The 72089-nt window shown below is 30.4% G+C and overlaps 1 protein-coding gene across 1 annotated transcript; it reads left to right on the top strand.

The window, feature by feature from the left end:
• The first annotated feature begins 2888 nt into the window (after nucleotides 1–2888).
• LOC147065727 (uncharacterized) lies at nucleotides 2889–37588 on the top strand. The gene is made up of 6 exons (XM_085957281.1): nucleotides 2889–2901; nucleotides 9138–9304; nucleotides 13051–13237; nucleotides 14646–14779; nucleotides 36364–36637; nucleotides 37569–37588. The coding sequence occupies exons 1-6, from the start codon at nucleotides 2889–2891 to the stop codon at nucleotides 37586–37588; spliced, it is 795 nt and encodes a 264-aa protein (XP_085813407.1).
• Nucleotides 37589–72089: the final 34501 nt, after the last annotated feature.

A 72089-nucleotide genomic window follows, 5' to 3' on the forward strand; every position in this document is an offset into this window, starting at 1 on the left:
GTAAAATGGGGTGAATAGGAACGTTTTCAGATTTCATATTCAATTTAAATCTTATGCTGTATGACTGAAAAGCTAAATTCGCTTGCCAAAAATTGTATTTGAAATTCAGCATTATGATTATTGGTTACATGGTGATTAGGAATACCAATAAATAGAAAGAAAAAGCTGCAAACTTGAAAAAAAACATAATTAAATGGAGAAAAAATATGTATATAATATCAAACATATTGGAATGCAAACTTGTCACACTCTGCATATTCTTTTTCGGGAACCGTTCCTTTCATATTCACCCCGTTTTAAGAAATAAGTATATGTCATTATGACTACCTCTCCTTTCTTATCCTAAAAAATATATTTCATTGTATGTATATTATCTAAAATATTATAATATTAATACTATCGACTGAAGGTACTTGATGGAATTTGAATTTAAATTTTAATGGATTCAAGCTCTGTACTATTCCATTTAAGTCGTTTTTTGCGACCCGGGTTTCGCCTTTCCGTATCTTCAGGCGTCGTATACACTCACCAAAGGTAAACACACACTGATAACGAACACTCTTAACTCTAGCTTATATAATAAATCAATACAATAAAGTAGGTAAAAAATCCATTACCTACCTATCAAGTCAAAGGTCACAAAAAATACAATAAATAAATTATGAATAGTTGAAGTGTCAGTAAAAAACTTAATTAGTAAAAACCCTATCTTATTACTAACAATACACTGGATAGCATATTATAATAAATCGTCAAAACCTAATAATAGACCATTATTCTTTATAAACAATAAAATTACTACACTCAAGAGGTGTAAATCGTCATTTCTAAGAAAAATAATTAATTGAGTTAACTAATGAAATATTAGTCTTTAATTAAAGACTAATATCTCGGTTTCAATTCGGTAAACTTTCGATTGGAGTTGAAATTGAAACATATTTTTTTGAGAAATTGGAACATTTTAGCATTTGTATTTGCCATGCTTATATTTTAAATGTATTTTTTTACTATGAGATAAATATTGCAAAATTATAATACAAATGACAATTTATATTTTAAATTGTGTTTTTTAAATATAACGTGATTTTATATGTCTACATTGGGGTTAGTGTTTCCAGTCACTAACAAATTGCGGAATTAAAGAAATCGAAGGAATAATGTGAGCATATTATGATATTACCATGGATATCTCATGAAAAGAAATGTAAAAAATGATAAAAAAAACGTTCATTGAGTCATGCGAGTGTCGATGCAGTGCGGTGCACGTGAGGTGACCTCATTGTTGTTTTGGTGATTTCGGTAGATTTTGCTAACATAGAATGTTCGTTTAAATGTTCAACATATACTACGGGATAGGAGGATCAGTCTGATAACATTTTAAACACCAAGAAAAACGACATTACACACTTTTTTCCCGTAGCAGCAACTAACTGTGACATCACGTGATAGTACGCGACGTGCATCATAATATATTTGAACCTTAACAGTTTTTCCATATTTTGGTCAAGCGCACAGAACAGATAATAAATATAATTCCGATAGGCTATACTCAATACACTACGAGTGTCCTACGAAAATGAAACACGCATTTTATGCACGTGCAATAGTGTGTGTAATACACCAATATTAAATGAGTCAATATTCAATGCATAAACTGAGAGCAGTTGTCAGTATTCGACGTATGCATATTATTGACACGTGTTTAAGTTTATCCCGGCTACTTCCTTACTTGAAATCAATTACCGGCTACTCCTTACTCGTTAGGTATTTCAGTTCCCATTATTTCTGAGTTCCCTGGTCAAGTGACATGCTTCTGATACATACATGATAATTGCTATCGTTTGTGTATTGTATAGGTAGTATGCTTTAAAATTGTCAGTTCAATGCTTTGAAACGACACGCGAGCCCTTAACTCTGTCGACTGTATAAAATATCGGGACGATAGAATGCGACGGAAAAGTTTTTGAAAAACATTTTCCCTTCTCGAGATTAAGTTTTGCGATGACTCGAGACGATCATTATTTGATGGCAAAAACAGATATCTTGATTAAAAAAAATACGGTAGAGTAGAGAGCCGAACGAAAATCAAGGTATTATAGATAGACCTCATTAGTGAAATAATGTCTGAACCCCTCAAAATTATTAGGTCCCGCGAATTCAATATTATAATGCCATTTTACAGTAATTTGCATAACAATGAATACATTTAGGGCTATTTTATAAAAATCGGCAAGAAAAGGTCAAATCTTTAAGACACAGGCGTCAAACATTTTCGGTCAATCATAAATCATCTTTTAAACAAAAAATTTACATAAGTGAATACGAATTACTAAAAAACGAGTACTGTGTTATGGCACGCACGTTAAAGTAATGGTTAATACTTTTTGTCTAAACTTCATCAAATATTTTTGTTTAATAAACTATTTTCTTTTATTCAACGAATAAGCCACAAGATTTGAGAATATAACATTTAATAGTATATTGAATATACATAATTTGAAAATATTTCATGCATATACAGACTAGAAAAAATCATTTTGTAGAAAAAATATGACACTGGACGGGACGTGACCTGTATCTGCTGGATTTGCGTCAGTGTGCTTTTTCAATATTAAACTATGGGCATCTTATTAAGCTACGACGATTTAAACTAGTAGTTATTACATGAAATGCTTATCGAATTGCGTTATAATGTTGGCTATCGGTTTTAGTAGGTGTATTAAATTAAGGTAGGTATTAATTGATTCCTTAATTATTAACCGACGTCGCAGATCTCTCCATTATTTAGTTTTTATAACGTACTAAGACTTGCTAATAATTTAATAAACTATTTAGTTTGTGTATATACTTGTATAAGAATATAATATACAAGGGATAGCGCAACAGCAATGTTTGCGCTCGGTAATCAATAGACCTATAATTCAATTTTGCAACTTCACTTTACGTTTTTGTACTGTTAGTAAACTTGCAATATTTTATAAAACTTGTCAATAATTCAATTACTCGGGTAGTGTAATGGAATGCGCGGTTAAATTTTTGTAGGTGTCTTATTTGTGAGGTTTATTTTTCGTTTTCTGAATTAAACATGATGTTTTTTTGTCACGGACAAGGATACACTATATATTGAAAAATTTGATTTAATAGTAGGTATTAGGAGCATTGCAGCTAACGTTTTTTTTTATTTTCTATATCTGGATGACTGATATATTAATTAATAACGATACATTTAGCTGACTTTTGATTTATAAGCCGATGAAAATACTTGTTTTGGGAATAGTTTGATAACATTGTAAGATGGTTTGTATCTATATATACATAATATATTATGTTTCATGGGCCACACAGGGTGGGGAGCTGACAGGACTCTAGCCTGGGGGCCCAGGTTTAGGGGTGGCCCAGCGTGGCGAATCAACCAGTTAAGTGAGAAAAATACACACCACAAAGCATATTTAATATGCTCCAATAGTAAAAAAAAGTCGCCTACGGGTCTATTTTCCTTTGATTATTAACATTTTAAAATATGTGATATGGTGATTAATATGATTAAATATTAATTCGCGTGTAGAATTTTATTTTAAAGATTCTTTTTAATATGTTTTCTGAGGTACTTATAAAATGGCTATTTATCCTATAATGACTCTTTGGCGGCATCCGGAACACGTGTCCCAGTTGCGTAAAGCGTCTCTTTGTGATAACCTCAATAACCGAAGGCTGCTCTGTCTGCTCACGAACTCGGGTGTTTGTAACGCGGTCGTAACAATGTGCCCATAAGATTCAAAGCTCAAAAGCCGAGACTCTTGAAGCTTAGTAAAATGCCATGTCTCACAGCCATACAGGAGTACAGCTAGCACGCACGCGTTAATGTACACCATGTACAGTTCACACAAATATGTTAGGTATATCTCTAGTTTGGTTATAGTCTGCACAAAAACCACAGTGAAAAAATGTTCTGTATTCGAATAAGGTTGGACATCCGTGATACAAGGCGAAATATTCGATTTATAAAAATATTCAATCATGGAGACATAAAAATACGGCGACGATTAGCATAAAATCGGTTGATTTAGCATAACTGACAGGCACCGGAAAACGTCTACCGTAAAATGTCGGCGCGCTGGCAAAAATTTGTTTAATACGAACATAAAATGTAGAAATGTTTAGTAAATTTGATCGATCCCTTTTCATACTGTCATGTATTACTTGTCGTTACGGTAAAACATATATTATATAGATATATCCAATAGATTTTCTCACTGAAAAGTCAATTTTCAACACTTCAACGGAAGGATCATAATAATAATATGATACGAAGGAATATTAAAGGCATTGAAGTGTATATTATTCTCTTTTATTTTTAAGGCTATACTTCAGCTGAGGCATGGTCTAAAAATATCGTGACTACGCGACGCGTGGATTGTGAAAACGACGCGTGCAGAATAGAACATAATATGTCATAAAAATTCAACTTGCGTTCGTTTAATAATGTTTATTGTTATATTAGTAATAATAATAATAAATTCATTAAAATGTTTTCTTTTTGAAGTTATACTTCTTTTGGCGCGTTTAGGAAATCAGATCAGAGATTATTACAGATAATTTATTTTTTGGCACGAAAAAAAACGCACTCGATAGGATTTAAACCACCGATCGTTCGGTTATCAGCCGAACGCACTACCTTTACACCACAATATGATACTGCAATCGTGACGATTATACAGTACAATATTATAGTTTATAATTGTTGCGTTGCCTAGGCAGCGAATTTATTATTGTCGGCCATTTGCAATTCCTTACGTAAACAAACTACTAAACGTCAGAGTGACAATTGGTATAAAATAATTAACCAACGGCGTTCCAATAAGCGGTCCTTTTTCTTCAGTGTGTAATTTAATAAGATAATTAAGAGCTAGTCAAAGAATCTAGTTTATCACAAGTTTTTTTTTTGTTTTGTTACGCCAAATACGTATAATTTGTAACGCGCATACATAAGTACACACACCGATTTTTACTTTATTTGAGTAAGTGCGTAACGTTTTCAGTCATCTTTACACGATTTAAGAATATATTCCTCCGACGCCATCACAAAACAAATTGATGTGCTTACAGCTCGACTATTGTTCTCCGATTGGCAACGAGTCCGACATTTCGTCCCACTTATTGTTGAAAATTATTTGCCGTTTCATTGAAGTACGCTCTTAATATAATTTGAAGTTTGCGTCTGATCAAAATACTCGATCTACTTGTTCTATTTTTTTGACATCTCAGACAAATTTGTAGCATGCTAATATAAGTAGCGAAGGGTGGAGGTAGTTTGTTAAGATCCGACATAAATAGTGCACAATAAACTTTGCCAGTCATACTAATTATTTGTTTTCATTAAACTAAGAATACAAATTGAGATTGTGATAGTTAGTTTTTAAAATTCAATTAAACCCTGCCTAAACCAAACCATAATAATGGATGTAGACTATGGAGATCCGACAAAAATAGTGTACACTTTGTCAGTCATACTTATTTGTTTTCATTGAATTAAGAGTAGGTACAAATTGCAGATGGTGTCAGTTAGTTTTAACTTATTATGTTGTTTTATATACTTGTCTTATAGACGAATATTTTCTGTCTATTATCTTATAATAAATGGCTTACGGAGGGTTTAATTGAATTTTAAAAACCTTCACATGAAATTTGTAATGAAAATAAATACTATAAAAATATGCGATAAAATGGAAAATAAAATAGAGGAGAGAATGTGTGTATAAAAAAAATAGAGATTGGACTAATTGTAAGTTAAGAATAGAGCATGATTAAGATGTAAGCATAAAGAGTAAAATATGATAATTAAATTATTCAGGGCATGAGATCGCGCTGACAAATGTATGTGACTATCAGTGAACTAGTATCTATAGAATATAATGAAAAAAGGAATTTAAATAGAACTATGTATAAACAAGACTTGTAAGTGTATGATAAAATTGATAGATAATAAGGGCGCCAAGTGCTTTCTAAGTGTGTACATAACTAAATACCATGTGCATAAAGAAAACACTAGATTTAGAGATAACAATAGTTGTTTATTATAGGCTAAAAAACATTAAATTTATTTTGACAAGTATAATAATTACAGAGACATGAAATAACGGAGACTTGTGATCTTTTTTATGCGAAAACATACTATTTTACAAAAACATTATAATTATAATTAATTATAATTAATAGGCTACTCATCTGCTGCATCCCTTGAAATGGTAGACACCGATTTTGCGAATTAATGTTAATAAAAGTTCAATAAAGGTGAAAGAAAAACTGATTTTTATGAGGCCGGCGTCCGACCGGCATTGAACAAAAAGTAGGTTAAGTTGAAAAATCCATCCAGTTGAGACGTCAGGGTAAATAAAAGTGATCGAGATCAATGGAGATCCATCCTTCCTTGCCGCCAAAGTAAAAAAGTGGGATTAGCTCCGGCCGCAGAGTGGGGGTTTGTGTGAAAGACAAGCAATCTTGCATCCTCTTCTATCGGTCAGAATTTACCTACTTTGAATATAGGTATGAGTGGATATCCACAACGTGACAATACACATGACTGATAAAGCTTAATGTGCACTATTTATATCGGATCTCAACAACGTACATCCACCTTTCACCACTGGTTGATATAAAGTATTATAATTTTATAATAGAACATAACAAAATATATGTGTAAGTAGAGTAGAATAGTGATTATCTGATACTAATGATTTTCGTAACATTTCACCGTAACTGAGGATTATGATAATTTCAGAATGAGTTCTGCAAAACTCTTGATTAGGCTAATTCAACTCTCCATATTATTATCTGTGATCTTTATGGTGAGAGCTATCGTTTTTTCAGTGAATTATTTCAATTGGTGTTTGCCCTCTACTTCTTTTACCATGCAGACTACCGTGAATTAACTCTTTGAAGCTTTCTGGACAATTGCGAATAATATATCTAAAGGATTATATATACGATGCAAGCACAATATATATGACTCTTTCTCGCTGAAGCGCTCCTTGTGCAGTATCTAAGCATTGCTTCTTTGTTCCACTCAGGACACTACCAGTCTAAAAGAATGTACAACGACTTTAAATGAAACTTATAAGATATTTTTACCAGACATATTTTAATTTTTACTACATTAGTGTACCTACTTATTGAGGAAACCGTCTTGTTGTTTTGTATAAATATACTGTTTTTTACGCTAACAAAATATTAAATATATGTTATCAATACCTTAGCTATGGTAGATTCCTTTAACATAAAAAAATCGGTGTGTGTACTCATGTATGCGCGTTAGAAGTTATACTTCTTTGGCGTAACAAAATAAAATAATCGCACACCGCGTTCGTCAAAATTCACATCAACCAAAAATATTCAAACAGTTAGAAAATAGTTTTCACATAAACTAAATATGTAATACTAAACAAAAGTAACGTACCTATCACACTTAAAAATATTAAGCTTAGTTTTGACAGATATAAGAAAGAATTGACGTTTTAATAGACCCATATCAATGAAAACTAGAATAAAGGAGGGCCGCTTATCGGAGTGCCGCTGGCTTATTTAGACACTATAACTTATATCACTAAATAAATTATTTATTATATATTATATAATAATAAATTCGCTGCCTAGGTAACGGAACAATTCAAAACTATAATATTATACTGTATAATCGTTACGATTGCATTATAATATTGTGGTGTAAAGGCTGTGCGTTCGGCTGATAACCGAACAATCGTGGTTCGAATCCAATCGAATGCGACTTTTTTGAGTGAAATGTGTTACATGTCACACGCCAAAAATACACTCTGATCTGATTTTCCAAACGCACCTATAGAAGTATAACTTCAAAAATCGGCAACATCCACGGTTTATAATAAAGAGTATAATTAATATTTAAAACTTCAATAAAATTACTTGTTATTTTATTAATATTGTAAACTATATTGGAAAATCATTATATTATATTAAATAGTGTTAAATCTATATAATTTAAACACCATATTGACAGGTTTTGTCTACTTAAAGAAAACCCCAAGTAAAGCAGATCAGTGAAAAATATTCCTATAAGCCAGAAAATGACCAACCAGGGATTTATATTACTTTATCGAATTTTAAAGTAGGTACAATTTTCCACCAATTTTATTATAAGGTTATCCGTGTGCACATATGAAATAAGAAAATATTTTTGTAGCTTAGAATGGTAAGCTATTTACATGTTTTTATTATACCTTATTATAAGAGAAATATTGCTTATTGACATACAATGCTTGCTTATAACCAATAAGCCAGACGTACACGTACAGTAAAAATATTTATCAATTTGTATATCCATGCCGAATCTAGTATGTGTCAGTCAGACAAGGGTTCTCTGAGATTAAAAAAAAAAATATTCCAAGGTTTCCCTAAACAAAAAAAATATTGGGAATCACTGTTATAAGAGGACGAAGCAGGTTTTTGGACTTAGTATGTTTTGTAGAATAATTACTTCAGTATTAGGTACCTATTATATTATTATTTATATTGTTTAAAACTGGCAATTTATATCCAGTGTTGTCTCATTAAAATAAATAAATTAAATTGAATTAAGTAGTATGTCAACTTATAACATTTTTTTATTAATTGATATGAATATTTATTATTTTTTACTCGCACATAGTATAATATAAATAGTTCTGTATGGACATTTTTTCTTAAGATAATTTTATATAATAATTCTTTAATTTCTTAGTGTAATTTTAATACTTGTCTAAGGAGAGTAGGATTAGTAATATAAGTAGTTAGGTATATCTAGATAATTTGGAAACAAATCAGAATCACACATATTAGAAAAAAAAATAGATTGTGCTACTGGGATTTCACCTGTATCCATTAGATTCTGGCCAATGTGCTTTACCAATTTAATCACTCGTACCGTTATGATGAAATTAAATAATAGTTATGCGACTGAATAAATTGAATTGATTATAAATTTCGTATAATATTAGAATTATGTATGCTCAATAAAGAATGTTATATGTTAAATAAAACTTAAAAAATATATTTTTTTTTATTATGTAAGTATACCTACTAAAAAGGAAGTATTTTTGTCACCGCTGACGTCACGTTTTATTTTCCAGGATGCAGCATATCACACGAAATTGTGGAGTTAGTTGTGCCGGCCATAGCTGACCCTCGCGATAACGCCATATTGAGCTGTCGATTTGATATGGGCAACGATCATCTCTATTCGGCGAAATGGTTCAAAAATGATCGCGAGATTTTTAGACACATGCCGGGACAGAAGGTAAAATGATTTTCATATATTAAAATTGTTCATATCGTATATCAGAAACTGGATTTATATAATATATAATATTATGTGTCCACGGTTGCGGCCGATCCATGATGGCCCATGGGCCCGTGGGTCCCATGATCGAAACCAGGGTCTGACAAATACCTAATTATTGCTTTTTTTTAATTTGTCTTTGACCAAATAGGTTGGGAAAGTCGTCAATATCCATTTCTCGTAAAAACTAATAACTGTTAATACAAACCTCTACTCTGTGGAGGCCCATACGGTATTATTAGGTTCGGACATGTCAGAATGGAGAGGTCAAGCTATGATACCTATTGCTACTGTTGTATACAAAGATGTTGAAGAAAATCTTAGAAATAGAGACTAAATGTATAAAAGCGATGTAAATAATTTGGGATCACAGAGATTATCAATATAATTTTTTATCGTAAATATTTCACTATAATAATGTCGACATAAATTATACGGATGGTCTTATAAATACGTTTAAAAATTAATAAACGTAAAAAATCTTAACACCACTGCACATTTATGTACTGAAATATGACTATATTTTAAAACATTAGAGCGAGAGTTTTAAAAGAATACTATTTTATCTAATAAAAATACTTTATGCAGTTATCAAATGTTTAAAATAAATATAATGGATAATAAGGCTTCAAAATTATATAAATAGATTATCTACAACGTTTAAGGAATGTCCAGGATCATGCTTTGAAAATAGAATAAAAGCTCCATTTTGACCTACGCTGAGCATGTCTCCCCTTAAGAAAACCTTGTTTTGTCCAATACATGAAGTTATTTTTTTTTTAAACTTGAAATGACATATCATGGTGATATACAGCGTTGATTATTGAAAATGTAAGTCAGGCTATTCTGAGATGGTTAAGTATAAAATGAATTATTAATAATTGGATTTACAATACGTAATTGAATTTTAATCGTATGCCATTTGTATATCAAATGCTATGTAATAGTACTATGCCATTCATACTGAAAACTAGAAACAATAATGGCCAATTTAAGCATGCTGTCATGCTTAAATTTCAATCCACCAACTTACAAGATAGTTACTGAAAACATTTCAAAAATAACATCTAGTATATTTTTAATCCTTGAAGAGTTATTTACATATCGTAAACAAAAAATAGGCGGTAAATATTCAAATTATAGTTGAATAGGGGTGGGAATTTTTAATGGAAAAATCGTAATGAATGGGAAGCAATTGAAATTTAATACAGAGTCTTGTATTTACTTTTGTAGGTACTTTGTTGTAGTCGTCGTTACCATTTTCACTATAAAGCCCGTTCGTTTTCATTTATTTCCTTTTTCCAATCAATGTCTAAGTACTCAAGGCAAGGTCATTTCTAATAAAGGCCATTTATAAAGTTTCCTGCCAAAACCTCGTAGTTTTATTCCGTAGCTGTCAAAATCGAAATATTGTAAATATTTTTTATTGAAAATAAATAATTTTACCAGAATTTTTGTTTTAGTATTAAATCATATTATGATAAAATATATTGTGACTATCGTGAAAGATAATCGATGGTAATTATTGATTAAATATATTATAACATAAAAAAAACTTCTTAATTTCTCCTGTCATTATGATAGGCTTTATTATGAATTATGTACTGTAAAAATAAAGCACGATAAACATTTTTTTACCGGTAGTATAATTCATACTGTTTCGTCCTGTAATAAAGTGGTTCAACTGGAATACTCGACATGTTCATCTTCATTCTACTTTTTAGACTTGGAGTATTTTTTTAGTTTATGTTAGAAATCTATTTTACAACGTTTTTATTAGGTCGTATTCTTCTTTGTCCAGTGATTGTTTATCCAGTACAAATCTTGCAATCGATTTAAAACTAACATCCCGACTAGCTAGACATTTGAAACTTTTAGAATATATCAGAACACGATGCCAATGCATTTTTTTATACTTTTAGCCATCTTTAAGTTGAATTAAATTCATTTTCAGTTAATTCTGTTTTGTATGAAAAATTATTTCGGAAGAAACCCGTAATCCAATCCACTATTATTGGTTGCTAGGGGTCTGGGGTCTTAGCAACTAAATTATTAATATATACGTGCGTTACTATGGAAATCAATATGAAATGTCAAAATGACATTTCACTATTATTTCTATCAAGTACAATTTTTTTGATCGTTTGTCAAGTTTATATGATTCAACAGAAAATTTTAAAACGTTGTATATAAAAAGGTCTTTTTATCTTGCAATTATTTATCCTTTATTTAACCTTTTATAAGATCAAAATCATATGTGAACAATGATTCAATGACAAGTATTTAAGTATATTAGACTCATTAATTTTTTATATATTTAATCTTTTATTATTGCTTATAATAAACATAGTATTATACATTTAATGTGAGTATCTGATAGACAGTCTTAATTGGAATACAGTGTTGTCCCAGAAAAACTAAGATAATATGGAAATCGTATTTCTTCCATAGCACATGTTATAAGCAAGAATTTTTTATTACTGTCTAATTGTCTATTGATAAACTATTTTCATTAATCAACGAATTAATGAATTATTATTATACCGATATGCCGATTGCCAGTAACTAACACAATAATTTAAAAAGATTATTGGAAAACTATTAGTTAACTTCGTCGCAATTAGTAAGGACACGTGTAGCTTAAGAGTCAGTGCGCATGAGCGCGAGTCCAGGGGGCGCAAGTTCGAGTCCTATTAGGCGTCATAATAAAAAAACAAAGTTTTTTTAGTCGTTATTTATTTTTCTAAAGTGTTTTCAAATCTTTAATGCTTTATTGTGTATTCATAATAATTGATGTATTACTATATGCTTATTACCGATAATATTTTCATCGCTCCTGTCATGAACGTTTATTTATTTCTTATTAATCTACTGAAGTATATATTTCGATGAATAGATAATTCTATTATCTACTTTTAATTATTGTGTTTCATTATTGATAAATATTTAAAAAATAATAGGTAGCTTCCCTGAAAATTTGTTTAATAATGAACGGGTATTAAACGTTCCATCAATTCATTGGGCTTATGTTTCAAGACCAAACATAATTTAAATATAAAAAACAACAACATATGAACTACGAGTATTATAATTTAAATCGTTGGGTAAATTTTTATGTTATTTATTTTTCTATAACCGGCGCATACTTACTGGCTGCGCTTTTTAGTGGACTGTTAAATGACTGGATAATTTAGATACTGGGTGGGGGGGTTATACCAAGGATTCTAGGCACTAACAGTACCACTCTCCCGGTTAAACTTTACTTTTTGAGTAACTCTGTAGTTTGTTAAATGGATGGTTGGGTAATGAGTTTGATTGTTTATGAGTTACGGTGCGTTACAGCATTGGTTGATCCGATAATTCGTAATTTAATTATTTCTGTGATGCACGTTTTGACGCGTTTATAGTCTGGAGGTAACAGGTTGTCATTTATTTATTCATGTGTTTGGTACTGCAGTATCTGGATGGCGGTAATAATTATGGATATACTTAGGTATGAAATTTATATAGGATTTTTGCTACAATAATTGGCCCAAATACTTACGTTTATAATTATCATGTAATTTACAAACGGTTTTTATTTTCCAAGAAAATACTTTGCATAATTCTTGTATTCAAAATAAACCAAAGAAAATATTGACATTCTCTTTCAGATACTTTAATAAGGATAATCAGTAAAGTTAATCTGTATTATTTTTCTTAAGCCGGCAGGTTTGGAATTTCCGGTTCCGGGAATCCGATTAGCGCGAGATCCACGGTGTTCGAGCACTTCATGTGACCTCGAGTTGACTGAACTGGTCTCCCAATCGGCAGGCCTCTACCGGTGTGAAGTATCTTCGGAGGGTCCGACGTTTCGGATGGTGCAGAAGAGCGCTAACATGACCGTGGCTGGTAAGGATTATATATTATGATGTACGCTTGAGGAATATTAATTGTTGCTTGCGGAAAATTGGCCGCATTTAAAAATTACTGTTAAAATTAACTGAACAATTATCGAAGAGGAAGCACTATCGAAATACGATAAATCAAAGAGTTTTAAGATACTTTTTTGCTCAGTAAATCTAATAAGTAAAACAAAATATGATGGTTTTAAAAGATTTGCAGGTAATATTGGATAAACTATATTTTCGTGCATAATCACGAAATATTTATTCAAAAATTATTTTAGTAAAAGTTACATTAAGTCATGTCCAACAAAATATCAATTACTTGGTTTGAAATACAGAATAAATAAAAGCGATAATCGTATTTATTTTACCCTTACTGTATCGTAATATTTTGTAATTTATATTTATAATTTAAATATGTATGACACTATTTCGTTTTTTGATTCAAGTAGAAATTAATACCTACCGATATTTATGTAGTATTGTAATTTTAAATGTAAAATATAACTCGTGCGAATTTTATCAGATGCGTCAGCCGTGCTACGTTGAGTTTAAAACCAAAACAAGTGGTTGATTCTAATTATAATAGTAAAACTACCAAACAAATGACTAATATTCTACGCTTGCACTAAAAAAAGAAAGCATTTTAATTAATAATTATCCAAACACAAAAATAACGATATGAAACTGCGATTTTTTTGGATTTAATAGACGAAAATTCATAATTTAAAAAATATTTAGTGACTGGTTAAACAATTTTAACATTCGGTCAATTATCCGCGTGACCAATAATATGTCAACAAGAAAACGACATTAAATTCATTGGTGCCAGAGTTTTAATTCATTATATATTCGAAACCAAGAATTGTTTTTATATAATAACGATGTCGTATTTATAATATATCTTAATCTTAATTTAATTTATTTTGTGGTCATAATAAATAGTAAGCACTCATCAAATCAGTGAGCATAGTTATGTATATTTTATGAACTTATCTAGGTCCCTATAATATGAGCTTTTAGAACATGTTTTATTTAAAAAAACACAGGTACGCCCATCCACACCTACTATAAAATTGAAAGTAAAACTTATAATTGCTTACAAAATTGTAGAGAATTTATATTATATTATCCTATATTTCGAAATATGACAATTCTAGTGGCATGAATTTAAGTTTCATAGCGTAATTAAAAATTCTTTGGTGTTACTACATTGTAGGATACTTGACAAAGAGTGTTATCAAATATGCATGCATTTGATTTAAAATACGGAGGTAATTACCGTGGAAAATAGTCCATTTAACTTAAGAATGGTCTGCTCAAGGAGACAGTGTCGTCTGCAATTCATTTCCAACTTTAAAGTGCAAAGTGACATTAAAACTTACTAAGTAAACCTACATTTCTCGTAATAGCGCTTCCTCTACGGGACCCGCTGGTCGGGGGCGCCACGACAATTTACACGCTGGGGGATGAAATAAGGGTGAACTGCACATCGGACCCCTCCCTCCCACCGGCCGAGGTCACGTGGTACATCAACGATAAAGAGGTATGTGAAAGCTCTCGCACAAACACTCTCTTCGCACTCTTGTTTCCAGTTGTTTTGTTTCGGCAAAAGCATTTCCGGCGGTTTTTGGTTTTAGCGAAAGGGAAATATCACGGCTACGCTGTGTATTTAGAAATTTCCGGGCAGAGGCTTGAAAGCAAAAAAATAAAATAATTAATACACCCAAGAATATACTTTAAAAACAAGAAGATCTTTTATGTAATTAAACAAAAAAAATCAAAGCTTTTTCTTAATAATTTTAACACCGTTACACAATTGCTTTTCTTTTAAAATATTTTTCAAATGAAAGAAATCAATTTACAATACTAATATGTACCTACATATCCCAATATTGCAAGTGAAATATTTAATTAAATTAATTATATCAAGGCCGACTATACTCAAGCCGTGGCACTGAATAGCGAATCATGATGGTAGTGCTAGTTATTGATTATCTTCAAATGTAATGTGGAAACCTGTTCGCAATGAATGAAGATTCTTGCGTGTATATTTCGTTAAAATTATTACCATTTATTTCAATATTCAGGTTAGAATCCTGGGTCTGACAAGTACACATATTGTTTTTCAATGTGTGTATGGGTCAGAGTAAGGAACTAATAGGTTAAGCAAGTGGCTGACATCCATTTCTCGTAAAAACAAAATCTGTTTATACAAACCTCCACTCTGTGGAGGCCCATATATTAGGATCGGACATGGTCGAAAGAAGAAGAAGAATTTCAATATGGAAAAATCATCATTTCCTTTTAAAAAAATACCATATTTCATTCGAAGTATGAGCAATTACTAGTAATATCATCGAATTGTACAGTTTCGTGTCACGACATGCCTATGTAGTGGGCCTTAAATTATGCTATAAATGGACATGTGGAATATCTCTTTGTAAAAGATTTGACATATCGGATAAAAGGTTCATTAATATTAAATATAATTATTATATACTGTACAATAACTATAATACTATATTAATCAATTTTATATATTTTTCAAAAAACATTAAGTACAATATTATGTTTTTTTTTTTAATAATTTTATTGATTAATAATTTTAATAATTTTATTGGTAATGGAAAGCTATTCTACTAAATGTAAAAACAACACATTATTATGTAACTATTTATAATAAATAGAATTGTTAAATTAATAATTATTCCCTTATACTGATTCTATTTTTTAAATGTTACCTTAAAGCTAGTTTTAAATGTATTCATTATAGAGGATGATGACTTAGCGACAACTACGTTCTAAGATTAAAAATAACGTGTATAATGTTGACATGCTGTAGTTTAAATTACTTTACTCTTATAATTGAATATGCATACACATCAGTTGTATTTGATTACGTTTATATTTGTAGGGATAATGTTGAAAAAATAATAAATGTTACAGGTATACCCAACAATTTTTACTTAATATTATTCATTTTTGTTTTGTTTTTTCCTACTATGAAAGTAATCCTAGCGCGTGGGCGATTAAGTTGAACGTACATAGTGTGTGGTATAAATTATTGTGAAGTGGAAGCTCTTTGATATTTTGAAAATATTTACGCTATATCAATAGCATAGAAACATATAAGGAGTATTCACGATCGATTGGACAATAAATATTATATTGTATTATTATTATAGTAAGTACACACCTAATTGATAGATAAATTCTGGGTTAAAAATGAGTTGTTACGATGTTAAAATTCAATTTTTCATCCTCTAACGTCTATACCAGTGCTTCTCAAACTTTTTCATACCACGGCCCCCAAAATCATAAAAAAATATCCAAGGCTCCCCTCCACAAAAATTGTAGTCTTTAGTGACCAACAGTACTTTATTTACCATTAATTATTATTATAGGTACACGTTTCTTTAAAATAATTGTAAAGCAAAAAAAAAATAACTTATCACAGCTACAGCCTACAAAAACGATTTATTGAGAGGGGTGTGATTGTATATTTTTACATACATAATTTATAAATATTAGTAAATTAATTATCCATATCGGATGAAATAAATTGTGTGAAAATTTGACCTCGAGATTTTGACTGATTTGTATAAGGTATCGTCCAGTGATCACATTTTTATATTGTGTTTTTTTTGAAATACCGAAAGATTTCGCGGCTCCTTAGCATGAGCTCCATACCCCCCCCTCCATACCCTTGAGAAGCACTGGTGTAAACTCTATAACATGGTAAATAAAAGTTTCTCATAATGTGTTTAATAAAGAAAAAAATCTATTGAGGTATAACTTAAAACCACTCGTTTTGGGCATTAAAAAAAATAAGAACTACAAAAATATTTTAAATCTAGAAAGAACACAAAATAAAAAATGTATATTACAAAAAAATGTAGACAGGTGTCTTAAATCTTATCATTAAAATATACTGAATGTTTAATGTGCAAAAATTACTAAGTTGTCTCTCCTCTTGTAAAGTTGTCATTGTGGACTTACCGTAGTTTACCTCTCGCATATAGATTGTATTATATAGCTGTATGTTTGTATTTTGTCCTCGCCAATCAGATTCAATTCAATTTATTTATTTTACATATTGTGGACATTACAAATTATAAGTTTATGACGTTCACAACATGACATTTAGAAACAACGTAATATTATTAAAACGATATTAGGTACATAATAAATGAGATAGATCAGATAGTATGCTAGTAAAATGATACGATGACTGATATCTGTGATGTGATGGTTACATGTATTGAAAGAGTGGTTGGTAATCAACGACTGCCCAATATCAGTTAAAGAGCGATATTGACTCGGAGGATTGTGTAGACAACATTTTCAACATCAATTTTTTTTTTGTTTTATCATTTTACCGAGGCTTTGACTGCAACTTGCTATCATCTTCTTCTCATCTATAAGAGGATCCGTTGATCAGGCTGTCACTCCAATTCTGTTAAAGAACTTTATAATTCTGCCAAGCTCTTCCGTCTTACCCACCGCCAGGGCATTTTTCAATTTGTTGACATTCTCAAAGATATCCGCAATTCGCAGCTGTACTCTGTGTCGTTCATATTTAGGGCATTGTACTGCTATATGTACAAAACATCACATTCATCGTAGAGCTGCGAATCGCTTCTTCCTATGAGGACATCAAATCTTTTATCCATTGGTGTCCTGTTCTTAGCCTCAGTATCAGCTTAAGCTCAATCACAGCATTGATTTCCGAACACCTCACTAAATACTAAACAACAAAATAACACAAGAAAACTACAAAAATATAATATAATTCTTGCCATTATTAAGAAAATGAAATATACGAAGGTACCACGGATTTCATATACTATTAATATTTAAACCACAAATAATGAAATAAATAATTTTCTTTTTGAACCATTTTGTATAAAAAAATCAAGGGCATGGTTCGTAATAAATTAATTAAAAAAAAAACGATACATTAAAATCATCAAATGCAGATAGGAGTCCATTTTACACCGTCTCGCGCAGCCCTGTGATCGCGATAAAAGATCCCATTATTCATTAAATGCAAAATGGTGCTTCTATTTAAATACGTAATGCAAATATATTTCTAGTCTGTTCGCCCCCTGCTACGAAAACCTTTTAGCACTTCTTTAATTTACATTTAACACCGTACCTCAGCAATAAAAGGTTAAAAAACAATGTTAACATTCGCGATACTTTTACTGTGTTATGTATTGTGTAAGTTATAATACCATTATGCACCAATGTCTGGTTAGTTTTCCATGAACCATTGAAATTTAAATACAATATACAATGTAGGTATATAGGTATTCAATAAATTTTATATTATGTAAATTAATTTATATAGTAAATAACTAAATAGTGAATGCTTTCATATTTACAATTAATACTTATATACATCTATAAAAGTCGAGTAAGGTCAGGTATTTGATGGGTTTTGAATTAAAACTCCTTAAAACTAAATTTTTTATGTAAATTTTGTACTATATTTATTAAATCAATCGATTTTAGCGACTCTAAGCATTGTTAAAAAAATACGACGAAACAGTACCTGAGTAATATGTCCAATTCTTTTAATCCTATGTTATTATCGTATAATAACTACTGCAAGAAATTCTAAGCTGCGTCAATTTGTTTATTTGTCATATCGATTGATTGATCTGCAAACCGGCTAACTTCATTTGGGAAAATTGTTCAGGAAAGACAAAAATCTCAATAATTTAACTATCGATCGGAATTTAACAATTCCAAAAATAAACTTGGATTTTTTTTTTGTTTTTTACAAATAAGCTGCACTATAAATTAATACACTATGTTATATAAAGACAATTTATATAAAGAGCGGAGTTATTCCATTTACGATATTGAAATTTTATCACCTGCAGTTGGCTATTTTGTATGGATAACAATAACGCATTTATTTATAGGTATTATTAGGATATTACTGCTAACAGTAATGAAATTTTGTGTGAGCATAGAAAACATGCTTTATAAGAAAATGCCATCAAAATCTCATTTTTGTTCAAAAATGCAGTTAGATGGATCGCAGATTAAGCTGTTGATATATAGATATTATGTTTGTTTATAAAGACCAAATATGTCGAAATGTGAAACTGGGGTTTACCTTTCAGTTGATCGGTGGAATAGTACAAAACCTATGTTAATTATTATCGAATAATTTTGCAATAAAAACTTTGGCTTTGTGGCTTAGAAGCGAATGACAGCTTGGAGATTTTTGTCATAATTGGTAACGTAGATTGAAATTGAGGTAAAGAAAAACCTTCTGAAAAGTTTATCAGTCAAATTAAGAATACTGAGTTCAGGGAAAACTATGAAACACTCATGTGGTGAATTGGTTCTGCAAGATGTAACGTGTTTGACCTGATATTTTTTCTTATTGATTCGGATAAAATGTGTAATAGAAGTTAATGTACCTAATATTAATTACAGTATTACTATGCAAGGAAAACCTACGGTCTTTTACATAATACCAATTACATTAGAAAGTGCACCCAATATAAATTTTTAATTACCAAATCTATGTAATAAATATTGATTAAGAAGGCACAGGAAATCAATTTTCACCAAGCACAGGGTAAAATGACATATTTATTAAATTATGTAATTTAACACTACGTAAACAAAAATAGTTTAGAAATTGGATGTAATTTATCGGGAAAACCTGCGAATTATTATGAAACCGCCTAAAAAGCATAGAAATTCTAAAAGGAAATGCTTTTGCTGCCTTGGGTATACTGAATATATAAGAGAGTTAGAGCAGGTATTTTACCTGTTAGGGAATACGTCATAGTGTTTCGATTAATATAAAAAATAATTTTTTGTTCATGTATATAATTATTGAAACATTAAAAAATTCTTTAGTTAACACGTGTGGTGTCAGGATAAAGGCGACAAGGTGTATACGATGTATTCATAAGAAAACAAAACCACAGTAAAGTTATAAACACAAAATCACATTGCCAAGAAATAAATACTAGAGAAATATTGGTAATGCCTCAATTTATGTCGGTGCTTTTTAATCTCAGGGGTAGATGGTGGAAAGTCCTTCAGGGAAGGCATACATGACGTAATTCTTAGCGATTTGGATTGTTCACGTTCACATAAGGCCGTGGTTTAGGGTTACGATGCTAGAAAGTTGGGTTTATGACAGTTCTACATTTGTATCTATCACCAGATGTAAGTTATTTAATACATGTATCTGTTCTTCATGGTGTCAGACTACTCCACGCTCATCAACCCATTGAACGAGCTACTTTAGTGGCATTTAGAAAATATATACATATTCCTTTTTAGTATATTATGAAATGAGATGGTTGAATAGTCATTGTGTTTGTTAAAACTTAATCTATTTTGACTTGATGTTAATACCATGTTTCTATTGTCCTATAAAAATAAATAAAGGTTATTGCCGGTACACATGTAAAGAATTTAAAATGTCTTTTCTCTTGACAATTTAATTTCACAAAACTACGTTTACGAAAACCCGCCATTATTTTTATTTACTTTTAAAACTGTAACAACATAATACGCGTTTCATTGTGCCTATTGTATGAAAGAAAATATTTTTCAATAAAAGGAAAAAGAGTTACCTGGCAACGCGGTAAGTGCTTAAACATTTTTCAAAGCCTTCCGCTAAATCGTTGTAGTATTTCTAGTCAGGTGCATTAAAGCCTTGTACATCTTTGTATTTCTTTACAAAAGGATATGTTTTTATTTGTTTCCTATATTATAAGATATAGATACTGTATGTCGTAAAACTCAGTGAAGCTTTTAATAGTTGACGTCAATTGAGTCTGTGTTTAAGTATGCAAAACGCTTTTTTACGTTTTCATAGAAATGGGTCTGATATCCAATATCGATGATAGTAAATTAAATTATATGCCATTTCGATGTAGATTTACGACCATTCTGGTAAGTGTCATTATTTCTGTGATCTGGTTAATGGATTGTTATTTTTGATGGTTTTATTTTTGGCACAGACAACTAAAAAAAATAAAACAACATGTCTTAACACTGGAATTTCATATATAATATTAATGTCTCATTTTTTTAACTGTTTAAATTTAACAATATTATATCACTACTTCACTTATCGTCAAATTTAAAACTTCAGCTCAATAATCAATATTTACCACGATACCCAAGATGGCCGAGCTGTAACGTGTTGGTATATAATGTCTTCGATCCCTGATTCGAATCCATCATCTGGAAAATTCACATGTAGTTTTTCAATGTATTGAAATAATTAGTTGGGCAAATGGCTAATATACATATTCCATAAAAAATAAAAAAAACTGTTAATATAACCTCCACCCCGTGTAGGGATCCTCTTTGGGTCGAACATAGTGATGTAATATTAGAATGTAATTTAACACGTGAATCTTTTAGACTTGGATTTGAAAACGAGACCCACGACTTCATAGGTGGATAATTTAGCACTCTTCAGTCGCATTCGCAATACAACCCTAATATTTAATTCATTCCATGTATTAATATGTGTGAACTTTACAAAGTTTAATTTCACGACGTTCACAACATCGCATGAAATATTATAGTAGGTATAAAGAAAGATAAGTGACACAATCTAATAGAACCCATTATCCAGCCCAACACGTGTCACAGATGGAAGTGGGTGACGTGAGTCGTCTGCAATTTTATAGCTCTGATAATGTTTTGGGTGCAGTCACCCGAGACTGGGGCCGCTACACACAATAAGTAATACAAACAAGAGATGTAGTTTTTTTCAAACTGCTAAATATCAATGACCTTATTGACTGCATTGCGCCTAATATTAATAGGTCGAACAATGAATCATCCCGACTACCTTATGAAATGTCAAAATCTATAGACGCGTAAAACCTATAAAAATTAAGCTAAAATGTTATCCAGCGCATATATCTGTATACCAGACGTAAACTATTGTAGCTCCAAACATCGTGAAATGGAGTTATTATTATATTGTTACTTCATTACTTAACCTACATACGTGGTAAACAGCCGTAACTCATATTACTCTTATTATAAAAGTTAAAAATTAAAAATGTCAGTGTAACTCCATAACTATTAGAGGTAAACAACAATAATAAAACATACAAATCTTTTGATGAAACTTATAATCCGACTACAACGGTAAACAATGGTAAGTCCATGTTACAATTGTTCAAACCTCGGAGCTTATTCGCACAAAGCATTTGTGTACTAGAGGTAAACTACAGTATATCCAAATGACAACTTTACAGGAAAGACTTATTTGTGATTATTGGTACTTTCAACTTCTGGCATTCGCGAACGGAAAAAAATCAAATTTGTTTATTTTTCAAAACAAGCATATTTTATCGTGTTCTATTATACTATGTATATATTTTTCATTAATGTTATTTCTTTATGCTCATAATGGACATACATTAATTGTTTACCTCAAAATCTATCGGTGGTACACAATAACATATGCTAAGTGATAAACAACTGTAAGTGCCAAATTCTAGGATTTACAGAAGATGTTGGATGGATTCCGTCCCAATTCCATCAATATTATCATAAATTACCTGATAGATTAGTTCTGATGCTGAAGAATATTCTACTGCTTAATTTTTTTTCGTTCGATTTATCAGCCAAGACTACCAACTATCACATTTTTTTTTTTTTTTTAAATAAAAGGGTACGTTCTAATTTCAATTTTAAAAACCTTTGGACTTACAGTTGTTTATCACTTAGCATATTTTATTGTGTACCACCAACTGATTTCGAGGTAAATGTATCTCCATTATGAGCGTTAAATATTAATAATAGTATAAAATATATATTATATACATAGTATATAGAACACGAGAAAATATGCTTATTTTGATAAATAAATAAATTTGATCTTTTTCCATTCACGAATGCCAGAAGTTGAAAGTACAAAAAATCACCAATTCGTCTCTGCTGTAAAGTTGTCATTTTGCATATATCATAGTTTACCTCTGGTATACAGATATTATATACACAAGACTGCTTTCGGTCCGCTACGGCAGCTATATAGGGTAGGGAAGTATCGAATTCTTAACACTTATTGTAAAAATTACAATAATTTAGTTATAATTGTTACAATAAGTGCTATGTTTTAACAGCATTTCTCTAGGATATGAAAAATTTTAGAGAAAAATAGACAGTTTTGACCAACAAATAAAAAAAGAAAGGAAGGAATATACTGATTTCATTGCAGTATAAAAACGGGAAACCAAATTCGCCATTTTGGAAAGCGACGATTTTGCGTAAACAAATATCACGTGGTCTGTACATGTGCGTATAAACTTCGTATGTGTTTGTTATTTTGTGTATTTTATGTTTGTGTATCACGCAATGTCGGCCATATTTGCCAGCATTTCTGATTGCCGTGATTTCTACATGTGCTCATTCCTTCTTTTTTTTATTTACAGTTCAGACGGCTAACTTATTGTAATTGTTACAATAAGTGTTAATAATTCGATACTTTCCAACCCTATATAGCTGCTGTAGCGGATCGAAAGCAGTCTTGTGTATAGAATAGATGCGCTGGATGGTAAATCAATTAAAATTTAAAAATTTTGTAATCGAAATGGAACTGTTTGTTTCCTTAATAAAAAAAAAATACAAGTGTAATATAAATAGTAAAAAGGTGAAATAATAAAAATGCATATAAATATCGGTAACAATACAAACAAAATAATATATACAATTACTAGACAAAAACTAGATAGGTAACTTTACTTTGGTCATTGTAGGGAAAATGAATATAAACTTTACCCGATTAATATAAATCTAGGCTATAATTATTATTTAAAATAAAAATGGATAATTGTGTATGTCTAATTAGGAAAAATTAAATAATGTTCAATTGTATGAAAACATATTGTAGATATATTATTTTATTTATTTAATGCATTAATGGTTTTAAAGTTATGTAATATTTTCAAACAAAAAATTAAAACAGTTCCCATTAACTTACCTAGCTTTATCATTTTGTAGAGAAGAAAATGTAAAATCATATTCAATAGCTATCTCAAAAACAGTGAAAATCAAGTTATCCAGTTGTAGTATTAAATTGAGGTGTTATAGACGAGACATGCTAATGGAGGAGATATTATAAAAATTATGATGTACTTGAAAGTACACCGAATATTTAAGTAGGCAGGTAATAATATATAAGAGTAATACATCATGACATGACCATTATGAATGTTCAAATATCCAAGTCCTTCTTATACGCAGAAAACAGTCAGAGCTAATGTATTTATTTTATATTATGATCTCTACAGTGTTGATCGAGCTTATTAAATGACCTTGCCTTACTCTCATTTTTGTTTTATGTCAAAACTATCGAACCTTGTTTATTTATAATATGGTACATATTGTATTACAATATAAGTGATTACAATATACATTTGTCGTGATTTATTTGTCACGCACAAGAGAAGACATATTAGTAAATTGTGTAGGAGAAGGAGAGACAGGGAGAAGACGTATTAAAAGAGATAGGTGGGAGAAAACATGGGTACATATAAACGCAAATTCCAATTTTAGAAAATATATGACACGAAAATAAAGGAAGTGAAAGAAAACAAATGATAGGATACTCTAATAATAGTTTGACCGATGATTGATAATGTTGATAGGTGACACTGTCACTTAGTATTTTTTTCAGTGTTCAGTATCCCTATTTAGATCAAAGACAGACAGGGAGAAAATGTCCGAACCTATCGCCCACGTTTGATAACGGATATAATACAAAAATAAGAAGATATAAATTGTTTTACGATATGTGTGTTGCTTACACGGTGAGCAACAAATGAATACAGAAATTTTGAGTAGAATTTATGTAATGTTATAATTATTATATCTTGTGATGGGGGTAGAAAGGGAGATGAAGTAAGGGAAATGGGTGGTTGGTAAATTATAATTAAGCAGAAGGGATGGGAATTTTTATTTGGAACATTGTAATAAACTCAGTTTATAAATTATTATGAATTTAAACTAGTTACACGATGTATCAGTTAAACGCTTTATCAAAATGAAGTCAAGGTTAGATTACGTCATGATTTTTATTATTTACAAGGTGAAATACCCGGCTTCGCAGAGGGTCGCTTCGCGGATACATTTATCTTAGATATTTAAAAAATAATAATAAGTAATTATCTTTTTAATATTAAAATATCTGTGTAATACAATATGGCAATATGAAAGTAATTCTAATAGGAGTAAAGGTCAAACAAAAGAACACTAAATTAAAATCATATCCAAAATATGCAATCGTTATTAATAGTATTAATATGTAGTAAAATATTCAAAATTGGATGGAACAAACAAGCAACAAACTTTTTATTTTATATAATATTAATTTAGAAACATTCGTAGGTGTGCGCACAACAACTGACAAAAGTTTCATCGCAATCAGATGAATGGTATAGTAACGCATACGAATAGAAGAAGAAGATGATTTTCTAATTCAGAAATCTTTGCGGGCGTGCACACGACAACTCACCAAAGTTTCATTGCAATCGGATGAATGGTATACTGCCCCCATAAGCAAAAACACAGCTAATGGGAAAAAATGAAAAATTAAAGTAAGTATAAGTAAGTAACGCTGGCTTACTATTTTTTTGTTTATGATTCCAAAATTTTTCCCAAACGTAATACCGCATGTAACTGGTAATAATGAGATAACCTCAAATTAATCATTCATTAACTTCATATCGCTCTACATGTTTAATGATATTTTAAGACTCAAAGGTGATTAAGTTCGAAATTGAACTAAGAATCGTGAAAAAAAGATTCTCAACCTTGTTATGGAGAGTATGCAATTGGATAAACTTGATCAAAATGCTGTAAAGTCCAATAAAATTATAATGGAAAGCAAAATGTTAATAACCAGTTAATTAATTTTAATTACCACATTTAAATATCATGTTAATTATATCTAATGGCCAACTACTGAAAACGCGCCAGCCTGTTGATAGCACTAAATGAGTTATTAATTTAAATATTAATCTTAATCTATCATAAAACACATTTCTAACTATCTAGTCTTATTAAATTAATGATATTTGTATTTTGTCTCTGAACATTTGATATTTAAAAATAATGCAAACGGAAATTCCTCAAAATTCCTATATTCCAATGCGAGCCGCATGGCTGCTTCTAAGTTTACATCTGTCAACTGGCTTCGATATTTATTTTTTATGAAGTGCATTACACTGAATAATCTTTCAAAGTATACAGTAGTAGGAAAAATTGACAATATTAACTCATTTAGTGCTGACACTGCGACTGGCGCGTTTTGCGCGACTGGTCATTATATATAATTAACATGACATTTAAATGTGGTAATGAAATACTAATTAACAGGTCAGCAGTTTATGGATCATTTTTGAGCGTGGAAAGAAATTTAAGACAAGTCATGTGTATTCGACCAATTTCATAATTTTATAAATACATTTTTGAAATATTATTCTGTAAAGCGCTGGTGGCCGCATGCGGCCACCAGAGCCACACATGAAAACCACTGGTGTAGACCCTACATAAAGTACATGATGATTATCAAAGCCGTCAGAGGCAATACATTTAAAATACAAAACTTCGTTTGATATCGCATCTGCGGAGCACGATATGAAGTTTTTGACTAAAACTTCTCTCCTTAATATACCAAAACTTCAAGTGCACGTTGCACAACAAAGGAAAAGAAGAAATGCGTAATTCAAAAATAAGGATGAGTAGGTAATGCCTACAAATAGGATGACGTTTTGGGAGTCTTGTATATCTAAAAATATATATTGTCATTCCAATATTATTTAATAAATAAAATACGATTACATTAAAAATAAGTATTTATTTTTTTAAAAATATCCATTACAATTTAAATTATAAGCAAAAAAACATATTTACTGTTTTTTTCCTTATGAAACTGACATTATTCCATTCAAAATGATAAATAAAAAGACAAAAGTGAAGTTTTATAATCAATATTTTTGTAATTTTGCCATTTTTATGTAATCAAAACATCAATTTTTAAATAATCTATTATAAACCGAAACATTTTTTGAAATTGATTATCTTTTAATGAGGCAGCAATGAAAAACATGATAACCTCTCTTTTCTCAAAATTGACTTTTTCCCATTAGCTGTGTTTTTGCTTATGGGGGCAGTATAGGAACGCATACGAATAGAAGAAGATGGTTGTACTAATTCAGAAACCTTCGCGGGCGTGAGTACGACATTTGATCAAAATTTCATTGCAATCGGATGAATGGTATAGGAACGCATACTAATAGAAGAACATAGAATAGAAGAAGAAGATGGTTGTACTAATTCAAAAACCTTCGCGGGTGTGAGCATAACAACTGACGAAAGTTTCATTGCAATCGGATGAATGGTATAGGAACTATATGAATAAATGAAAATAGAATGAAGTAGAAGAAGAAAAAGATGGTTGTACTAATTCAGAAACCTTTGCGGGTGTTACCACAACAACTGACGAAGGTTTTATCGCAATCGAATGGATGTTATAGGAACCATACAAATAAAAGAAGATAGAAAAGATGAAGAAAATGGTTGTACCAATTCAGAAACCTTCACGGGTGTGCACACAACAACTCACCAAAGTTTCATCGCAATCGGATGAATGGTATAAGGAACGCATACGGAACAGACAGACAGACAGACATTCATTTTATATATAAAATATTGCCTATAATCTTCGCGCAAGTGCAAGAAATAAGTTCACAAAGTTTTATCGTAATCGGATGAACGGTATGGCAGCACATAAAATGCGAACAAACGAATATTGATTTTTATATATTAGATTGACACCCTGTTCAATCAAATTCATTGAAATAACATTATGACTTGCTACTTCAAGTTTCTACCGCTAGCAAGCGGCATTTCAAAATTATTTTAAAGGTGCAAGTGAAGGCCGGCAGATACACCGCAAACAACGAATAAAACGCATTTGAGCCTATGCGGCACTTAAAACGTTATGGTTTGGCACACTTCAATTATTGATCTAATAAAATATTGTGATAGTTTAGTTATTGAATATTTTTCATAATCAAGTCAAAATTTATTCACCCCTAAATTATCACAACATTTCAAACCATCCTTTTAAGGTCTAACGTCATATTAATATACCTAGACGACATTTTACAAAAACACTGAATATCTTAATATTAGTCACGCTGTCAAGATATTTTAAAATCCTGTTTATTTATATTCAATTCAATATTAGTAATGTCCTTCTAACTTGCCTTGAACTCGATTAAAATATGTGAATCAAGTACTTTTTTATATCATCATCATCATTATCAGCCAGCGTCGATCCATTGCTGGATGACAGCCTCCCCAAGCTCCTTCTACTTTTATAGGTCCCTAGTTCTTTGCTGAAACGTAAATCCATCAAACTTTCTGATCTTGTCTATCCATCAGGTTTTAGGACGTCTTTGTGTGTGTTTAGTGCCTTTTGGATATCAACTATATGACGCCATTTGTTCAGCGGTTGTCCACTCGCCGAGCGTCATGTCCAGCCTATTGATATTTTATCTGCTTAGCAACCTCTATTACATCGCTAACTCTTGGCTGCTTCTTTATCCATTAGTTTTTTTAGTAATCACTAAGTTTTTTCTCTATATTTTACATGCATACCTGAGCACTAGTATCACACATTGGTTGAACACTTTATGATTAAGACATAATGGAACGTCAGTTTTGAAGATATTATTCAGACACCCAAATACTCTTCATGCCAGTTTTAGTTCTGTAAGATTACATATCGACATAACGTAGGCCTTTTATGCAAACCTTCTATATCTATTTTATGTACATGTTCAGGAGAGAGTTAAAACGTTTTACTTCTTACATTTCTTTTATAAATAAAAAAAACTTAAATTGATGATATATATCAAAAAGTAAGTGTTTTCTAGTAGTAGTATAAGTATTCTTGTCTGCTTCCTTGTCCATTGGTTTCTTTTGGGATCTTTACGCGTTACGCACAACATACTCCTTTCCATGCCACGTTGCGCTACGTGTTAATTATATTGTATAATAGTTTAATTATTTATTATTACTCCATTACTATATTTGCAGGATTATGAGATTAAGACATTTTTACAACATTTTTATTAGGTCGTATTCTTGTTTGTCCGGTGGTTGTCCAGTACAATTCTTGCAATCGATTTTAACTAAATTCCTGACTAGCTAGACATTTGAAACTTTTGGAATATATCAGAACACGATGCCAATGTATTCTTTTAATACATTTAGCCATCTTTAAGTAGAATTGAATTCATTTTCAGTTAATTATGTTTTGTATGAAAAGTTATTTCTGAAGAAATCCGTAAAAAGTAAAACACCATTATTGGTTGCTAGGAGTCTGGGGTTCTAGCAACTAAATTATTAATATATACGTGCGTTAGGTACTATGGAAATCAATATGAAATGTCAAAATGACATTTCAGTATTCTATATTTATTCTGTTTTTCTATCAAGTACAATTTTTTTTGATCGTTTAAGCTAGTCAAGTCAAGTTTATATGATTCAACAGAAATTTTAAAAACGTTGTATATAAAAAGTTGTTTTTATCTTTTAATTATTTATTTCTGTGTTATTGCCTCATACTATAGTTTTCAGGTTATTTATTTAAATTAAGAATACATTTCCAGATACTCATATTAATTATATTTTTTAAGATTCATCTTAGTAATTCTTATAATGATTTTAATAAAAAAATAAATAATGTATATCTATACTATAGCTGGATGGTAATTACTAGACCCATCTGGTAATATTACAATATTGTTTAGATAGATACTTAGATTCTGATATAAATACCTGTAATAAATCGATTTAATTTATAAACTGAATACTATACAACGTTCAAAATATAGACGGATTAATCTGAATGACAGGATTTAAATAGACGTAAATAAAGAATAAACGATGTTGAGATTCTGCGAAAGGACTCTGAGCCCTAAACCGGGTAGAAACGGTCAGCAGACCAATCGAGATTCCCAAAACAACCGACCTACATCTACCGAATGGGATCCTTTACCTAACAATTAAAATAAATGAACCAGACACAGAAGCGCTTTGTTACACGGCTAATTTCACTCTTATAAAAGGTACAGATTTTTACTAACCACATCGAAGGTCCAGATTAAAGTAGTAATTTAAATTAAACAATTTCGTCAAAGCTCGGTTTTTCGTACGTCTATATCAAATTACACAAGGTCTCCGCTTCGAAATGAATATTACTATTAACCAAAATTAATTAACAAAAAAAAATATAAAGAAAAATAACTATTAACAGCGGCGTTGGCAATTTTGCGATTTTCTTCCCAGCTTACCCATCTAGCTTCTAAATTTTAATCTGACGTATGGCGTTATATCTAGCGTTTTTTGATACCGCAAACAGATTAAAACTGCACATAATAAATCTTCTTCTTATTGTGCCATCCCCTAGCGGAGGTCGGCCACCATCAACGCGAGCTTATCTTTGTCGTCTGCTACCCGGGACAGTTAAGTGGAGCTGCATTCGTACCAATCACGGAGGTTCTTAAGCCACGAAATGCAGCGCCGTCCTCTGCTACGCTTCCCATTGATCTTTCCTTGAATGACAAGTTGAGGAATGCTGTATTTTTGTCCTCTCAAATGTTGCCGAGGTACTGTAGTTTCCTGGTTTTGATACTACGCAGAACTTCTTGGTCCTTCCCCATTCGATTGAGAACTTCAACACTATTGTCACCCGGTCAGTCCAAGGAATTTTGATGATGCGTCTATACAGCCACATCACGAAAGCTTCAAGTCTCCGTGACATCTCTTGGATCTAGAATACAATACCAGATTTATTTAATAATCAACATTTTGGTCTTTTATACCTTACACTCTTATACATAATATTATATTATTATAAATGAAATAAATATTATGATTATACACAAAATTAATATTTAAAAAAATACGTATTTTTTACCTATTTATTAATAATAATATTAAGAATTTTTTATTGCCGGTTTCTTGACACTTTCGATTTTTGAGAAAACCTAGCATTTATTTTTTCTGCCATTTAGTTTATTTTCTTACTCTAAATATTTTTGTAAATAACAGTTTGCAACATTGATTAATACAGGCAATTTTATTTGATGCTGGTGACGCAAAAGATTCGTCAGAAGATTTAAAAAGGGACCCCAAAACAGTTAAAACCAGTCATACCAGGATTTAATTATATAAAAAAGATGCTTATATAAAAAATGAGTATACAATATTACCCAAGGCATAACGAAATCCCTGTAATTAGAGGTCTTAAACATAATTACTCAAACAAATATATATTTGTACACATAAAATAAACCTCTAATATTATATAACAATAAAAAATATTTTAAATTAAATAATATGATTTAATGGTTTTATTTCCGGGTCTCAAAATCAGTAAGTTTGTCGGGCATTCACGTACCAATGATTATTAATAAAAATAGCTTTCCTCAGAATATGATTAGTATAACTATATTATGCGAATTTATCCGTGTTGGATACGACAATAAAAAAATGGTCAGGAGGTCATTATTATCAGATATTAACTGATTCTCGTTGATTCGTATGATCACCTACATTCTAACCTACTATTGAATCATTCAACATTTTATTCAAATAATATTATGCGAAATGGTTGTATTTCTAATTTAATTACATCTATTCTTTTCTGTTTTTCCCTTGGTTTTTATTACAAATTTTTATGTGTTTTATTCAGATTTGAATATAAATTAGATGGAACAGCTCACTGTAAACTATGGTTTGGCTAATTGAATAATTGATTTTCCGGATACGGGTACAATGTCCTAGTTATATATTTAGATGTATTTGAAGTCACCACTTTGGCAGTGGACGTGGATGATGGTTGAGGAGATGAGTGAACTGAGAGTCTGAGAATGATGTAAATTGCGAATTTATTTGCAATTTGACATAAGATAGCCCGAGGCAGAGTGACAGTTACACGATTGATATAAAATGAGGAGTGAAATAGTTTAGCCTTCGATACCATGATTCGGAGTGAGGTTTGTTCCATTGTGATGGCCTTTTTATTGAATCCATAACGATGGAAAATGCTTATACCGAGTATCTCAGGTCTCGGTGAGAAAATACATTTTTAATTTATAATAAACGTAAATAAAAGTTGCTGAGTGAAAAAGTGCTTATTACGTAGTAATTTGGTTGTAAAATTCACGTACTAAACAATATTTAAATAAATAATAATAATTTGAAAATGAGTCTGATATCATGGATTCTGCTACACTGCTTTGTTCTTACGGAACCATCACTTGCCACGTATATGACTTTGTAATTAATTACTTCATATTCTTGCATTTCAACGTCATTGTACACCTTATCGCATCAAAAAGAATCCTTGAGGAAGAGCGACAGTTATCGAGCCACATCACTCATTTTTCATGCTAGTAATATTCTCATGGAAATTTAATAATCCACGGAAGATTAATGTTACAGATGTATTACATAAGCCCGCAAACTCTATAGAACAAGCCGGCTTTGTCAGGGGCAAAGGTACGCGGGAACAGATTTTGAATATCCGTCAAATTATAGGAAAATGTCGCGAATTTAATGTTCCAGCGGGGCCTTTGTTTTGTTGATTACAGCAAAGCTTTCGACTGTGTAAAGTGGGACAAAATGTTTCAATTACAGAAATAAAACATGAAAAATAAAATAGGTAGAATTTTTTATTGTTTATTTTCGTTTAAAAATATTGTATGTTAGTGTAATAATTCCCTTCATTTAGTAACGATAAGGGCCAGATGCGTCAGATGACATGGATATTATTCTAATTAAAATTTTGTCTAATCGGCCTTAATTGCTAATTCAATGATGCATGCATATGTATACAGTAAAAATTTGGTAATATTTAATTTAATTAATATAAATCATGCTTCTTTAACTATAATTAAAATTTAACTAAATAATAACGAGACGTATATTAAATTTATTGTAATATCATTATAATAATATGTTAAAATAATAATGGGTATTTTCCAATATATTATTATGTTTATCTGTAATCATTCCAAATTCAAAACGCATTATTCTGATATTCACTCATTTTACACACGATTTAAAAAAAAAACAAAAGAATATACTTTCTACTGTCATTTGCATACAAACTATGTTTTTAAGCGTTTCAAAACGTTTTGTTTTATTAAATGTATTAATTTATATGCATTTTTATAATCAAAATTAAATATATAATAGCAAATAGCAAATGTCATATAAAACATCACAATTGCTCATATATGAAGTTGTCCCGGACCGCTAGTAGTTAAATTAAAAAGGTAACGGATATTTTGAGATATAATTTAATTATTTTCATTATGTAACATTTGCATCATGCTATATTTTAAAACTAATCATTGTAGCATTTATTTTCAAGTGGAGTGGGTAAACTGATTTAGAAGTTAGTTCTTCATAGTTGTCGTGGGTTTGCTGCCAAAAGTTGGTAAGTCGATAATTTAGATATTTAGAGTTAATAACGAACTATGTATAATATATAAGTATGCTAAAAAAAGTTCAAGGTCATCCGATTATAGAATTTGCGCATAAAACACAAAGAAATTATTAGCAGTATGCCTGATTTTAGAGGGCATGTTAACCTTTCAAACTGCAATCACTCCATAACAATATTATTTAGAGACTTACCAACTTTTGGCAGTAACCCTAACTGTAGATATAATATGATTCAATGTAATATTACATTTACTACAACATAATATTATTAAGTAGTACAGGGCAGAAAATAATAAATTTAAGTATTTAATTATTATTGGTTAAGAAAATAATGTTACATAAATATAAGATTGTTCTCATTATTAATTACTAGAAAATATTATTTAAAATGAAATAAGCCAAAATGTGTATATTTAAAATATCGTCTCTGTTCTGGCAGAACACACTAACTGGAGAATACTAGTTTTGAGTAATTTGATTTTGAAGTTGTTAGAATGTTTGAAATGGTCTATCATCTGAGTTAATTAAGTAATCGTAAAAAGGATAACTTTAAAATAAAGATAGTTTAATTATTAAGAAGGTTTCCAGACGGTAAAGTTTGAAATAAGGAACATTTTGGTATAACTAACTCAATAATATGTCATTTTTCGAATTAGTGTCTTCTGCCAGAACAGTGACGATATTATTTTACTTAAAATATTAATGCATAATATATATTTCAAATCATTTTGGAAAATGTTTTGTATGTAATTCGTAAAATAATATAATGGAGGTGGTAGTTGCAAAGTCATTTAACTCCATAAAGTCTTATTCCGAGATTTATATTTAAAAAAAACCGGATATCTTGCCAACGATGAAAAATATAATAAATGTGTTGACAAACATAGTATTAAATAATTATTTGAATAATTAATACATGCATATAAATATGACCTGAAACATATTATCGTTCACCTAACTATATTATAAACAATGGCTGATTCAAATCTCCAACATTGTAACTAATTTTATGCCAATCAATTTTATTTGATAGTTATTGAACTGATGCATGGAAAAGCACGACTTAAAAAACAAGAATCTATATTCTATGATATTATAAAGATGAATAAAATACAATATTATATAAAGTGGATGTAATTGACCATACAAAAAAAAACACCTAATTATTGATAATAATAATTGATTGTTGCAATAATTTACTTTTAAATAAATCGATTTCATTTATTGAATATTTTTATTCCTTATAAAATGATATTATTATACACGTGGTGTTATTTAAAATGTGGTTTTCAATACTATGCAATTTTTGTAAACATACAATAATTATAATTCTCCAAAATCCACGTTTACAGTGCATATTATTACTACAAAGTTTACGCTCATTAATTTACAATGTGAAGAGTTTACCAATTATACAAAATATTCATTAAAACTAAACCCATTTAATGATACCACTTGCTTAAAAACCATTTTGCTTGCAATATTAATTCACATTGAATCTCATTAAGCGTGTCCAATTAAAATAATAAGTAATACTCTTTATTAATTGCATATGAATAATAATCCATTTAAATTGAAAATATTGGTTATTTAAGTTAAAATTAATAACATGTTATATTAATTAAAATACACAAAATTACGAAGAAATTTAGTTGCTAAGTCAGCTACCCCAATTTTTTACTATTATTGATATTTATTATGATGATCTATCATGACTTTGTAGGTATTAGTTAGATAATTAAATTTCATACCAAGCGCATTTTCCTAGTATACTTAGGTGGCGGAGCATTTTACTGGACTATAGAAATGGGATGATTTGGATGCTAGGAGGAGAGGAGGGGGGGGGGTTTCAGGAATGCAATCCTGGCACTATCCTTTATTGAATAGAAGGTTGAATAATGAGTTTATGATCGTTTATGAATTACAGCGATTGACGCGGCATTGGGCAAACCAGAACTCCGAATTGAATTACTTCTTTGATGACGATAGGATCAAACTAGAGCACATCTTGACGCGTTTAGTGTCTGGAGGTGGTTAAATGGTTTATAACATGCCTGGATGCATTAACATTATTGTAGGAGGTAGATAATACATTTGTATGGGATTAGCGCTACTATAATTCACCTAAACATTAGGTAATCATTAGATCGTTGCAAAATTGGTATTAATTGGAAATGTTGATATTTTATTTGACTAATCAATATGATTTTATAATATAAAGAGATATCATATAGATCATATTTATCAATTCCTTTAGTTCAATCTCGGAATAAAGGTTTATAGAGGTAACTGGCTTTTAAACTATTTTTCTCGTATAATCCACTTAAATAAATAACCGTAATACTGTTATAATCAATCCTTAAGTTTGTGCATAAAATAATGTTAACACTTATTATTATTAATTGAATTATGAACCATTACGTTAATAATATATTATGTAACAAATTTTATCATTGGTAAATGTTTTCTGAAGTAAATCACTTTGTATCTTTTTAGACAGGGAAAATCTACTGAGATAAAATAATGTATACGGAGTTGATAAAAATCCATGCATACTGAATTGAGACCTTAACATTTTTTGCGCAGGCAACTTTCCCCAATCTGGAAGGCGCATCTCAGAGTCCGCCGGATAGCCGCGGGCTTACAACTAAGTCTCTAGGGCTAAGGCTAACGGCTGAGCGAAAGTTTTTCCAGGAAATGCCAGGCGGAAGTGGCCACGGTTTATCCGTGAGGCTTCGCTGCGTGTCTGCCATGCCGAAATGGCTTCCAGGGGGCCCTCATCGGAGGCAGTTCACCATCACGGCGGCGCTGAGGCCGTCATCGCCACTCAATAACCTGAAACTGGAGTGGCCAGGGAGTGGTGAGAGAATTAAATTATTTTATACATTTTAGTTGTCAATGTTATGTTAAAGATATTTTACTAGTCTTATCACCCGAAATTTTGTAATGTTTATTTATTTACACATAAAAGTATGTGACTATACAGGTTACCCAAAAACGATATATATTTTATAATAAAAATAGTATACATATTATATTACGTACATATACATGAATCATCATCAGACAGGGTCGATCCTCTGCTGCACGAAGACCCCATTTCACTGCCACGTACATTCGTCGAACTCGACGATTTTGTCAACTCAGCAGGTTTTATAGCACACCTTGCTTGGATACCATTGCTTGACTCTATTTGTGAAGAATACATTAAATTTTGGATATAAAAGAGGCTACATGTTTGAATACATACATAATTAATAAAAGTTATATAAAGGATATCTGAGTCGCCCAGAGCATGATTCACATTTTGCAATTTAGTAATTTTTGAATTTGAAATACAAAGTGATTCTAAAGGTATTAATCTATATTAATAAAAATAGTTGGGTATCAAAAGTCACTTTAAACCATGTAAAAATCATTGATAAAGTTGATTATTGGTGTCATAACTCACATTTTTCAGTGAATAATGTGAGTTCTGTCACCAAAGCCTTTCTAACTAATCAGGGAGCTTTATTTATCATAGTGTAATGTATCTTTGCAGCTTTAGGAGTATTATATATATTTAATAAAAATAATTTAAATCGAATCACTCACTCATAAATATTCAAGGGAGTTCAATATTTATCTTCTAATTAGAAAAAAACAGTGCTCTGGTATTTTTTTTTTGGATATGTGAGTTATGACTCTAGGCGACTCATAATATGGTTTACTGATTCGATTATCTAGAAATAACTTTGAATTGCAGGTTTATTTGAAGATAACTTCATGTGTTTTATGATTTTTCACTATAGTTTCAGATTCATTCGATTAGTTAATTATTAATGCCGTTAATGATAAGGCAAATCACTCAAAAATACGTACGTAGGTTATGTAACTAAAACAACAGACTTCAAACCAAAACGTAAGCCACCGTTTTATTTTTAGAGCTGCCAATAGAAGAAGAAAAATAATGAACATTACCAATACAACCATATTTTATGTATAATCATCGTTTGATTCGAAAATCAAACTGCCTTCAAAATTCTTAATATGGAATGCATATAAGACTTTTCCCATCTAGAGTCTAAAGTCTTTAGTTGATATCCTCCCGAGTGAGAATATTAATACAACATTGTGTTGTATTTATGTCTCATATAGAAACGGGATTGTTGTAAGACTATAATAATATACGAGGTATATTGTGATATCTGTAGATACCATAATTATAATAATATTCAGTAGGAAAATAATTCATGCTGATTTATGATGTGCAAACTTTCTCAGCAAATTGCACCAAGACAAAGCTCGCACGACCTAATACGGACTGGTCCAGAAGTCGCGCTCTATTTTTCAACCCATTAAAAACTACAAAGCTACTAATTTAAAATTAAAAACAAATGAAATGTGGAAAGTAATACACAATACTCTATTTTGAAACTAAAATATCCATTAAATTGGGATATTATATCGAGCGCATTTTATTATATTTTGCGTGTATAATATAACATTTTATTTACAAATGTTCCTTAATAATATATTCCCAAAAAATAACGAAGTCTGTCGCATTCAAGTCAAATAAACGTGGTGGATAAATTATTCATTCCATCTTATTGAAACTGAATTAAAACATTGCTTTTATTTTTTTTACCATTGGTTAGTATCGTTCACCTATTAATCTGTCACACGATATAACCACTAGCCGTTACGTTGGTCACGCTATATCTCTGGTAGGCGTAGCCCGTTGGTTGGTCCCTACTAGAGATTCCAATCCCGGGATCCCGAGCTATTTTCGATACCTATGAATCCCGGGATTAATAAACATAATCCCGGGATTTCGGGATTGATTTTTTTATCAATTTTTATGGAACATAAAATAAAAGCGAAAATATAACAGAAAAAATACTTTTAATAAAAAATAACTACATTAGAAATAAACTGAGTTTGAGTGAAGTTCGATTTATACCCATGTGTAAGTTGTCGATTCATTTTATTTTTTCACATAAATTATTAAAAATGAGAAAGATTGGAAAAAAGCAATGCTTCGCACTTTTAACAAAGTAATTCCACCGTGACCTCATACGTTTTACGGCAATTTCATATTTGGCTGACTAATTAGATTTATGAAGCGGAAAGGCCATAAGTACGCCATGCTTATTTGCTTTACTATTTTAAATCTCGCTAATCCATTCGTTTAGTCTTTACTATCAGAAACAGCAATCTCGTATTAAATTCACATTATTATTTATATATATATATATATATATTTAATATTATTTACTCCATTAAACTTATGTATTTCCAAGATTGAACGTAGATATACAATATTAACAATAAATGTCTTAAATATTATAAATTATACTAGATTTATTTTTGACCGATTTTATCAATGTTATGTGGAAATATAAAAATTGTTTATTAACAATGGAAAAAAATGCCAATCCCGGGATTGTCAAATTGTAATCCCGAAATCCCGGGATCAGAATTTCGGCTCGGGATTGGATTTCCTAGTCCCTACGTTCCCTATGGTGGAAGGGTCGATACGCGTGCGGCTGGGTGAAACGCAATGACTGGTGGTTTCTATTGGTGGATAGCATTACAGGAATAGTAATACGATGTTGGTTTATGGAAAAAAAGGACGCAATATTTTTTCAGAAAGTAATACTGCACCAAATTATACAGCGAAATGGATATATTTATTACTCATGAGAATCATGGAAAGTCAAATGCTGATTCCTGCTGAAAAAAATGCAATAGATATAAAAAATGTTAATCTTAATTAAAGTCATAATACAACTTAAAGATAATCGATATTATGCTAATGATTGAAACGATACGCCCTGTGTAACTTTGACCAAGTTGAGTCAATCGAATTTAGAGCTAAATATACTATTACAAAATATTATTGTGAATTTTTGTTTTTTAACTGTTATCAGTATTCTGTAAGTCATATACTATTTTCAAAATATTCATTATTACTATTCCAAGATAAAATATTACTTAATATTATTATTTTTTTTATTTTTTACAAATGTTTTTAGTGTTTTAAGAAAGAGAAATCAGGTAAAAATATTCAAATTAAAAACGTTGCTATGAAACTAATAACAATGTTTTATATACCATGGGATATAATCCGATGTTTATATTAAAATGCTCACTTATAATTTTAAATATCATTGAAATTGCATTTCACATATATATAATTATTATTATGTAATTATTAGGTGATTATTTTAAAACTGCTGTTAACTACGTTTTCTATATTGTCATTTTATCTTATAGACCTTGTATATTCAAAATATTTTTTATAGTGAAACAATATAACAGAACTAGTCTAAATTTACGTTTAACTAGATTTTCATTTTTTTAATAAAAAATAAATTAACAAACTTTCTTACAAAATGACAACGATTAGTATTTACGAGGTTTACACATTTCTTCGTTGCATCGATACGAAAGATGAATAGTGTGTGTTCGTGAATTTTTGAAATAATTATAATATTATTGTGGATGAAAAAATCTTACCCAAGATTTTATTATATTTGATAAAACTAGCGAATTTAATGACTTTTATTGTTTTTTCTACCAAAAATAAGATTTACGAGGTTTAAAAAATATACCAATTTAACCTCGTGTAATCGTCGGTATGTACCTCAATAATTACAAGAATAAAAATCAAAATAAAATGAAAATTGTATTAATATTGGGACGTGACTATGGGCCACTGTGTATAAGCGTCTCCCATTTCAACGCCAGAGTGCAGATGTAACAAACTTTGTCCGCCCAATTCGTTTTAGATGCAGTTGCCCGGGCACCCATTTATCCAACGCTACTACTGCTTACGGCTGCGGCGCTGACTATCCTGGGCTCGACGGGACGTTACATACCGCAACTGATGCTCTAGGACCCAGACGCTAAGCTCTTGGACATTGGAATCTATCGCAAAGGTATCTACTGACCACACAATGGATTCACGGAGTCGTGTTACACTTACTTTCGCCTGAATCGCAGCCAAGGGACCGAAAGTTCTTTCATACGGATGGTTCGGATAATTTTAAAGCGAACTCACTATACCTTTTAGAAGATTCTGTATTTACTTTGTGGATAATCAACCCACAGTCGCTAAAGTATAAATTATAATTTGGCCTTGTATTTTATCATACTATATAAAATAATTACCTGCATGAGTGGTCATTGTATTATAGTCATACAATATATATGAAGAATGATAAAATACGGACCCAAATTTACATTTATGTATTAAAAATGGCGTGTATAAAGTTAAAAAATAAACTAAAATATGTACCTAATTGAATTTATAGTTTAAAATAGTTTTATTTTATTTATAAAAGAGAGACGTACATATTTTATAAATACATATTTTATTTTAAATTTTCTAAGATAACATTTATATTAAAATTTAATTTATTTTAAATATATTATATAATCTAAAATCACGATTGACAGTACCTAATGTAGTTTTAAATGTTTCAATTTATTTGCTCTATGAAACTTTTTTTTTCTGTTATATGATAAAATATGTAATTTTGTTTTTATTTTTTTTATTAATTTCCTATATTAGAGAAGTAAATAACATTATGTTAAAACCTAAATGAAAGTATTTATTCAATCTATGTGTGATAGAATACTTCAACATTTCAAAATTCACTCAAATTAAATTCGATCTTTTGTAGCAATCATACCACTCAGCAATTCAAGGGTGAAACACTATTATATATGTTTTGTTGTAAAAACAAAACAACGAGCGGAAACAATTGTTAGCATTTCATCAATTATAACTAGATCAGTTGGGTATATTATGATTTGTTTAATTCTCACAATGTCTCTTGTAATGTATGAACTGTATTTTTCTAAATATCAAGGACAGTCCATAAATTCTCACTCCGGTCGAGTCCATCACTCGGAACACCACTCACATCGAGTCCGTCACTCGGCGCACTAGTCTCTTGGTTATATTAACATCTCGGTACATCGCCAGACTATTACAACATCAACTCTGTCATCTTTATAATTGTATTATACTTGTAACGACAAAAAATTCTCTTTTCGAAACCTTCAAGCAACAACGACTTATTCTCACCACATTTCATCATCCCCAAAATGGTGACCCCGAAGTGATCATCATCCTTAAATTTGCATAATTTTCCAAATATGAAGAACAGTGATAAAGTTCATTTTCTGCATGCAGATATGCCTGAATGTAGTATAAACTTATTTTATATTCAGCCATTTATCCCTATTAATTGATGGATACATATTTGGCTATTGTGTAAACAATGACGGAGACGTCCACGTACTGCACTTATTTTTTAATTATGACCATAGACTTACATAACACACAGTACTTATATACTATAAAAATTGTGAAACTAATTTTTGTCTCGTAGTATATAGTCTCGGGAATACCCTAAAACCATAAAGAAATATTATTGAAACTTGTATTCATTTACACGTCATTCAAAATTATAGATTGCCAACCCTATTCGTGCTGTTAAATGGGAAATACTTTGTTAAATCAAAATTATATATTATAAAAATTAAACTCATTTAATTGAAGTTCAATTTATTCTGAAAGTAAATCATTTTATCGTTGGAATATTAAATTTTTAATTTAGTTAATCTACCCACTGTAATGTTTACCGTATATGATTATATTAGCGTACAGGCAACTAGCTATAGTTAATGTGAGCAAACGGGGCAGGATTATGTATTCAATTCTCATCAAGTAACATCAACTCACTAGATTGAGTCTGCATAAATGAGTGTTATATTACTAAATCATCATAATTACACCCTCTAATAATAATGTATATATAGCCTGTCTATCGCATGTAGAAATGTTAAATCAAATATTACTTACAGTCGAGCATATAGAAAATTATTTAAGTCAAATGAAATTTAAATTAATACACGGATTATGATTTTACGTAACTACTCAATAAATCTACTGGTTATTGAATGTAATTAAAACGAAATAAATTACCATTATTAATTAAATAATTGGGATAGAATTTATTTCGTATAATTCTTTTGGCATCAGAATACTATTACTTATCTATGGTTTTGTTTCTATTATTGTTGGCAACTTGATCAATCATCATCATTGACACTACAACGCAATACAAGTCATGGCCGTCTCTAAGAAACGTATCTATCTCTTCGCTGCTTCGGTCTGAAGCCTAATCTATACCAATATTTCTTTTATTTTGTTAACTGTCAATTCATGGTGGAACTGCATTGTATTGTTGTTTAATTTAATAAAACGCATTTTTTGTAGTAATTATTCCACTTTTAATCAATAAATTAGGACCGGTTTAGTCCGCCTCAGAGAGACATTTTTAACTGAATACATTTTTTTTAAAACAATATTTATCAAACAATCTGTCGCTTTATAAAAAAAACTGTCGCTTTGGATTTTGTTTGATAAATATTGTTTAAAAAAATAAAAATGTATTCAGTTGAAAATGTCCATCTGAGGCGGACGAAACCGGTCCTAATTTATTGATTAAAAGTGGAATAAGTACTACAAAAAAATGCGTTTTATTAAATTAGACAACAATACTATACCAATGTATTAATTATTATATACAAATTCTGCCCGAAATAAATTATACGATCGTTTAAAAGCTGTAGCCGCTATGTAAATCCACTGTGTAAAAATTACGTTGCAAATCAACGGGAACATACCTGTAATATAGGTATTAAATTAAACATAGGTTGCATAGTAGGTACATATCGTCCAAATTTGCGCGTTTTAAGGCTATACCACAGTTGAGGCATGGTCTAAAAAGATCGTAGTTAGGCGATGCGCGAATTGTGCAAATGACGCGTGCCGAACGAAATATAATTTGTCATATAAATCCAACATGCGTCTATGTAATGTTCTATTAGTAACAATAATAATATATTCATTGACATGTTTTCTTTTTCAAAAAAATGGGTAAGGTTTTTTAGTCATATTTACACGATTTAATAATTAAAACCCCCGTCGCCATTACGAAACAAATTGACGTGTTCACAGCTCTACGTTCTCTCTCCGATTGCCAGCGAGTCCAAAATTTCGTCGCACCTATAGTTGAAAATTATTTTCCGTTTCACTGAAGTACCGTCTTAATACATGAGACAGCGCGTCGGTATTTGCTTTACCCTCTACCATCTGTTACTTACACCCATATGCAGGTGTATACCATGGCGTAACTAACGTTAGGCGCCCTTCAATGATGTGCTGAGAGTGTCTCAGGAGTAACTTATCACGATCTTGGTTGGTGTGCAATTTAGATATAATAAATTGCAGTCAATCCACGATGAGAAAGACCTTTTCGCCCGCCGTAAAATGCTACATACGTTTTGAAAGCTGAGAAATTCTCCCTCGTAGATACTAAGGCCTAGCAAGGCGTTGGTACTTCCGATGTGACCTTAAAAAATCCCACAAACATGGGCACATTTGGATATTAGTTATTGCATATGCAGAAGTTTTCTATACGTGACCGTATGCAAAATAAACATGGGGGGATGATATTATTTATACAATGTTTATTTTTTGACGGGCAGATGTATGTTTTTTTGACCTTCCAAAGATTGTATCATGGGTTACTGTGAAAAGTTCGTAAGTCTCGAAAACCTGTTATGAAATCATTTCAATTTGAAAGTTTGACATGTCGTCTAAAATCAGTTTATCTCTAATTTCGATGTGCTTTATGTGCATCTTCTAAATATCGGATGATCATGATTTTTACCCATAGCTTATAATATATGAACAGATAATAAGGTATCAACTCTGCTTCTTTTCGATTTTAGTCAAAAATGTTTTTTGTGTTTGTTATTTTTATTTAACATCTAAATGTTTTTATTTTTTTTAGATCGAATACAATTTTAACCAAATTAATTTTGGTGAGATTTTTTATTTGAACAAATGATATATTTATGAATTAATAAAATAGTTTTCCTTATTAAAATGTAATATTATAATGGTTTTAGTTTTAGTTAAACGTTATTGTAAGTCAATATTTGTTTGTGTAGAATTCAATATCCAACACAAAATCAGATGGATATAATATTTTTCTGGATTATAATTAATATTGTATAAGTAAGTAGGTAGGATATCATTAAAAATATTCAATTTATATTTAGTTTTTATTATGTTACGGTAATCAATTATTATTATTATAGATAGGTAAACAATGCTGCGTATACTGATTACTATATTATAATACCTAATATAAAATGAAAGTTGCCAATGAATAATGTTTATGGAGTGTTAGGAAAAGCAAATTGTAAACCTATAAATTGTATATTATGTGTATATAGATATATATCTTAGTTTTTATGATTCAGAAATTTGAAGGATATAGAAATGACACTGCATGGTTGTTCAGTTTAAAGAACCAGTTCACTATTTTCAATCAACATCAGCCAATAAAAGAAATTCAAGTATGTAAGTGATTTAGTTACATGTGGTATTCGTAATTTAATCCATGGTTACAAATAATATTGATGTACACCAGTAATGTGCGATGATCTTGCGTATAGGGATGCTTTTGATAAAAGTCAAATTACTGTCGAACAATAATTGTCTAGTGTTAAAATTATGAACTAACATGCCCCTCCTGTGCAGTTAATCGCACTTCCGTTTTCAAACGAGGAACGCCCCCAATTTTATCATTTCACTGTACGCATCCGTCCGATCTATAAATTTACATATTTTGATGCTTTTTTTAATCAGGAGTGATGTTAGAATTATTATTAGTAAAATTTTGGTTTATTACGAAGAAGAAAAGGAGTCCCATCTAAAAAGAGAGCCGATGGATTATTTAAACACGCGTTGCCGCCATGACAGGTACGTCACTGATAAGTCGTCTATATGCGACTACAGCGACTTCCTGTTATCGACGAGATCTTCTTGTCGGATAGTAGTATAATATTAGACTATATGTATTATGGTATATTATACCTACTATTTGTCATATATTATTCACATTTTTGAACTAATTGAATCTTGATAGGCGGCCAGTGAAATGGTACGGTGTATGGCGTTGCTGACTGATAGTTTTGAAATATTCCAAAATATTTACGTACTAATAATACATAGTTTTTAGCAATGCAGTTGTGTACAATTTTCAATAAAACTGCACAATAAATACGTAATAATTTTTATTACATCGTATTTTACCGTTTTTAGGGATGTTACTCGTCTACAAAATCTATGGACCGCACATTACTGGTACATAATATTGACTTACTAGTGAACATAATGAGTTATTAGTGGACGAATTATGATAACATAAAGAATAAGTGGTCATTATTGCTTGCGAATGTGTTCATTTCATTCTGTCATTAGAAGATAAATACAAAATTTTAATTATTAAGTTGAAAAATGAACTTAACCTCTTTATGTGTCAACCTTTTTATTGAAGTTTCCTATTATAGTATTTATAATATTATTATCCTGGTATGAGTCAATGAGCGTAAATAAGTAGTTTATTATGATTATATTTTGTTTGTTTTATTAAGTTTTTTTATCGATAAACTTAAATACATTTATTCACCGTTTATAACGGAATAATATTATTTGTTATTTACCAGAAAAATATAATGTTACGAAGCACTCAGTGATAATTGTGATATTATTCATAAAAGAGAAAAAAAAACAGTACCTTTTTATTATTTTCTATTGGTATAATGTAGTTTGTTTACTTTCTGGTTGATATTTTTTAGTACCTTATAATAAATATTGTATAACAAATAAAGCTTGGAAAATATAGACTGTAGTTATTTTTGATTTTCTTTTAGTTACCGCCAATTTTCATTGTGTATACTATTGTTTATTTCAATAAATTTAATAATGATAATATTGGCTTTCAGTAAAAAAATGATCAGAAAAAGTTATTTGAATTTTTTGATTGTACATATTATTATATTTGTTTTATGTAATAAAAATATTTATATTGTTAAGCATTACAAAAGTTTTGTTTTGAATAAATTAATTTAATTATGAACTATTGTAAAGATGTTAGATAAAATGACTGAGTTAGAAATTTTTTGTGCATTAGTTTTATAACCAGAAATTATAATGAATATCAATTTTAACAAGTAAGATAATTGTATTGGATGTTAAATAATATTACTTACACATACACTCACATACTTAACTAATTAGTTGACTAAATTTTTGTTATGAATGTTAATTTATACACTATAAACAAAACTGTATTTAAAATAAAACCATGCACAGTAAAAATACTTTGTAAGCACACTGTGGAATAATGATTGTTATAGAATTAAAGTTTTAATAAAAAAAACTGATGATATACGATTTGAGTTTAATTTATTGCTCCATTTAAAAAAACATTTTTTTTATTTATGAAATATACGTTTATATTAACGATCGATTTAGTAATATGCCTTTGAATTTTCTCGCCAGTATAAAATTACTCACTGTTATAACATTAATCTGAACTTACTTAAAATAATATGATATTACGTCATACACGACAATATTATTATTAAAAGTTTTTTAGTCAATACGTAGTTTTATATTAATTTAGTCATATTATTAGGTGTTGCGATCAAGTAATCTAGTCTCAAGAAATAATGTTAAAACTTGATTCTATTAACTCGTGATTATTTTTAGAAACTGCAGGAATTTAATTTTCATGATGAGATTCTCGTAAATTTGAGTATTTCACCACTCTGGATTCAATAAAAGAGAGCAAAAAAGTTTTCGGTTAAAATTCTGAACGTAAACATTTTTTTGGAACATTGATTTTTAAAAGAAAAAGTGAAAAAATGCCCTAACGGAATAAGACCTTGTGTCATAAATTACAAAAAAAAAATGTCGGTAATCTTGAGAAATCAATAATCGACGCGTTTAATAGATGGTATTTTTATTAACTGGTTGAGCCAAATTGTGGTTGCATTCATCTTTAGTCCCCCCTTACTCAAATTCCCTTATTTAGTATTGTTACAAGACCAGACGATGAGCAATTATGGGTCAAAGAAGACCGTAATTGCGAACAACATGCAGTTACTCCAAAACTGCCGAGAGCGTAAGGCTTGCTAAAGCTGTCGAGCTATATATGATACGATACGAACGAGGCCATATTATAGACATAGTGATTCAAGAGTTAACTCGAATGACATGCAGCAAGCGGACGTGAATGATAGTGCAACCAGACCACGGAGCCACTATAAGCCACTATAAATCATAAAGGTCAGTGTCTGGCATTCTGTTCAATCGCCCCCACCCCTAGATCCGGAATCCACCATCACCTTCAAACTATATAGTCCACTGCTAAAAGCGCCACCAAGAGGTGTGTTAAAAATAGTAGTGGTCATGTACAGTTTTATTTTTATTTTTATTAATTTGGTACCACAAAAATCGTTTTTTTATCAAGGTACTTTACAATGAGAGCTGACTATCTGAATGGGAAGGGCTGCAATAACATTTCACTATATGCGAAATGTCTGGATCTTACAACTGTACTTAGTTAAAATCAATGCCACATATTTGATGCTTTGTGCTGCTTTCTTACGAAGTGTTAGAACAACCATATACTGAAATTCGACAACAGATGTTTGCGGTGGATACTAAGCAAGCGGTAGTATACTTTTAGGACAAGAGCGGACTATGCAGTCTCTCATCACATTGAGAGTGAAGAAGCTACGTTGGGCCTGATTTTTGCTATAAACACAACGTAACTTCATTTTCTTTTCGTAATTTCCTTGTGGTTTTCTCTCCCTAGCACTTTGCATTTAAGTAAACTCATTAAACTCAGTCAGAGCTCAGCAACCTAAGTCTTGGGCATCTTCTCCCAGGACACTCCCAGTTCAATTGTTTCAGATGCTTCACATTACCAATAATTGTAGGGTCCCGCGATACGCTCGATTAAGACCGAGTGTGGTGCGGGGCGGGTTTTGGTGGAGGAAACTTAGTTTCAATTGTCCCGACTCGGCCACGTGCTACGGATACTTCAAGATAATTTAAAACCGAAATGTCTGTTCTTAAAGCCATAAAAAAATCTGTTAATACAAACATCCACTTTGTGGAGGCCCATAATAATATGATCCTATTAGGATCGTACATGGTCGAAAGAAAAAAGAAAAACAATGCAGGTGTATATAGTGGATACTGGCATGGCTTGGAAATATGGATTTTTACAGGCGCCGCGTAGTGTCTATACAATGGTGATTTTCTTTGACGCAGATGGCGCAAACGAATCGTTAGATGATTTAAAAAAGGGACCCTAAATCAGTCATACAATTAATATTAAATTATAACAAATTTCTCACAAAATGAGTATATTACAAAATTTTTAAAAGAGCTGTAACATATCTACGTAAACGAATACCTACTTGCTTATGGTTTATGACTTTCGTTTATATTTTTATCTAGCCTCAAAATCAGTCAGTATCTTGGGCCTCCACGTCCTTAAAATTCGAGTGGAAATGGTCAAAGATGATGAAATAAAATAACGTTTTTATAAAATATTTAATAAGTAACATATTGCGACCCCATGCGAGATGGCAAGACGACATCATAAAAACAGAGGGCCCAAATTGGCTACAAATAGCCAAAAACAGAGTCCAGTGGGACTCTTTGGAGGAGGCCTTCACCCGAAGAGGAGTTTTTACAAACTAAACAAACTAATTACATACCTCTGTCTAACTTATAAACATTATCTAATACTATTATATACCAAATAAAAAAAATCTTAATATAGGTATATATGTATTATACAAAAATAATAATAATTAATTTTATATAAACTAGAAAATAAGTAGTTAATACAATCATAGATAGATATATATATTCATATGTTATATATTATATATTCATTAGATAATAGTCAATTAACTGTCATTTACTTTTGTTTGTAAGAAATAAAAAGGCTTTTTTATTTTATTTATTTATTTATAACATATAGTTTTATTTATTAAACAATACATTTTTCTAAATGTAAAAGATTTACTCACTGCACATCGTACAATTAAATTAAACATAATTTTCTGTCTGACATTTTGTTTGTACACATTTACATTTGTAAATATTAGCATTGAACAAGTGTGCAGATATTACAAATTTCAATCAAGCGTTATAACGTGTACACTCAGCAGCCATAATATGTAATGCCTTATTATAGAGAACATAATACATGTACGAATACATACGGGGACAAACATTGCCGGAAGATAAAACCGCTTGTAGGTAAGTACAGCTCGGAAACTCTACTGAATTCACTTGTTTACCAACAAACTAGTAACGAGCGACAAGTAACGAACAAAACCAGGCGAGGCTGTAATTAAGATTTCTCACACGGGAGTTAGAAGACACGGTTTTGGAAAACTGCTTTAGTAAAAATTCGACTTAAATAATTTATTAAAAATTGTCTATTGTTGTCGATAGAACTGATTCACTAATGGTCATGTAAATATTTTTGAAGTTATACTTCTTTAGCCGCGTTTATAAAATCAGATCAGAGTCTATTTTTGGCGTGTGACATGTACACATAATTTATTTTTTCACACAAAAATAAACGCACTCGATCGGATTCGAACCACCGATTGTTTGGTTATCAGCCGAAAGCACTACCATTACGCCACAGTATGATACTCCAATTGTGACGATTATACAGTATAATATTATAGTTTAGAATTGTTCCGTTGCTTAGGCAGCGAATTTATTCTTATCTTAGAGGATGACTGTTTTTCAGTTAATAATAATTATGACGTATTTTTTTCAATTCAATTTTTTTAAACATATTGTGGACATTACAAATTCTAAGTTGAAGATGTTCACAACCTTACATGAAATATTATTATAAAAAAGAAAAAAACATAATAAAAGCGATAAAAATGAAAATATAAAAAGAGATTTAATAAATTAAACTAGCGCACTTTTTAATAGTTATAAGCAGATGGTTGGAGGTTGGAGCGGACCCTTTTTGAGTTGCTCCGCTCAGAGTCCGCTCCGGGACCTAATACTTGCTCCAGCTTTGCTCCAGGGTCAGCTCCACTTCGGGTAAAAAGTTTTAATAGGTATTATATGTATAAAAATGTTAAAAAATAAGTAGTTTTAAAACTTCGTCATTTTCATTATTAAATAGCGAGGTTATTAATAATTGTCATAATATAAACATACAAAAGCAGTGAAAATACAATTATACATCTATAGTAGTTCAAGGAAGTACACCGAGTTTGCTAGGGAGATCCTTTTTTAAGAATTTATAAAATAGCGTCCACCTAAACTCACCCTCACGCAAGTGGAATAACACCCGAAACAATTTGGTTGCACATAGTTATCACCCTCCCAATTGCCATTACCAGTGGCAGGTTGGTTCTGCACCTTGGGAGAATAAACAACTGATGCTCTCTATTTCTATGATAGTTCAGGGACACACAGGTCAGCACTGCTCAGTATGGCAGAGTTAAACATAATAATATGTAAACAACGTAGGTACTTTCAAGAATCTTGATATTCGCCAGTCTATGTATAATAATATATTATAAGTTGATGGAATTTTGAAAGTTGTAATATAAAAACAATCTGCTTAATAAAGTAAGATTTTCTAGTAAGTATACATAATCATACAATATATTAAAATCATAAGGTTATTTAATTGTCTGATATACGAGTACGTTTAAATATAACCATTCCAAATTCAAAATTCCATATTTTATATCAACTCATTTTATACAAGGTTTTTAAAATGAAACAAATGAATATAATTACTTATGTCACCTGCATATAGAACTACAGACTTATCTGGAGAATGAGATGGCGGAGCCACTGTCGAAAACTACTCAATCACGACTCGTAACTGGCAAAATCTGACATTCGGATGACGTTTTTCAATATGGCGTCCTATGGTAGTTCGTAGTTCCATTTTTGGCCATTCTCCAGAGAAGTTTGTAGGCCTGTAATATCTACTCATTTTATACAAGATTAAGAAAAACAAAAGAAAATCTTATCTATACATACACAATACGTTTATTATAATTTGTTTATGTCTCTGATGTCTCTAATGTCAGAAAGTGTTTTATAAAACGTATATTTATTTATTGATAACTACGAATTTTAAAACATATCGAAACAACTTGAGTGCCCTGAGAATTTTCCATAGAGTGAGAAATATAAACATTATTACATATTATTTTATATAGGTACGTATTTTTTCACTTTTTTTTTAAAAATAAAATCAAACATCGATATTTCCACTACATCAATATTATTTTTCACTATCTAATAGCAAAACTGAAACCACACCACATTTGCTTATATCGGGAGTAATTCTGGGTAACTAGTTTATGATTATATAGACAGAAAAAACAAATATACAGGCAGTGTAAAAAATAAAAAATATTGGTTGTCGAAACAAGTTAATAATATACCTAATACTACTTTATTAATAAATGTAAATATTTTTACGATGAATTGATTCATTATTTCATAGATAAAATTATCATTATAAGTATAGCTTACCGGCCGCATTAAATTACATGACAGACCGTAATTTGCATAGGATTACTATAATATATAATAATATTTATCATGTACCGAAACTAGGTAAAACGATGTTGAAAATTAATCTTTCTTACGGATATGGTCACCACATGTACTTGCCTACTATCTAAGCCTATCTAAAACGTGGGTAAAGTTAAGAATCTATAATTATTAAGTCAGTTATATTATACTGTTAATACACTATAATATGGCATACTAGTTCGCAAAACATTATAATAATTTTAGAATAAATAATATCTTGGTCAGTATAATATAATGTCCTAAATTAGTTCAATTCAATATGAACAACTAATTGACATTATCAACCAAGACTGTCACTCAAAAAAATCAATAACTTGATAGAATAAATTTTCTATCCTCTTATGACAACACATACTTTCTCTAAAAGTTAGTGTATTAAGATTTGTGAACTGTTAACAGTACTTTTGTTTTAATTTCATGGATTGAAGTTATAATAAGAATTATAAGACTTGAACATAGACTATTCGCTTTGGTGTTTCAAAATATGCATTTAACTGCAGGTAATTGTGACTGTGACCACCAATAATTATTAAACAGACAAAAATAAAATATATTAAAGTATCAATAATTAAAAGGTATATCAGTGGCGTAATATTATACAATAATGACAGAAAGGCATATTAAAAAAATATAATATCGTCAACAAAAATTAAGTATCTTTTAACGAGCTTGTAAGTCTCTGCTACGAGACGGTGTAGTTCCACTCAAAAACTTATCAAATCTCACAAAGCAGCACACATAAGAGAAAAGGTTGCCGCAATCTGAAACAGACTAAGACTTATTCTCCAGTTGTCTTCAGAATACTGCATTTCCTCGCAGTGCATCCTCAGAGATAATAAAGACAATGGGCGTATCTAAGGTTGGGAACAATTCAGAATTCCCACAATCGAATAGAAAACGATTGTCAGCAATCGGAGTGTTCAATGGATTGATTTACAATATATATATATATAATTTTAAGAGTATTTTTTTAAACGTAAGATTTCAGTAATTTTTAAATTAGTAAAGATGACGCATTATAGATCTGAACAGAAACTTCCAGCATCTTGCAAATTCATGTCAAGCCGTTTTCGCTTAGTCAGCGGAAAGAAAAACAAATTCAATGCTCTCAATATTTTTTGTTTCTTTATTGTTTGGGAAGCATATCGACATAAACAAATTTTGTACATCAAAATTACTAGTGGTCATTTCTGGGCGCGGGGGGGGGTATCTGTAGACATCATACCACTCAGCACTTTAATATGTAGGGTTTGTTGTGATTTGTTAATTGCGACACTATCTCTTGTAATATAATATGTACTGCATTTATATAAATTAGAAGGAGAATCCATGAATCCTCACTAACTCATCGAGTCCGTCACCCGACACACTACTATCGTCACGAGTCCTTCACTTGACATAGTCAACTGTCATTCTACTCGAATCAAGTCTCTTAGTTCATTAATATCATCAATCTCTTGATTACATCGATCTCACCAGTACATCCATATCCGTGATTATAATCTCAAGCTGTTATCCTTATTATTGAATTTATTTATTCTCGTATCAATAAAATAAACTCTCTCCTCACAACATTCAAACAACAACGACTTTATCTTCACACACCTCATCAACCGCCACATAACCAAAAAACGTCACAAATTAAGATTGTTACGTAAAATGAGAATAATTTAAAGATATTTAAAGTATTTTTCTTCAATTTAAAACAGTCCACAAAAGTGTTTATGTGACGTTATTATTTAATATAGCCAACCGGATACCAGTGTCCTGAAAATCCGCTAAATATCTATATATTATATAGATATAGTATATACCGTCTCTGTTCTGGCAGAACACACTAACTGGAGAATACTAGTTTTGAGTAATTTGACTTTGAAGTTGTTAAAATGTTTGAAATGGTCTATCATGTGAGTTTATTAAGTAATCGTAAAAAGGATGACTTTAAAATAAAGACTGTTTATTTATTAAGAAGGTTTCCAGACGGTTAAGTTTGAAATAAGGAACATTTTGGTATAACTAACTCAATTTGTCATTTTTTTAGAATTAGTGTCTTCTGCCAGAACAGTGACGATTACATACGGTGAAGTTACTGGATGCTAGTATAACCTGGCATGATGCAAGAAGACTGGCAAGCGACAGGGATTCTTGGAGGCGTCGCGTAGTATCCATATGCTCCAACTAAGGGACGGATATGACTTAAGAAGAAGAAGATTATTTAATATACCTACTAAAACAATGAATTTATTAACAACTTTCATTATTCATTATTAACGTTTCTGATTTTAAAACATTTTCACATACTCATTTACCACAATAAAACTTACTTATGGAAAGATGCTAATAACAATGTACTTTAAAATGATACATTAATAAAGGAATTCGGAAATATATTTTAAATAAATTAAATTTACAATGTAAACGAAACTGTCTCTAGGTTATATTTGTTTTTAGTCTTTTTAATTGAACGCGTCTTTATTAAAATCGATAACTATTATTAATAATTTATTACAAGATAAAAAGAACTTTTTATATACAACGTTTTTAATTTTTATGTTGAATCATATAAACTTGACTTGACTAGCTTAAACGATCAAAAAAATGTGTACTTCACATGTCATATTGATTTCCATAGTATCGCACGTATATATTAATAATTTAGTTGCTCCCCTAGCAACCAATAATGGTGTCGAAATAACTTTTCATACAAAACAGAATTAACTGAAAATGAATTCAATTCTACTTAAAAAGTGGCTAAAAGTATTAAAAGAATGCATTGGCATCGTGTTCTGATATATTCTAAAAGTTTCAAATGTCTAGTTAGTCGGGAAGTTAGTTAAAAATTGATTGTAAGATTTGTACCGGACAAAGAACCACCGGACAAATAAGAATACGAGCTAAGAAAAACGTTGTAAAAGGCATCCGCCTAGTCAGATAAGGGTAGGTATTTCTCATAAAATTGTTAATGAAACAGACTGTTCTCGCAAAGATAAATATAACACACACACATTATGTATATAATTAAATTAATTCAATGAAAAAATAAGTGTGTCGTCTTCTACGCGCGGTAGAAGTAAAACTATTTATTTGACCATATCCGTTATAAAAAAGATCATGTGGGCATCCACAGAGTGGAGGTATTTATTAACAGATTTTTGTTTTTACGAGAAATGGATGTTAGCCACTTTCTCAACCTATTGGATCTATACTTTGGGTCCAAACACATATTGAAAAACTACATCTGATTTTTTTCCAGACCCGGGACCCTCGATATTATAAAATTGATGCGTAACTGTTTCAGTATCGTGCCTAATAATCTAGTTATAATGGAATAAATGCGCCATTAAATCGCAATTACAACGTAGTGTTAAAAAATTATGAAAGCATTTTCCTCTGACTAAATTCAAACTTATTTATTTTACATAATGAAAATAATGAAAAATTATATATTTAAAGCATTCACGGCGTGACATAAAAAAAATATTAAATAAAAAAACACCGAACCACGCATAGTGAACTAAGTATATCATATCTTAAAAAAACTTTTAAAATAACGTCCACCTAAACTCACCTTCACGTAAGTGGAATATATTAACTCATTTAACGCTAACACCGCAACTGGCGCGTTTGGAGTACTTGGCCATTAGATATAATTAGACGGCTCTCGTGGTGCAGTGGGTAAGGCGCTGGCCTTCCGCCCGAGAGTTCTGGGTTCGATTCCCCGTGAGGACACAATATTTATGTGTTTTTCTCAAAGGCTTGGTGTTTGTGATTGTCCAAAATTATTAACAACCACCATGTACGAAAAAGCAAGGACATGGTTATTAGTAATTCTAAAAAAAAATTAGATATAATTAACATATTATTTAAATATGGTAATTAATGATTAACAGTGATTGTGTATCCGATTGATTGAATATAGTTATTGCTCTCGCAATTGGCAGGTTAGTTATGCAGCTTGAAAGAACAATCAGCGGATGCTCTCGATTTGATCAATCCATATGACAAATGACATCAAAAAATATAAATATGAGCGTTATTGTCATACAATCAATTCATTCATTTGACAGTACATTTGAGTCGCTTGGAGTCATAACTCACATATTGCAATTTTGTCGATTTTTAGTTAAATATGCCAAGTGATTCTAAATGAATTAATCTATATACAGAAAAATAGTTGAGTATCAAAATTTAATTTAAACCATATAAAAATCGTTGACAAAGTTCATTGTTGGTGTAATAATTAGCATATTTCAAAGAATAGAGTTTTTTCACCAACGCCTTCCTAACCAATCTATTTCTCATAGTATGCTGTATGTCTGCAACGCTATGAGTATTAGGTATATATATTTAAAAAAAATTAAGTTATTCGACTCTCTCACTCATTATTATTCAAGAGAGTTCAATATTTTTCTTCTAATTACAAAAAAATAGTGCTCTGTTGGTTTTTTGCGATTATCTCAAAACTTGATTTTTGAAATATGTGAGCTATGACTCTAAGCGACTCATTTATTTCAGTTGTTTAAAATGTTTTATATCTTTTTTTAGGTCGATTCTGACTATTTAATTCTGATACGACGTTCACAATACTTTTTATTAAGTGAGAATCCTTGCAAGAAAATGCATCGGTGCGACTCCACGCCTCTGGATGTACTCCCCCTCTCCTGGACTTTTCGCTGAGTCGCGAGATTTAAATTTCACAGCTGCACATACAGAGATCGCGGTGAGCGGGACAAAGGAACACCAGCCAGAGCGGTGGGTAATTACTTGCAGCGCGCCACTGCGATATCTTGATTTGAGGAAATGCTCCTCGGTTTTGCAATTTCACGACGCGTCTATTTGGCTCAATTTGCGAGACTTATTTCAATAAACATGTTCGTGAACACTGGGAGCTTTTTGTCGTCACTTTTGCAAACGGTAAATTAAACTGTCTTTTATATATCTACGTAAATCATTATAGCGCCTGTATAGGTGCATGGATTTACTGTCGGAAATAGTGCTTATTTTAAACTATCGTGACAATAACTTTACTGTTTACACGTAAAAGTGCTGACTGTCTCTCCAATCTCAATTTTCAGGAGCAAGCGAGGCGCGATGTTGTCGTTTTTGGTACTATTTGACAGGACGTATTGAAAATCAGTTAACCTCAAAATGAGTAGTTCGTTTTTTTACCGGCAGGTTCGCCATTATTGTCTAGGTTTGTTTACCTTACGGACGTTTTGTACCTCTTGGATATCACTGGATGACTAATTTGTCAAACGATTGTCCTTTCTTCGAGCTATATGTCCAGCCTATTATAGCCGAGTGACTGAGTTTACTGAGACTTCATTTAATAAACTATTTCTTTTTTTCTTCAACAAATAAGACACTAGACTTTGAGAATGTAATATTCTATATATTGAATTCACAAAATTTGAAAATATCCCATGCATATTATACACACTAGAAAAAAATCATTTTGTATACAACATTATAACACAATGTGATAAGCATTTCATGTAACAACTACTAGTTTAAATCGTCGTAATTTAGTAATATGCCCGTAGCTTAAATGGAAAAGCATATTGGCGAGAATAGAGAAAAAAATTTATAACTCTTTTATTATTCATTTAATTCAATTAAATCCTCTAAATATTTGTAATAATTAGTCATTTCGAAAGTAATTATGCCATCACAGTTTTGTCGCCAATGCGCCATAAACTATTTTATGTAAAAAACCAAGTTATTAAGTTATAAAACATGGCCATAAAACAGATTGTATGTAGGCGTTATTATATAAGAACATTGAAATTCAATCATATCTTAAACAACTAAGCCTCTCCATCCTTCCCAGTCCTCTGTTTTCTCTCATGGCTTAATGAATTGCCTTACACTTCCATGTCCTCGGAATCCATGACTCAACATCATACAAATGTTTGCACAAGCATAATTTGTATAGAAATTGAAATTCCTCAATTCTTCCATGTAGTGGCAAAATATATGCCTTCTAATTTCTGCTTCACATCCGTTTTTTCTACTAATGGTCAATCACAGATATACTCATAAACTCAACTGTTTTTATATTTAAGAATAGACGTGCTGCCTGTAGAAGGCTAGTCCGATCGATAAACCTTGACTAAAGACACTTAAACAATAGAATTAATAATAAAAATATTCACACTAAAATGAGGCACAACCTCAGAGTATTGATATATAGAGAGCGCATATTGTTCGGCAAAATAGAGCAGTGTTTCTTGCGTATAACCCACGGTAGAACCTCGATTTTTTTATTAATAACTTAACTATGAAACGTTATACTATTGTGTTGTTTCTCAGTATGGCTACCAAATTTAAACGCAACATAGTTAACCATAATAATATTATGTTCTACTAAAATAACTATAAATAATTACTACTAACTTTAATATTTAACACAGTAAAACAATAAATTTCAGCAACAGGTGGTCGCTGTTTTTAAATTAATTTAATCATTTCTTTTATTTTGTTAACTGTCAATTCATAGTGGAACTGCATTGTATTGTTGTTTTAATTCAATAAAACGCATTTTTTTTTTGTAGTCCTTATTCCACTTTTAATCAATAGATTATGACCGGTTTCGTCCACCTCAGAAATGTCCCTCTGAGGCGGGCGAAACCGGTTCTAATCTATTGATTAAAAGTGGAATAAGTACTACAAAAAAATGCGTTTTATTAAATTAAAACAACAATGAATTTAATCAGTCAAATCCATATTTACGGTTGACGTTTCCAAAAAATATTTAATTCAGCCGTAGAAATTCTATCCTTCTCTAACGCATAGTGCGGAAAAATAAGCGGGCCGAATGCTTACTCACACGCAATCAAGTTTTTGTTCAGGTCTTAGGCACAACATAAGGATTATAAGCAAAACATAATCTAAATTCGAAAAAAGTACATTTATCTTAATAGTTACACAATGCTATATTATAATACTAATTTAATAATATCCATGTATATTAAAAACTTTAGAATTATGAACTATGTTGGAGGGAATGTTTTAATATAATTTTAAATTATTATCAATTTAGGGGACTGAAATACGTTGTATCGCAAATTGAAATAATCACACATTTTTTTTCATGAAAATACAAAAAGCTCGCACCTTACTTGTGTAAATATTATTTCGCTTATAGGTATGTGGGAGTGTTTGCCGTCAAATATGTATCTGAAAAAGCACCCAGAAATAGACAGGAATATAAATAAATACATTATACAAACAGACCTGAAACGAAAATATGGACCACATTAAATGCCTCGGATTCTGCGTGATAAATTCCTGAAGCATTTGCGACTAAAGCATTCATAATATTCATGTTTTGAAAAACAGCGTTATTTTTTTTTTTGACTGTGATGCTCATTTTTGTGCCAAAAAATATGGAAAAATCACGAGTGTACAAAAAAAATATATATACAAAAAACACATTATGAATGGAATCTATTCAGAAATAAACCAATTAAAACGGCATATTAAACTGAGTACGAGTACACGGTTCAAAGTTTAGAGTATTTATATATTTTCGTATGCAATTGATGAATCCGTCAATAATGTTATTTATAAATAAACATAATAATACTATTTTTAGTAAGCCCACAGTTAGAAACCCAGTTTTTTATAAAGAAAATGTACCTACTTATACTTAACTATAAAGTTAAATATTATAAGTATTTCATTTTTGTTTCACAATTTAAAAAAACAGTTTGTATGTTTCTTTAACTTTTAAGGTATGTTTATCAGGTGAAATATATAGCAACTGCAATTTTTGTGTCTTTAACCACAGTTAGTAGGAGTAACGTATTTTCCTTTCATCCGAGGGCTCTGGGTTTGTTTCCCAGTGACGTAAATTTATTACAGCCTGGGTGTTTATTGTTTAATTTCTACTACTAAATTACTGCTTTACTACACTACGGTCATTGGGATCTATGGTCTGTTATAGTGTTATAATGAATGTTAATATTCGATATTATTTTATTTTATAATTTTGGTGCAATATTATTGTTGATTTCACTTAAATACAGAAATCCAGTTAAATAATAAAAAAAACTGCAATAAAGAGTTCTCTTATTACAAAATATTAATATATTCATCATAGCATTTTAGTAAGGTACTGACCTTTCATCCAGGGGCTTTGAGTTCGAATCTGGTGGTTAGGTCACTTTTTCAAAGCCTGTCTTCTATTACTATATTACTATTTCACTACACTACTGTCATTTGGGCGTATGGCCTGTAAAATAGAATATATCGTCACTGTTCTGGCAGAAGACACTAATTCGAAAAAAATACATATTGAGTTAGTACCAAAATGTTCCTTATTTCAAACTTTACCGTCTGGAAACCTTCTTAATAAATAAACAGTCTTTATTTTAAAGTCACAGTTTTTACGATTACTTAATAAACTCACATGATAGATCATTATTTCAAACTTTTTAACAACTTCAAAGTCAAATTACTCAAAACTAGTATTCTCCAGTTAGTGTGTTCTGCCAGAACAGAGACGATATATGTATATATTGGAAAGAAAAGCTTTTTAAACGTTACGATGGAGTGTTTTCATTATTTAAGAGTGGTCGATAGTGTAGTAGATGAAAGAGGATCTTGGTAATTCGTGATGATGGAGAAGTGAGTTTTTATTTATGGTTAGATAAGTACATAAGTATAAGGGTACAATCAGTACATTATAACAGAGGTAGGTGATATTTTCCAAGGCACTAAGTTCTCTAGCAAGATACAAGTTTATTAAGTGAATATTACGTAGAGACTGACTTGTTTCCTCCTGATAGCCTCGTATTGAACCTGTCACGATAGAAAATGCTTACCTCAGTATCTCAGCCATTTGGTGTGAAAATATAATAAATGTTTAATGAACATCACGGAGGTAAACAAAGTGCTTACTGAATAGTAATTTGATTGTGTGAAAAACATAGAAAAAGAAATTACACATACTAAACAATAATTATTTTACCTAATTAATTATTTAACATTAATTTGAAAGCGATTCATATGCCATGGATTCTACTGACACTGCTTGGTTCTCACAGAACTATTGATAGACACAATTATTATGAACAGAATATTAATAAATACTTTCTAAAATAACTGGCCTTAGTAATCTCAGTATTTGTAAAAAAAATGAAGAATAAAATGAAAAAATACAAATTTAAGAAAGGATATAAACTCCGTTGAAAATAACTGCCTATAGAAATATTGTCAAATAATTACAAGATAAAAAGAACTTTTTATATGCAACGTTTTTAAATTTTCTGTTGAATCATATTATAAACTTGACTTGACTAGCTTAAACGATCAAAAAAAATTGTACTTGCTAGAAATAATACTGAAATGTCATATTGATTTCCATAGTAACGCAAGTATATATTAACAATTTAGTTTCTAGGACCCCAGACCCCTAGCAACCAATAATGGTGTCAAAATAACTTTTCATACAAAACAGAATTAATTGAAAATGAATACAATTCTACTTAAAGATGGCTAAAAGTATTTAAAAAAATGCATTGGCATCGTGTTCTGATATATTCTAAAAGTTTCAAATGTCTAGCTAGTCGGGAAGTTAGTTAAAAATCGATTACAAGATTTGTAACGGATAAATAAGAATACGAGCTAAGAAAAACGTCGTAAAATATATATTATTTTGTTTATATTATCATAAAAATAAAGTAAATATTTTTACTATTAAGATGAATAAAATGATAGATAAATGGCTAGCTGGTGTATTATTTATTAAGGCCTACAGTACTGCTGTAACCAAGAGGTTCACAAAAGAGGCAAATGCGTGCCATAAATTAGCAACACGGGGTTAGCTTTAAAACGCCCTCAGGTAGACTGAGTGAAAAAGTTTAATGGACCTGTTTACAGGTGGAGCTATGTAAGTATACATAACCCAAAGTTCGCTCCAATTTCACTAATAGAAATAAACAGAGTGTTAATATACGGATATTCTACAAGTTCTCAAGTTGAAATATATTTAAGTAGAAAAATAATGCAAGGTAAGCTTAAAAGTTTTGAAGAACGATAGAGCTTTTAAAAGATTAAATATTTTTGGTTTTAGATATGTTATCGATTCACTAACAGTTAAATAGTATACAAATGAATTTTTTTATTGTAAATAATATGATGCTACCTAAACATAATTTCCAACCATGTCCGATCCTAATAAGATCATATTATGGACCTCCACAGGATGGAGGTTTGTGTTAACAGAATTGGTATTTACGAGAAATGGATGTCAGCCACTTGCTCAACCTATTAGTTATATACTCTGACTCATACACAAATTGAAAAACAATATGTTTACCAACTTGCCAGAGCCAGGATTCGAACCTGCGACCCTCGACGTTATAGGCCGATGCTTAATTCAGTTATGCAGAGTAAAATTTAGAACTAGCCAAATTTATGTATTTAGAGCTATTAGTGGAAAGAAATGTAGGTACCTAAGTGTATGTTTTTCATATTTACAAATAAACTTTTTATTGTGAAGTTCAATTCTACAAAGTAATATGTTTATTAATCATTTGGGCTATCAGACAATTATCGAGCCGTATATAAAACTACAAGTCATATTTTGGTGAATAGATATGAAACTTGGCATACTTTTTTGTTTTTATCTATTTTTTATGTTTTTATTATGATTAATACTTATGTGTTTTTTTTTTTTTTTTTAACCATTTTCAATAAGTAACCAATGTATTATAATATGTACTTAATATTTGATCTAATTTAATATGATTTATTATGCTCCTTATATCCGCCTTTTATTGGAATAACATAATATATTCTTTTATTCTATATTATCACTATACTTATTCTTTGTATATAATCCTGTAATCCTGTTAGTTGATCTAAATAAATTATATAAAAAACCTGCTTAGTTTTTATATAAGATCTAAGATATTCCTACAGCTGACCTCCTAAAAAGTGAAAGGACATCTAATTCTCAACATTTCAAAAATCTAAATAAAACATACAGAATGGATTTTTATTCTATAATAATAAGAAGAAGAAAAAATATGCATCTGTTAAATAAAACTGCAATTATCTAAAAATACGCCCCCATAAAGTTTATATCGCGTTGTTAACCCTTACTTTAATGATTACATAATCAAAATAATGATTGTTAAACCATAATAGGCAGGTAACCAACCCCATAACGGTATCACGGAGCATTGTAGAGATATAAAACTATCCGGGTACACGAAAGGGGCAATTGCACGTACGGTAAATTGTCGTGTAACAAATTAGATGTCCTTTAAATCTTCACCTGAACCGGGATTCTACCAGATGATAGTATTATATGGAGAGAGAATAATAATTATTGTAACTTGTTACATGGTCAGTGATATTGTAAATTCGTACAATAATAAAATTATTATTTCATTAATTAGATTTGCCAGCATCTTTAAATATCATTTTTAACTGTCATTGTGTGTACTATTTTAGTGATTGAATAAAACTAGAAAATTATGATTAACTATTTCTGTAATTCAACGAATAATTCACAAGATTTAAGAATGTACCATTCTAATTATTGGACATACATAATTTTGAAAAACACTTCTGAGAAAATACATTATAACCAATAAAAAAATGTTCAATAATTAGAATGGTACATTCTTAAATCTTGTGAATTATTCGTTGAATAAAAGAAATAGTTAATTATAAATTATTTCCATGTTTAAGTAAGCTAGATCGTAAAACTATTGGAGAAATCCACAACGACGGTTAGTAATTGAAGAAGTAGGTATCTACTTTGATTTAATAAACAAAAACCGATTGCCAAATTAGCTTGATTTAGAAGAGGGTTGATGAGTAGGTATTAAAAAGGCCAATAGTTAAAATTTGTCGCAATTAGTATCTCACCTTGTAGCATATAGAATAATGCACGGACGGAGCGTAAACCCAGGAGATGCAGGGTTCGATACCCTGCCGGGGTCTTACTTTTTTCAAAAAGATTTTTTCTATTGGTTATAATATATTTTCTTAGAAGTGTTTTTCAAAATTATGTATGTTTAGGAAATTAGGTTTTTGATACCCTGCCGGGGTCTTACTTTTTTCAAAAAGATTTTTTCTATTGGTTATAATATATTTTCTTAGAAGTGTTTTTCAAAATTATGTATGTTTAGGAAATTAGGTTTTTGACAAAAAATGTACTTAACTATTTTTCTGCGACCATTATTTATGTGATTAAATTGTAAGCCCATCTGTGCTTTCAGTGCTCACATGCTTTAGGCTCTAGCAACGAGGCATGCACAAATTCTAGCACTTTTTTCTATTTAATTCTACGTCGAGCTTCTTTGCCATGTATCTGCCGTTGCAGGATGAGATAGGTACTCTATATGGCTATGTACGATGAGCACAGAGTGTCATACTTTCGAGCAATATTCAAACTACATACCCCAGGTACGTACGCTTTCAAAATGCGATTATCTTAAAACAAAATTGATAGATGCATAATATTTATGAAAACGCGTAGAGTAAAAAAATAAACCAATTATCAAAAAGCAAACAAAAAATATTAATTTTATTATTTATACTTTTAATTTCAAAAAAACATTGCTCTTGTGGTTTTTTGCGATTATCTCAAAACTCGATTTTTGGAATATGTGAGTTATGAATTTAGGCAACTCAATTTTATGCATACTGAAAACGAATACAGTCAATTCTCATTTATAAAACAAATTAATAAAATAAAAGAAGATAAAAACTTTATTCACTACTACGTAAATAATCGAGTATATTTTTTGATGTTGGATATTTGAAGTGTTTGTAAAAACCAGTTGATACATGATAAGTGATTAATACTCACTATTAATAGACTCAGTAGATTAAATTGTTATAACTCTTAAACAGTGGAACAAAGTAAAGCAGTAGTTTTAAAACTTTATGTTACTACGCCTCCCTTTCAAAAAAATCTAATCATGGCGCCTCCCCCCTTTATTTCATTAAATAATACAGAAACATGGCGAACTTATTTTTTTGTAATTTTGATTTCCAAAGCTACGTTTTTTTATGAATGCCTTCACTTTGTCTTTTTAAATCAGTAAATGAATTAGTGGTCCTTGCATGGATTTATTCAATCATACTTTTTTCATTTCAACCAAATAGACAAGTTTAACAGCAAAATTATCGTTCCTATACAAATTTGCCTAAAATTTTAACATTATGAATTTGACCCTATTATTTATTTTTTTCACGAGAAAGACAGCGCGTTTTACAATAGTATAGAAGTGAGGTATTATACAATTAGACTCCATATTTTCAAGAAGGTTTGAAAACAACCTTTAATAGGACTGCTTTTTAATGTAGTTTATGACTAGCGGCCTTTTTATAAACTATGCATTTGTAAACTGCAAACCGGTAGCTACATTAATTATGTTAAACTTTTAGCGCCTCCATTTGCAACACTCTGCGCCTCCCAGTTTCGAAATCGGTGAGGTAAAGTGTTGGGAATTTAATAAAATTATCTTTGAACAATCTCACTAAATGTACTTACCTACTAAGGAAATCTTTTATTAAGTATATATACCTAGATACTACTTTAAAATTATGTGATAAATATAAGTACCACTTGAGCCAATTTTATTTATAAAATATTTAATGATGAAACTCATTCTGACGTCAGTGACATATTATATTGATCTTCATATTCTTCTTCAAAAACGCTATAGCGCAAATATAATATTAAACTTTTCAAATTTCCCACTGCTCCACTGACATATCGCGCCCCGAGAACTACAAGGTTCTAAGTGTCGATTTTTGGCCAAACTAAAGTAATAATGAGGCAGTCTTCCAAGTCACATTATCTACATAATATATCAATATGAGGTCAATATTTCTTATATTTTTTCATTAAACCCCAATACTACCGAGTTCTATGTGCACTTTACAAAATATCTGTGGTACTACAGAGTTCTATCATAATCTAAAAAGATTCGTCGTTCTACAAAGTTCTATGTGCTTTGACATTTCGTGGTTGTGAATACATTTGAAGTTGTTAAAATGGTTTAAATTGCAATATGAAGAGTAAAATTTTGTTGTTTTGTATTTTTAATTTATTATTAAGATTTCATGCAGTGTATTTAACAATACACCACGAGTATTTACATAAACTACTATAGCTTCGAGATACATAACATAAAAAAAATGTTTCGTGATATTTGATATCAACAGTAAATTGTGAACTCACTAATAGATGAATTATACGAATTTTATGAAACGTAAGTATGATTTAATTATATTATCGTTATTTTTTAAAATTTCGTTACAAACGACGTTACAGTTACATATTCACAAACCGTTAATTTCAATACCTACATAATTGATTATTTTAATAATGTGAATGACGAACGAACATTGTACACTTTATTCTTTAACCTTTTGTTAATAATAATGTCTAAATATTGAGAGTATTTTAAGGCTATTTTATTCATTGATTTAATGTTTTAGGTTTAAAAGTCTTCCTGTAAGTGATATAAATGTTTGAGATGTTTCAAATCTCAGTAGATGAGGTGAAGAAATGGTTATGTTGTATTCTAAAATCCCCATTCCTGAGAATTCCCTCACTATAGAGTTTAAGTATGTTAATTATACAATATCATTATGATAGATCTGAAAGCTATGCCTCTTCCTCACTTGAAGTTTATTCTAAAACTGAGGCGAATAGTTTAATAGAAGATTTTTTACACAACATTCCCTCAGCCATTAGTAACAACAATCTTGTATACACAATTACAATAAATGTATTTGATGTAGATGAAGACAACAAGCCAGTTGAAATTGAACAATAAACATTGGGTTTGTTGCATCAACGATAGTTTTGTATTTTTATTAGATTATATTTTTAACATAATTTTCATTTTAAATGGTAGATATTAAACAAAAATTACAAAAAAATATTTAAGTTTTTCTGAATTTCCCATTTTCCCAACAATTTCCATACATTTTCTCCGGAAAAAATATTATATTATATAACTTTCAAGAATTTTATTTATTTTCACATGAAAAGTGAAACAATGTGTACTGAATCACCAGGATTTCCATACAAATTTCAGTTAGAACCTTGTAGTAAAGGTGATTTGTTTGAGTTTCAGGTGGACAAAGTTCTTACTGAATTTATGATATATAAAATTAACTATTAAAAACTAGTTTTAACGTAGTTTTATTGATAGTTACAACATAACAGTACCATCATTGATATATTCAATCAAAAAAATAATTGAAAATATTCACAATTAACAAAATACAAGCGTTCAAAACTTCAACAGCCCATAACTTTTTTGCTGCAGTTGTTCACTTAGAACCCTGTAGTTCTCGGGTCGCGATATATCGTTATACGTAGAAATTTAATTAAAAATTGTTAGATAAGTACCTATAAAGGTACCTTAGTTAATTTTATTTCTTCAATTTCTAAGAAATGTTTAATTCTATTAAACATAATGGGACAATACTGCAATAGAGAGGTATTATGAACCAACTACGTCTAAGAACAGTACAAGTTCATGAAAAGACACGATTGGGAATTTAGAGATATATTATACAGTATTGAACATACATAATTTTGAAAACACTTCAGAGAAAATAATATATAACCAATAGAAAAAATCTTTTTTGAAAAAAATACGAAACCTTGCAGGAATCGATCCTGCGTCTCTCAGGGTTTGTACCCACGTACATCGACCACAATGCTATAGGCGTCGTATCTAATTGCGACAATTTTTAACTAATATCTCTTACAATACTCTCTGAAGTGCTTTCCAAATTGAGTTACTATAGGCAATCCGCTTTTTTGTATTTTAAATCAAAGTAATTATCAATTACTTTAATAATAATTATTCACTGACGTTGCGGATCACACCAAGATTTTTTGTTGTAACTTACTTGAACTTGCTAATAATTTAATTAACTATTTTTTATTCACAAGATTAAAGAATGTACTTAACATTATTTTTATTGAATATACATAATTTCGAAAACACATCTAAGAAAATATGTAACCAACAGAAAAAATCTTTTTTGAATAAAATACAGTAATACCAGAGACCTACAGGCAGCTGGATTGATAAAGTACACACTGGGAAACTCCACGCTCAAGGCCGAAAGGAATAGAATCAGCTTAGGGAGGCCTTTATTCAGCAGTTATATTATCTAATCTGATAAATATGATGGAGTTTAACTATTTTACTATTATTAAGTTCTTTTGTTTTAGAATAAGTCTAATAAAATAGGTCATTGGAGTTTTTATTGGTTTAAAAAAAAATAAGGATTTAAATTATTTGAATAAAAATATCAGTTCTGAATAATATAATGTAAATTGAATAAATACTGTAGATAACAGAAATATATAAATGTATATATAAATAAGTTGTCCGATGTTGTCAATGCAGATAATACTAGCGCAGAATAAAAGAATTAAAGAGAAAAAATAATCCTGTCTAATACAGTTACGCCAACAATTACGACATTATTTTTATGTTTTGTATTAGAATACAGAAAACACGGCAGTTATGTTAAAACGAGTAATATATATGTTAAAACGTGCAATTAAAAAAATACTATTCACTTTGATATCGTCAGGCGTTATCGGGTCTCATAAAAAAGTTATCACCCCTTTGAGGCAAGTTATAGTTAATTAACTACGTACTTTCTCCTTTATAACGGTAATATTCGGGATTAAGCCAACTATAAAAATGATATTTAGTCGCGGTGATTTTTAAATGATAGAAAGTGGTGAATATTTAAAAGTATATCAGATATTTTTTCATCAAAACGATCCTTATAATATAATATTTTAAAATATATTAACATATTGATAAGCTTTGAAACAAGAAGCTAAGTGAAGAGAATTCTAATGAATAAGAGATATAACAGAAAACTGTATTAATTTGAAAATCAGATCGATTAGGCACTGACACGTCCAAGTGGCACAGTTTAGGTAACTGACCGAATCGAAGTGACGATGTGTTCTTCAGATTATATTAGCTATCCCCAGCATATATATGATAGCCTGCCTTCTCGAAATTGAGCAGCCTCTCGCTAGGCAAGTAATTTTTGTTACAATTTTAACTCTTTAGTGCCAGACCCAATTGCTCACGTTAGTGTCACCGGTGTCCATATGGACACGCAATTATTGTAGTAGATATAGTTTACTTTGCCTAATTGTTATTTTAAAATAATAATTTGGTTTATAAACGTTAGTCAGTTGAAATAAGTACACTGCTTCAATTGTTCGTCATTTGAATGATCTAGATGACATAATAAAATTAATATCAAGTGTCAAAGTGGCCATTCATTTTATAATCACAAAATGATGGACTTATGTTAAAGGTAACCGTGGTCTTCTGATTATATTGTTTCAAAGAATAATATTTCTATCATTGAATGCATTATAAACGTGTTCAGTTTCATGATATGTAATTACGAAATTGAATTATTTTTGTTTATGTGGTGTTATTGCATAATGAATTAATGCGTGTCCATATGGACACGCGTGCCACTTAACACTACAAATTTAAATTATGATTTGTTATCAGTGTTATCACTATATTTTTTATAAAGTATACTATTCTCATTTTGTCAAATTATTTCGTTTCTGGGATATGTCTAAGATTAAAGAAAGAGAAATGCTGGTAAATAATGCATTGAATGCACTTTATGAAGTTAGTGATGATGATAATGTCGTCGAATATATTATTATTTATTTCACCACCGACCAGATCCTGCAGTTTTAACAGGTGAGGATGGTGATGGAACAATCGATAATTTAAATCATAGACAATTAAAAGCAGATACACAAGTGAAATCTAGGAATGTAAGAACATAGATAGACCAATCTGATATTTTATACTGCAACTGGAGATTCTACACGCAATTACACCTAGCTGCACAAAATATTAATTTTACGGGAAAAATGTGGAAAATAAGAACGCTGATGTATCTTGATAGGATGGATATTCAAAACTATGTACATCAAAATCAATGGTTCTAGCAGATATACGATTTAATAGGTTAAATTATTTAATTCAAAAAAATAGAAAAAATCGACGCTGTGACTGATTTTTTGAAAGAAAAAGAAACATCTGAAATCAGAACGCAGTGAAGAAAATGCAATATTAGCTTGTGTGTACTGTATATTGAAAACTATCATACTTTATAATAATTCTACTGATAAACCATACAATCTAACAAAAAAAAATGATAACAAAAGTGTCACGCGTGTCCATATGGACACGGCTTTATCTCAAAACTTAAAAACGAGATGAAAATTTTATTTTCACTATTCATTTTCTGTTATACGAGGGTGGGTCAATAAGTCCTTAGAAAAGCCGACAGGTGGCGCGACTAGTACTGTAAGCGGTTTGTTTTCATGCAGCGGCACTACCGATTCAGTATGCTGCGAAGTTTCAATCAGATTGGTCGGGTTGTTGTGTGTTTCTCGTACATTCAAAAAAAAAATTTGCTTGTGGAAAATGGAAAAATGGAAAATTGAGTTTAGAGCTGTTATTAAACATTTTAATATAAAAGGGTTAACAGCAAAGGAAATAAAAAATGAGTTGGATTTAGTTCACGGCATATCTGCTCCTTCACTTGCAACTATTTATAACTGGTTAAATGAATTTAAACGTGGTCGTACATCAACAAAGGATGAACCACGCTCAGGACGTCCTGTAGAGGTGACTACACCAGAAATGATCAATAAAATCCACGATATGGTGTTAAGTGACCGAAGATTAAAGTTGAGTGAGATAATTGAGGTTACAGGGATCTCAAAAGGTAGCGTCATTTCTATTGTACATGACAAATTGGGCATGAAAAAAGTTTCTGCAAGATGGGTGCCGCGTTTGCTCACAGTCGACAATAAACGCAATAGGGTGGTGGCCTCTAAAGCCCTGTTGTCGCTCATGCAACGCAATCCGGATGAATTTTTTCTTCGCTTTGTGACTGTAGATGAAACATGGATACACCACTATACTCCCGAGACGAAAGAACAGTCAAAGCAGTGGATTGCGAAAGGCGAACCATGTCCAAAGAAGGCGAAAACCGTAAAATCAGCTGGTAAGGTTATGGCTACTGTATTTTGGGATGCACGTGGAATTATTTTCGTTGACTATTTGGAAAAAGGAAAAACAATAACAGGGGATTATTATGCATCTTTATTGGACCAGCTAAAAAACGAAATTGAAGAAAAACGGCCTCATTTAAACAGGAAAAAAATCCTCTTTCATCAGGACAATGCCCGTGTTCACACATGTTTACGATCAATGGCTAAAATTGAAGAATTGAAGTTCGAATTGGTCGACCACCCACCGTATTCGCCAGATTTAGCCCCCAGTGACTTTTTCCTTTTCCCAAACTTAAAAAAATGGCTAAGTGGACAACGTTTTTTTTCAAATGAAGAAGTCATCGATCGGACAAATGCTTATTTTGAGGACCTTCCGAAAACTTATTTTTCTGACGGTTTAAAAAAAATTGAGAAACGTCTAACCAAGTGTATTGAGCTCCAAGGAGATTATGTTGAGAAATAAAAAAAAATACAAAAATAAAAACTGTTTTAATGCTTTTTTCTAAGGAATTATTGACCCACCCTCGTATTACAGATACATAAAAAATGTAAATAAACAATTTTTAAAACAAATAAAAATTCATGTCTTACCATCAACAAAATTGATGTGTCCATGTGGACACCTATGCCACTAATGAGTTAAAAGGTAATTTCCACATTTAAACGTAAAACTTAATATGCGTAAACTTA

The sequence above is a fragment of the Rhyacophila brunnea genome, unplaced genomic scaffold (assembly GCF_057557595.1).
Source record: "Rhyacophila brunnea isolate RB1 unplaced genomic scaffold, BYU_Rbru_1.0 scaffold_6, whole genome shotgun sequence".
Classification (NCBI taxonomy): Eukaryota; Metazoa; Arthropoda; class Insecta; order Trichoptera; family Rhyacophilidae; genus Rhyacophila; species Rhyacophila brunnea.

Bases quoted from the DNA above. Each gene is read 5' to 3' on its own strand.
- LOC147065727 (XM_085957281.1), top strand. The intron at 14,780-36,363 runs GTATGTGAAAGC...TTTTTTGCGCAG, and splicing joins GGTACATCAACGATAAAGAG to GCAACTTTCCCCAATCTGGA. The intron at 36,638-37,568 runs GTGAGAGAATTA...TTTTCACTATAG, and splicing joins ACTGGAGTGGCCAGGGAGTG to TTTCAGATTCATTCGATTAG.